Genomic DNA, 71,887 nt, shown 5'->3' with positions numbered 1-71,887 from the left:
GAGCCCCAGGCGATGGCGGGGCCTGGGGGCCCTCCTCTGTGGGAAGTACCGGAGCATCCAAGGCGAGCGACTCCTGCTGAGGCCGGGCGGGGCGGGGCTGCGGTCCTGGGCAGGGCGAGCTCTGGCGCAGCCGGACCCATTCCCGCCCACACCCTGGATAGGAAACCTGCCGTGAGCACAGAGTGAGCGGGGCTTATGGCGTCCGTGGAGCTGGGGTTTGTCACTGTCTGGATGGTGGCCTCAGGCAAAGCTCTTGACTGTGTCTCCATGGGCGCAGCTACTTGGCACAGCGGGCTGAGCACAGCGAGCACCAGGAGCAGCTCTCCACGAGCCCAGGTTGGAACCACTCTGAGCCTGTGCTTGTACTGATGTAAACACTGTGGGTTTTGAAGTCAAAATGCATCCCCTGGTGACTTCAGAATCATTCAGTGAGGTGATCCCATTGTGCCAACATTGTGCCCCCCTGCTCATCTCACAATCTGTGAGTTACAGGGAATTCCATTATTCCTTGGTCTCTCAGTTTTCGCCCTGCAGTACAGGGGACCCTACACGAGACTAAGATTGATACAAAAGACTGAGAAGTCTGCATCTGCCTTACCAAAAAAATGGGCAATGTTGACACTGGGAAGAGTTTTCCTGATGGCAAGTCTGCACAACAGATGCACAATATTCCTGCAGTCTACTGGCTTCCTGACCTGGAGATTCTGTGAAACAGCTACCATGTGAAACAGTCACATTGAATCTTTCCCTCAGAACATTCTGTGTGAATGCTTTGAAACTAATGCCATCAGCTGAGTGCTGGAATTTCAGAGTTGAATTGAATATGAGAGGAATGACAGGTTTGTCTTTACAAACAAGCTGTGGGTCAGTTGATAAGATGTAGCTATCAGTGAGAGACGACAGAAACAATGGGATGGATTCCAGTAGAAAATCAAAGGGGCACTAAAAGAACACTATGAATTCCATAAAAGTTAAGAAGGGATTATGCATGGTGGGGGGGGGGGGGGGGAAGGTATCACCGCCGATATCAGGCGTTCCGGGAAGCCTGTACCTCTCAAGTACCTCAGCCTATGGGGAAAGAGAGAAGGGACAAGCGGCCAGGAATTAGGATAAAAAGGAGGCTGCACTCTCCAAGAATTTGAGAGACCCCAGGGGAATGCCCCATGGTCTCTCCCTTTATTCGAATAAAGAAAAAGGACTCCTCTGTCTCCTTTTTGGACATAAACCTCTGGTGTCTGTGAATTAATTTTCCTGACAAATAGTATGTGCAAATTTTTTTATTTTGTTTTTGCTGAGGCCTGCAAGTATTTTGCTGGGCCTTTTGTTTACTAGGCAAACCATTACTTCATGCAGTTCCTTTATGAGTTTTAGAAAAGTCACAGACTTCTATCATTTTTCTCACTGGCATGGAGCAACCTAATAAATATAGCAAGTTCTGGATTTTTTTGTTAACTTTTTTCCGTGATGGTTTGATCCTCTCATGTTCTTGCAAACCTGTTGTGTTGCCTTTATAATTTTACTTTCCCATATGTATCTTTCCCATAATGTTTACTTTCCCGTAATGTTAGGCTGTCAAATTTCTAAGAATGTCCAACAGTCCAGTGCAGTATTTTTGACTCCAGCCAGGCAGTGCTGTTGCATGGACTGCTGACACCTCTTCTGGCTATGAAAACTTCACTGAGAAGTTGTATGTGCAGAGCTAGAATTGTTTTTACAATGTATACATTCCTTCTCATGTTCTCAAAATTTATCCACTCTCTAGCCTAAAGAGCAATTCCTGCACCATTTGTGACTAATAATTAGTATTAACTCAGTGACTAATATTAGGCTAATTGCAATGACAACTTGACAACAGCAGTGAACATCCTCTTTGTTTTCCTTCATTTTAAACTAAAGAAATTTCTGGACCCCAAATTATGCTCCAGTTAAAGCTCATGTTTGTCAATGCATTTGATTAAAAATTCTGATCTCAGCAGTGCCTTCTCACTTGAATTTTGTATGAATGTAATATCTTCTATCATGTCCAAGAAGCAATTGTTGTTACTCATGTTTCTTGTGTCTGTTATGAATGCCAAGAAAATGCAATCTTTGCTCTTCTGACATAGCTCTCTCTATTCATGATGCGGGACAGTATGAGTGCTGATGTGCAGAAGTTCCTGCCGATGGAAGGGATGGGGATGAGGATGCAGCAGGCACAGTGCCAAGCTGACAGAGAGATTATCTCTGACAGTGGCACTGAAGAGAAGACTTTCCAGACAGGACAGAAAATGGCTCTTCATTTTATCTTTTATTTCATTGCAGCTAAGAATTTAGCCTGGAGCAAGCTGGGAACACCTGAGCACGCAGCCCATTCCAGGGCTGTGTCAGCTGAGGGGCCAGAGGGAGCCCAGCAGGGATCAGACACAAAGCAGCAGTGGACTGAGCTCCTGTGGTGGCTGCAAGCAGCTCTAGGCTTTGGTCACTGCTCGTGGAATTTTTTATTAAACCATCTCAGAGATCTTCTGTTGTGCTCTGTATTTCTAAGTGTCTGCCCTCTTGGTGTTGTTGTCTCATGCACCATTACTTCTCCAATTTTTCCTACCTTGTCAGCAGCAGCCGCTGTCCAGAACTTTGCTATATGAGCAAAGCAGCTGGGAACAGCAATGCATGGAATCCTACAGCTCAGAAGCTCTCATGTCAGAGTCCTGACTGAGCCTTATGAGTACCTCTTTTACTGTGCACAAAATAGTGATTGGTGGAGTTTTTTTGCCTAAGACCTCTTGAGAAGCAAATGTTCTGCTGAGATTCTCATGAGTGTATCCAGTACAGTCATTCCTGAGAAACAGTAAGGCCAGGGTAGCAGATCAGCTAGGAGCTGGTCACTCCCTGCAAAGGGCTTTTTTATTATGTAGGAACACCACGTTCCAGGATGGGCGAGAAGGGTAAATGTGCTCAAGTTGAAGTAGGTGAGGTTTAGGTTCACCTAGAGGGCAGTCAGGGGTGATGAGCACTGGGGGATGCAGCTGCAGTCCCCATGTTCCTTTCAGTGGTGGCTTTAGGGTGTCTGCTGCCTGGATCCAGAGTGCCCTGGGGGTCCTGGGGCTGGCTTTGCACTCAGGGTGAGGATGCCCAGGAGCTGCTGGGGGCCAGCAGTGGGGACAAAGGCTGGGGCTTGCAGGCTGGGAGGTGTGGCTCTGGGGGTTATGACATGCCAGGGCATGGGTCACAGTGGGAGCCTGGCAGCCCAGTGACATGGTTCTTCTGGCTGTGACATCACAGAGGACGACAGGTCACAGTGGCACCTGTGTCCAGGGGCAGCAGCAGGGAGTAGAACTCTGGCACACGCAGGGGGAATGCTGGGCTGGATGGGGGCTGGCAAAGCTGGACTGGGGGTTTAAACCCAGAGTGAGAACTGGGACCCTCAGGACTGCCAGTCCAGGTACCCCTAGTCCTCTGCTCCCTCGCAGCCAGAGGTGCTGAGCCCCCTTTCTCTCACTAGGCCATGTCTCCAATCATTGCTCTCATCCTGGCCATGTTAGTTACCCCCAGTGGGCTGAAGGTGGACATAAAAACTCATAAGGGTGTGGTCAAGCAGATGCAGGAGCGCGAGGAATTTCTGCATCAGGAGATGACACGGCTCCTGCAGGAGATTGAGGAGAACAATTCCATGATGAAAAGCCTGTTCCTTTCCGCACGGCAGCTGCCGTGGCTTCCTTGGCTCACTGAGGCTGTTCTGCTGTCTCTGGCCTTCTGGCTGGTCAGGAGATGGAAGAGGTGCTCTGCCAGCAGCAGGAGGCAGGAGGGATCCAGCAGCAAGGAGAATGGCAACAGTGAGGAGAAGGCTGTCAGCAAGGAGGTCAGTGAGCACGAGGAGAAGGTCAAGGGTGCAGTTAGTGGTGGCAGCACTCTGGCTGTGCCCACCCCATCACCAATGGGCACATCCAGGATAAGGCTGGAGCAGGCTGTCAGCAACCTGATCTAGTTGAGAATGTCCCTGATCATCACTGCAGGGTCCCACTGGATGGCCTTTAAAGGTCATTCCCAAGCCAAACTCTCCTGTAATTCTATGATTCTGCAGCAGGACTGTTGCCGCTGATGATGAACAGATCACATGGACATAGGTCAAGGTGTGGTGAAAGAAAGAGCAGAGTTTATTTTTCCTCCCAGGATTTATAGGCTTCTGACCACGGCCAGGGATTGGATGGTCAGGATAACACTTTATATATATATGTATATGTATAATTATCACAGAGGCATTAACACCATTTCTAATTGAACCAGCACTGGCCAGCAGCAGGTGCAGCTGCCAGGGATTGGCTCTGCTGAACACAGAGGATGCTTATAGCATCTTCTCACAGATGCCACCCCCATAGCCCCCCTGCTACCAAAACCAGGTCATGCAAACTCAATACAGGTATTACTCAAAGAAAGAAAAGAAGAAAAACTGTAGTGTTCCCCAACACCACACTGGAATGCACACATCACTGACAGAACTCAGGAATATGCTCTAAACCTCACAATCTCTTCAAAGACTCCAGCAGATTTGGGGATAAGTCTTTAACAGAGAGACTGAAATCTGAGAAAGTGTGTTATTCTGAAATTTTCATCTCGTTTCTGGAAATAATTTAAACAGGTTTACATCTGATTTATTCCTCATAAAGAATCATTCCAGCATAAAATTTTCATATCTGAAGGTTGTTTTCTGTAGCATATATTGTAAATATATTTGATGGGAAATGTGTCTGTCAAGTTAAAGCAGCTTCATTTCCATCCCAAACCTCTAATCCAAAACATGCTGCAGTTTTGTAAATGTTTCCATTAGGATCAAGATATTGGGATTTTAAGTAACTGACTTTATGGGTGATTTTGACCTGCTGCTTTTTCCAGTTTGAGGTAATAACTGCTTCAAAAATTGCCCTTTCCTTTTCTTCAGAAATGAAAAAGTTACTGCACCATCACTGAAATTTTAAATGACTGTTGCTTAATATTTAGAGAGGTTCACACCAATGTCATTGCATTATCCTTTGCCTTCCAAATGCCTGAAAATTTGCACATCACCATGTAAAGAGAACACTTGTTCTTTTTATTTCTATTCTTTGCATCTTCTGCAAGGTCCCACCTTTTACAAGAGGTGAGTAGTCTGACTTCTCATGTCAGTGTTGTCTTTTCATTTTCAGTTCCTCTAATTCTACTAGCTTTAAATGATAAATGAGACTCTTTAGCCCTACCCTATCTGAGGTTTAGTCCCTTTGGTACACAAATGCTCAAGAAACAGATGAGAGAAATAATGAAGGAAGAGTCCTGTGTCTGTGGAAGGAATTTGCTCTGACCAGGGTTTGATCAGCAGGAGAGACACAGGAGGAGTTCACATGACATTTTCACCTGATGAACACCGGCAAGATTTGCATGCATGATTCACCTGAATCTACAGTAAAATGTGCAGAAGGCTGTGCATGATTATTCCATTTCTGTTTTCAGCTGTTGGAGAGCAGGGGAATGAGTTCTGGTGTCAGATATTCCACATGCAATTCACTAATGAAATTATAATTCTTTCAGCCATTGTGCATAACACTCGTCTAAAAAGCAACACCAATTTAAAGTATTTCTCTGGTGGGTGTTTATAAAGAGACAGACACGGTAGCTTGAAAGGTGGCAATTTTCCAATTTTCTGCAGCATCTTCTATAATAAATCAGATATTGGAGAGCTGAAGACTTTGCACTGGGCTTCACCCAGCACAGCTTGCTGGTTGCAACAGCAGCCTACATTAAGTGCTCAAAGAAATCCCAGTTTGCCAAGTGAAATCTTTTTCAACATTTTCCTCAGGTATTGTTGAAAGACAAGGAATAAAGAATCAGGACATTTTTTTAACATTTAAATTAAGGTAATTATGGATCTTAGTAATACACCTTAACAACCGTGTGGAGACTTGCTGTCTAAAGACAGCTGTGAAGGTGTTTTTAGCATGTGGATGTGACTTCATGGTCACTTTATCTACATAGAATAAACTGGAAGTCACAGTGTAAAGAGCTCTTTTAGTTCTGAAACTGATGCAAAGGATTGAGGGGAATATTATGGTTTTTTGTGGGGTTCAGTGCAAGGATAACATAAAATCTTCTACCAATTTAAACTTCTGGTGTTTCAGCTGAAAATCCATTAGGCCAAAACAAATAATTTGTAGTTCAACGAGTATTTATGTCACAATATAATTTTGATTTTGAATGCATTGAATCTTATTCCAAATAAGATTTAGCAATACCAAACGCCAAAATGTCAGGTGTGGCATGAATTTCTTCAGTTTTTTTGGGTTATTTTGTTATTTTCCCTCCAAATTGTCTGGAGGTAAGGATGGGGAGGGGAAACCAATGGATTTGAGAAAACATTTTTTTTTTTCAGACCACCTGTGACCTGCATTAGTAATCTTGGTAATATGTCACATTTTCCCATGGTACCATTTACAATGCAAAATTATTTTGTTCTCTTGAGGAAAAAGACACTCACTGGTTAGGTGCTTGTTTCTAGAGTGATGTCACATACTCCCTAAAGGCTAATACTTATTTTCTGCTGAAGGTCCAGAAGTCTGTAAAAATCTGAATTTTATGACACTCAGAGCTTTTAAATCTGTTGCTTTAGAACTTAAACATTTTTGTAAGTCTTTTAATTTTTGAGCACACACACTAATACTAAATCAATAAAAATATACCATCAAATATTCAAAAATACTTAAAATACCAGAAAAACTAATTCACACGAAATCTTCCCCAGGATCACAGGGTGGTTTCTATGTGTAAACTCATTGCTTGAAAAATGTCTTTTAAAAAATGCCTGGAAAATTTTTCAGTCACAGCCACCTTGTCTCATACCAAAGATCTGCAAATAAATACCATTTTTATATTTCAGAAGATTCATAGATGTATTGTTTTGTTTCTCTTTTGGAATTTCATAAGAAAGATGCAGCTTGATAGTGGATTTGACATATAATTGTAGACAAAAAAAAAAAAGGGGAGATATTATATTTAATTGCATATTTGAGAAATCCCTATTGCCAAGCCCTTCTGAGTTCTTATTCACTGAATACCATATACATTCATCAGGAAAAGACAGCATAATGTCTTGTTCCTAGTAGAAGAAAAATTGTAAAATAACTAGACATTGATAAACATTTTTATACGTTCAGTGAGAAAGGTTGTGTACTTTCAAAAATCCCAAAATAACAGGTAATTTGGGTTTTTTTCACATAAGTTGTTGCAAATGACAGAGTGGTACAAAAATCCATGGTTTTGCATTTGAAGAGAAATGGTAGAACACTTCAAAATTCTGTGATCCATACACATATGGAAAAGCCAATATTTGATCCCAACTCATCCAGATTTTTCATGGGATTCATTTTTACAGACAGCCCTGATTACCATTTTACTGTGAGTCAGCTCTGCAGGGGCTCAAAAGTTCATGTGTAGATTCATGTGGATTCACATAAGAAAGAATTTCTGTGCAGTATGACAAATTTCAGTAGAAATTAAGGGTCATTATCCCTCATTTATACACTCAAAATGTTGATTGTGCTGCTTAATGTAAAGCTGGTTTGGTTTTGGTTTGGTGTGTTCTCCATTTATCTGTGCAGAGGGAAGTGTTTTCAGATGTCCTATGGTTGAACATGTTACATCACTGTCCTGGGTTGATTATGATGTTAAATTGTATCCCCATTCGTCCACCTAACCCAGACACAGGTTTTGTATTCTTAAAATTTCATCTAAGAGTAAAAGTGAGTGGAAAAGAAGCACCGAGTCTGTTATCAGAGACTCTACTTGCTCCCCCCGCATCGGGAGTTTTGACTACAGCACAGACTGACAACAAGAGACAGATTGCCTTGGCTTTCCAGCTAGCCGGAGCAGACAGGTCTTCCTGGACTGTTTTCTTTCCCTCTTTTCTGAAACGAATCGAACCTGCTCTGGACTGGGGACTCGGGGGAGCACCGGGAGCTTGCACCCGTGAACTACTGGGAGCCCAGCCTGGGCAGCGGCATTTTCCAGCGCCAGAGGGACTGATAACAGAGCGAACACCTACAGGAAAGAGACCCTCTGAAGTTTGCCATCTCTTCGAACGGCGAGAGGTTTTGTAATTTGATATCATTCATTTTTGTGCTGGGTGGTGCTGTGCCTGTGAAATAAACAGGTTTTTTCCACTTCTCTCAGAGAAATCTCTTCCCGAACCGGTTGGGGGTGGGAGAAAAGGGCCACGTGGGTTTGCTGTCCGGGGGGAGCCCCACTGGAGGTCTTCTGCTAAATTTGCCCTAAACCAGGACAATCACACAAATCACTTTTTGGAGCCCTCTGCCACTAATTCCACCGGAATTTGCAAGCTTTTTTGTTGAAATGTAGTTTTTAATTGTCCGTTTTTTTCTGATGAAAAGCAAACAGTATATGCCATTGTTATAAATGCAAAGGCAAATTTGGGACAAAATCAAAAGAGAAATTTATTAATAAACAGCAAAGAATAACAATGAGAGAAAAAAAACACAATAAAAATGGTCAGCGCAGTGCTGGGTGGACAGGGTCTACACCGGAGGTGTAGGGTTCCCAAATCCACGTCTGAGCGCTCTCAGGCTTGGGGTTTTATAGGGATTTTAAGTCCTCAGGCTAAAATTCCAAGCAGACTCCATTCACCAAGTGTCCTTGATTGTTCGGTGAATGGATTTCCTGGCTTGGAAAAATAGACCTAACCAGTGTCCGGACAGAGTCTCCTCATATGTAAAGAGACTCTGTATGTATTTTAATTTTGGGTTATCAAGGCAGAAGTGGTGTGATCTGGGGTTGGTGCCGATGGAAATCTCGGCAGAGTCTTCCCTTTTGTTTCCAGTGATTGCATCTCCAACACTGGTTTGACAGGTGGGGCGTTCAGGACTAGCGACGGATACTTTTTCTGAGGCTCATCTTTGTCGACTTTGATTGTTTCCCAACAGAGATCTGCAGGGACGTTGGTCAGGTCCGGGGGGTGGGTTCCTCCTCCGAGCTAGTCCTTTTGTTTTCTTGACGGCTCTCGTCCTGTCTATTTTCCGAGCTAATGTTCGTTATCTGGGTGTTGGCTGCAATCCTTTGCCTTTGGAGAAAAACTCCCGGCCAGGCTTGGAAGAAGGGTTTATGTACATCTTTGGATTTTTATTATTTTAACACATATACATCTTATTTATACCTTTACGAATTTTTATTTACAAATAATTTATTACACCATTTTCAGATCAAACCAAGATTTAAATCAGTTTTGACCTGGACAGAGAACTGGTAACTGCCCAGAATAAAAGCCTTACTGAAAAACATTTTCTTTTTGTTATTAACCACGTATCTGAATTTATAGCTCAGGCATATGCAACCCCAGAAAAATGCAAACTTGAGCTACGTATTTCAGTCTTAAGTCATTACTGGAGGCACATAATGGAATAAACCACCAAAACCAGAGTGAAACAGCAGCCCACTCACAGAAAGAACTCCATCCCCAAACCTCATGCATCTGGGCAAGTACAACCTTTTCCTTTCCTTTTGGTTTTCAAATTTTTAATAAATTTAGGTCAGTTGGATACAGTCTGTATGAGATCTGGAATCACAAACCTTATCTGGTTCATCTGATCCGTTATTTAGCAAAATACTCTTCCAAAACACTGGAGAGAGGCAGTTCCAAATGGCAGGAGGGACAAACCCCAAGCTAATTACAGCTAGCTGGATCTTTCTGAATTCAAGTCCTGAATAACTGGGAGAGCAGTACTCATGAGATGTTGTATGTAAGTCTTCCCATTTCAATTTCTGCAGTTCCTAAATCTAGCAATTTCAGATTTCATAGCTGTGTCAGCTGCTGTGGATCCAGAGTTGCCTCCAGGTCAGAAGTGCACTTTCAGAAAACAACACATTTGTCTGGACACTTCCAGCTTCATAACTCTTGTCTTGAGTATATATTTGTAATATTAAAAATTCACATTTTGTTCTGCCTCTGCTGATCTCCATTTTCATGTGAAAAGTAATTTGTGACCTTCATTGATGAGTTTGTTGTCTCAGATTATAACAGCATTTCCTGAAGAGAGCTTAGCCCTGATTTCCTCCAGCTCACATTTCCTTTAAAGATACTGAAACAAATCCTAGAAAAACATCATGTCTCTTTCCCCTTTGTTCCTCAGAGGAATTAAAATTTTAAGAAAACACTTTTCATCTTAAACTGTCAGTTTGACTCAGATGTACAGAAAAAAACCCCAAACCAAAACTAGAATTTGAGTGTACTGCGTTTCCTTTCCCACCATGCCATGCTTGAAAAATACAACTTCACTATTTCTGTGCCCACACTTCCACAGAGTCCATTCCCATTAATTCATAGAGGCCCTGTGTGGATTTTGCTGTTTATCTCAGGTGTCACTCTTCAAGCTGTGGTATGTGACTATGAGAGAACACCTGATTTTCAAGCATCTTTGGACCCAAAATTGTGCAGCCCAGTGTCATTTCTAATGCTAGCATTAATAATGGCATTGCAGAATATTAGCTGAGATTTCTAGAGATTGCCAAAAATAATTTCCCTGTGGTATTTTTTTTTTTTTATTTTAGGGTTTTTTGGCTGGAATTTGGCACAGAAGCACAGGAATCCATGGGCAGCTTTGGGGACTTTGACCACTGAGCCTTCCAGTTTGCAGACAGGCTTCCAACTAGACATCAGCAAGTTGCCATCTGAGTATTTACCTCTGAAAATCTGCTTTTCTGGGTGTGGAAGTGACCTTATTTTTCAGAAGTGCTGCCCATGTTAAAGAAAGCAAAATACAGCACCTGGTGGAAAATCTGTTTAGATATCCAGGACTAGTAAGTTACTTCTGATAATTCAGATAAGAAAATCTTGAATAAAATAAATTATTATAATGTCTACTCCTTGTGAAATAAAAATACATTTCTTTATCTTGCAGAGTGAGAGTTTGAAATACCTATTTTGAAATATGCCTATTGAAAAATATTTTTAGTCAGACATTGCAGTCAGGTAATTTTTTTAACAAGGAGATTTTCCTCAGCAGAAGGGAATGAGGAAAGAAACTTTTCAAAGGCTTTTATATCAAATACAACTTGCTCCAAGCATCACAAAATGATTCATCTCTTCTGGCAGACAGAGGATTCCTCCTGGGGGCATGTAGATACCTCCTTTTAAAGATATCAAAAAAAGTTATCAGTGAAACTGCCATGATAAATTTCAGTGTAATACCTAAGGAATTTGTAAAATCTAAGGAATCTTCATGGTTCTGGCCATGTCCTTTTTTCCATAAGCTTCTTCTGTAAAAAGGAAGAATCCCTCAAATTGTAATTGGATTATTTGTGATTTAGAGATGTCCACAGATACAAAAAAAAAAGAAAAAAAAAAGTATATATGGCAAAGCAGAATGATGAATTTAATTAAACTAACCATTGCATCCTAGCTAAGAAATTTTCATCCTATAGAAAATCCTGAGAAAAAATCGTGACAAATCTTTAGTCCTGAAGTTGAAAGCTTAGAAAATACTAGATAAAAATAGTGCTTGAATGATTCATTTAAACTCTGCCTCTAAAGTGAACTGGCAAGATAAATCCATGGCAAAGCACATTCTGAACTACCCATATCTCCATTTTCTTTTTTTTTTTCTTTCCTTTATCTGCATTTTGCTTAAAAAACCACAGATATGAGGGTTCCAAAGCATAGATAAGGAGATGAGAGATACTAAAAGTTTAAATAGCCAGGAGGATTAAAAGTCTCAATTTTGATTAACTATCGGAAGATGTTCCAATAATAAAACCTGCGTTTAAGAAATGAAGATTTTTTTTGAAAAGTACTGACCTTGAAACTTCTTGGCAATTGTAAAAGTCTGCTTTTAAACAAATGCCAAAGTGTGCTTTCCCTTATTCTTAAATAAGTCACAGTGAAGGAATTTGCTAAGTAATCTTTTTTTCTTTTTCCTTAAAGAAGTTTTTCTATTTATATGTTTTTCCTCTTAGTAGCCTAGGGGATAATATTACAACTTATAAATTATTTCTGAATGTTATTTTGTTTTCTTATTCAAAGAATTTTTAATTTCTGAAATTCTGCTTGGTGGTGACTAGTGGAATTCAGCTTCAAAAGCCTGACACTTCAAATATTTCAAATTGACCCAACATGTTCAATGTTGTTTTTGAAAAGAAAATTCAAATCAAAATCCTGTTGGGATTTGTGGGGTTTTGAGATGTGTTTTGTTTCGTTCTGTTTTGTTGTTTTTAATTCTATCTCTGCACATCCAGGAAATAAAAAAAGAGGTGAAAAATTATTGGAATTAATATCCCTATGCAAGGAATGAATCTTGGTTTTCAACAAATGTAAGAGGTACTTTTATGCAGTTTTCTTTTAAAATAGACTAAATATGTGGCTTAAACAAAATTATGCTGTAGGTTTCGGGGTAGTTTTTTGTCTGTTTATTTACGTTTCGTTTTTGTTCTAAAAGCTGACACTGTCAAGAACTGTCTGGTCTGATATTTTATTCACAATGTGAGATATCTGGCAAAGACCACAGACAGTCCTGGAACATTTAATACATCAAGAGAGGGCGCTCAGATACAAAAATAGTCAAAACTAGTATATCACTTAATCCAGGTCAATGTTAGCAGCATGAGAGTCTTCAAATAAGTGAAAAAATGTTGGTTCTCAGTGGTCCTTGGGAGAGCTTTATAAAAGCTCACTTACCATATATAGTGGGGAGATAATCTGAATTTGGAAACTGAAACAAAAGTTGTGCAGAGGAAACTGTGGGAGGAGCATTGGTTAAGCGGATGCATTTCTCATGGGAACAATGCAGAAGTATATGTATTATACATCACATGTAGATGAGAGCAGAGGCTTGAATATTTGCCTCCTGTATATTTGAAAAAGCAAAAAGAACTGGTGTCCTTCCAGGCACAATTCATATTTAATTGTATTCTGTGTGGAATAGCTCATCTCGATGCTGAAAAGAAAAAAATGTTATAATACATAAAATGATTTACTGTATAAAGCAAATCATTTTCTGCTCAATAAATTCACTTTATTGCACAGATAACTTGTACTATATTCACTTCAAAATGGTGAGCATCTTTTGACTGCCAAATAAAATGCACCTTCCTTTACTTACTATTTGTATTTCTTCATATGTAGCATAGAATCATTAAATGCATTTGAAGAACAGCCAGCATCTATATCATATGTGGAGCAAGAGACAAGAACAGCCTGCTCTCTTGCTATTTAGTCTGAAAACAACAGCTTGCCAAACAGAGGGGATTTTGGGTTTTGGTGGGTTTTTTTTTTGAGGCGCTGATTTTTTGCAAGCTGAATTATAACCAAATCAGGGTTCAGCCAAACTTTTTGTTTGTAAGGCCAGGCAGTGACTGGCATCTAAGCACTGAATGAAGTGTTGTGGAAACCTCATGGTCCATCATGTGTGAAGGAGCAGAGTTGTAATGGGTACTATGGGCCACCGACAAAAGATCAGCAGCAGATAGGGTCTGATACACCAGAGGCAGGGAAACTTCCCTGGAGGAGATGTGGCTGAATCGTGAATGTGATATTTCTGCATTTCAGCCTTTCCACAGCAGTGGATTCAACAGACCCAAGCTTCCAAGGATCTGATCCTTAATTCTGACCTTTATGTTTTTTATATTTACAATATCTAATCACAGCTGGTAAGAGCAGCATCAGCGAGACTTTGTGGCATGCCTGCACCTATTTCAATACCTCTAGTGAAGAGGAATGAGAAAAATCCTCAAAATAAGACTGATTTTATTAGTTCTGACCACTCACTGGGCTTTTCAGCATGTCTTTTTCATGAAGGATTTTTTTCCTAGTTTGTGAGACCTACATTAAGAAGGAAAGAGAAAAATCTATTTTTCTGCTTGAAAAGAAAATTAAGTGTAAAAAAGTTATTTCCATTTGCAGAAGCATTTTAAAGACCTTCAGAGCCAAGTACTCAGTAAATCCACTTCAGGGTCTGGGCATCAGTGCACACCATGGGGAAGTGTTTTTTTCTTGTAGCTGCTCTCTCAGCCTTTGTCCAGTCACCAGCCAGAGGCTGTGGAGGTGACAGCACCACTGCTGAAAGGCACAGGTGATGCTGCTTCCTCTCCACTTCATCTTTCGTGGGTGTTTGGGAGTTCCTGCTTCCATACAGCAATGTAGGAATGCATAATGCTCGGGACCAGTTCAGGAGATACTGGATGTCATTCACCAGAGATTAAATCTTCAAGGTGAAATTATAGGAAAAACAGTGCAACTGCAGAGAAGAGCTGAAACTGAGTATCACAGGAAGAGGTGTGCTGTGAATTGACTGTTTGGTCAATTGATATTTTTCAAATTTGAGGAAAAAAAATGGTGAGAAGTAAGTCACTTAGGATGAAGACAATATATAAGAATTGCAGAAGTAAGAACTAGTAGCTCATAAAAACCCATTTTTATCTGCCCCATGCTCAGAGTGCATCCTGGGTTTAACCATGATAAGCTTACTACCTCCTCTGAAAGGCCTGGGTTTGTCTCAGCAAGTGCTCTAAGTTATAAAATAAGAGTTGCTTTGGTTGGTGTGGGAGGTCTGTTTTTCTCTGTTTTTTATCTCACTGATGCTATCAATGTATTACTGTTAAGCCACACTGAAGAGTAAATCAGGCTGCTGAGGTGAGCAGAAATTAATTTGAAACTGTGTGTGCACAGTGAGATTAAGCAACAGGGCATGAAGGGAGTTTGATAACCCTGACATTTTTTTGCTGTTTTTTGGCCCTTTTTTTTTTTTTTTTGCTCAGACTAGACAAGTCTGCTGTTATGAGACTGAAAATTTGTCTTATTTTTGTCTGAAGTGAGGACCTGTCTGGTGATTGTTCTCTCCTGAGCACAGCAGGCTCAATTAAAGGTTGAATGGGTATTTATGGGTGTATTTTGCAAAAAATATGGGTGGTATGGTTTTGCAGCTAAAGGAATATCTAAGAAGGTCTCTGAGGCTGCCAGACCCTTAATTGCTCCTTGATACAGTAGTTGGTAAATTGGTGAATTTCTACAAACCAAGTACAAGTCCTCAGTTAAAAGGTTTATCTGACTGTATTACATAAATCCTAAGTCAGACCTATTAGCCGATGTAAACCCGCAGAGTTCTGTTAGAGTCTGAAATACAGACTGTGTGCCCTTGCTTTTAATGTTTAGTTCTGAGATCCAAGAAAACACTGAATTTCATATAATATGAAATTCATGAGCATGTTTTCATAGTGATACTTGAAAACAAATGCTAAAGTTAGATAAGAAAGTGTAAGTGTGTAGATTAGAAAGTTTCTTAAATTACTGGGTGAAAAAATAGAGAACAGGAGACAATATGGAGGATTTAGGGTGTTGTCCCTTGTCCTTCTTCTTTCTTCTTCATGTTCTTCTCCTAGAGGTTTTTGGGTAGTAGTTAGTAATTGGATAGAAAATGCCGCAGTGCAGCACAGAGGTGATGGGTCATTGGGTCATTAAGAAAAATAATATACGTGTCTATTGTTAATTGGGTGAAAATAAGTATAAAGATAAAAGAACTGCGTAGTTCGGGGCCATTTTGTGTATCAGACATGAAGTGCGCCACAAGGCCTTGTTTGTACCATCAGAAGAAAGAAATGTGCCAAATTGCAAAGATTAACCTTGTAACCAGCCTGGAGAGACCTGTTAACTTTTATGAGGATCCTACAATAAACACGAGAAACAAGATTCTAACGAGCTCGAGAGTTTACTTCAAATAATGAGAACTGAGATAAGTGGAACTCCCCACGAGGGAGGATCCCAGAAAAATTCAGCCCAGAGGAGGCTGGGGAATTAGAGAAGAACTGTATTCACAGAAGAATTCAGCCCAGAGAAGGCTGGGGAACTATAGAAAGCTGTATTCACAGAAAGTTCAGCCCAGAGGAGGCTGGGAGACTATAGAAAGCTGTATCTACAGCGAATTCAGCCCAAAGAAGGCTGGGAGACTATAGAAAGTTATATCCACAGAGAACAGAGCCCAGAGGAGGCAAAGAAAAGAGAGACAGAGGTAACAAGTTCAATTTCCATACATCTGCTATCATTTATATTAGCTCAGAGCCCAGTCTTTTATTTTCTCAGCCTGACTGGACTAGTGTTTATTAAAAGTGGATTTGTTGTTTACAATGCCCTAGAGATGCAAAACAGACAGGTTTCTGACTTACTTTCCCTGGGTGTGAACTAAAATCATAAGGAAGTAATAAATTTGAAATATTTTTTCCAGCAGTATTGTGACAGAGAATTTTGAGTTATCTGGTCTGATCAAGAAGTCTAAACCACATTGCAACTAACTTTTTACACAGGAAGCATATGACAAAACATATGGAATGAGTTGTCTTTACTTAAATATTTAGGCAGGTTGTGAATCTGAATTGCTGCACCTGTTCTGCACATTCTTACAAAGAGACACCAGCAAGAGGAGACCCTTGGGTGGAACTGTCCTCTCAGAAGTATATGGCAGTGATTATAATGGGCCAGTGTGATGCACAAATCATTTTCTCTCAGTGTCTATGAAGTAGCCCTAGGAGGAATGGAAGTGCTACAACTGCATTTCAGCTGGGCTGAACTGGCATGGATAGCAGGAAAACCAGAAGAAATGTGATCCCCAGCCCATCTTGCCATGCCCACCATGGAAGGTGAGCATGTAAGGGATTTCCTTGAAAACAAAACCCAGAAGGAGCTGGACTGTGCAGCTGCACAACAGGGCAATAAAGCAAAGAATACAGGGGATGCCCTCCTTGGATGGTGGTCAGCCTCAGACAGAATCAGCTTGGTGGGTTATGGGGTACAAATAGGATTTATTTCTGTGGTGGGCTGTTAAAACAGGTCAGACCACGAGAATGTCACCTGTCAGTCTTCATTCTCTTAGCTGCAGACAAGTATAGAGGTATTAGGCAAGATCAGTCAATTGGTTTCAGTATTTCTGCCAAATATGTGAAACTCAAACTCCAGTCAAAGCAACAGGCAGAAAAAAACATGAGATGGAAATAATTTCTACACTTGGGCAAATACTTTACCTACACCAGACTTGTGGCATAAGTGTGTGTCTTGATCAATATTCACATTTGATCTCTTCTCTAATCTTTATTTTTTCTGTTGGCCTAATTTTTTCCCCCTCCTTCCTTCATAGTGGTGTTCAAAACTAATATGGGTATATCCCTAAATCCAGGTTTTTCCATTGATCCACTGGGGACTTCCAAAAGGGTTTTAAAATACACCACCTGTGATTAGAGGTCCTGCTGCACCAATAAATCCCAAGGAGAATGGCAGCAGGAGAAGCTGGGCTGAAGTGACATTGATATATAAGTGTCTGACAGATTTCTTTCCCAGCAGTGCATGTGAACAACACAGTCCACAGATAACATGTGACTGCTGGCTCCCAGCAGAAGTCTTTGATTCCCTAGATGAGACCTCAGGAGCTCTGTTTTTATGTCTTTATTTAGACTGAGTGGCAGGGGTGTCTTGGTTGAACCCGCAGAGCGTCAGCCAAGGTGGCAGCTGTCACAGAGAAACACATGCAGACACATCTCAGATGATCCTCTTAGCAGCAAGTTTTGCCTTCTTGGGGCTTCCCTGACACTGCCACTTGTACATCTACCAGCAGGGAAGGGAAATGGTATCTCAGAGCAAGCTGTGCCCCTGTCTTCAGGTCATTCACTGATCCAAAGGAGGGAGGTCTGTTGCCTTCTTGCTGGTACCTACAGTGCCTGCAGAGCTTGTTATCAGTGAAATTCCCTGACTGAGCTCATGCTTGATGAGTTTTCTGCCTGCCAATGGCCATGTGGGACCTGGTTCTTGTTTTAGCATGTTTCAGCATGCCTTCCCTTCCATCTTCAGAGAGAAGAAGGGACCAGAAGTGACAGCTATCACTCTGTAGCTATTGGTACGGTCTGACAGCACAGGGCCCAAGATGTTCAAACCTCTTTACTGATAGAGAAGATTTCCCGTCCGTTATTATTTCTCAAGAATTAATATTCTTTTATAGAATATTTTCACTCTATTTCTCAATTATTGCTCCTTTTTTCCAGGGAATAGCAGCCAGTATTCCTTCAACAGCAAGACGGACAGGGAACTTCTTTTGATTGAATTGTGAAAGAAAGTACTAACAGATTTGTATCGCAAAAAATAAAAAAGAGGATTGAAGTTATATCTGCTGTCCCTTCTACCGTGTGATTAATAACTAAAAGTACACCAATAATTTTTTTCCATTTTGGATGAGCTAGGTAAAGCACACCTGGCTCTTGATGGCCCATGAGCATGAGGAGAGTAATTCGGTGGCTTTTGAAGCTTTGAGGATTTTTAACACCAGAGTTTGGTGTCCCATCAGCTGCAACAGACCTGTGGGATACCAAGAGGTGATTGTGCTTCATGACAATGAACAAGAACAGTGAAGACAACATGGGGAGTCAGAGGGAGAGGGAATGGAGGGAGGAACTTTGATATCTGGGTGTCTCTGGGGGACATTTAGGACTGTTTTCACATTTATGTGTTGGTTTTCCAGGTCACTTCCTTTTTGTGTTCTCCCTGACTCTTACGGTTTTTCTCAACATGAAGCAGCAAAAAGACTGAGAGCTACTTTGCTCCAGGATTTCTCTACTCTTAGTCTGTATTTGAGGTAAAACTGTCTTCCTTCCTCTCTTTTTCCCTTCTCCTTCTTCTTTCTCCTCCTCCTCTTCTTCCTCATCTTCTTCAACAAATTTTGTCTATTTCATCAAAATGATTAAGAAAAACAATCATCTATTCTCCTTTTCTCAACAATAACTACATTTTCCTATTACTGTATTACTGGCATAAAGCCCATTTTTAAAATCAGAGTCCTGATCCTTTGGCTGTGTCTCCATGTCCTGCTACATCCAAGGCAGATTAAAAGGTTGGTATCAGCAGGAACATCTGATCACCAGACTTTGTGACTAAAATGTCATCAGTTAGCATATCCTCCATTCAGAAAGCAGAGTGGCAGAGAGCAAGGTGATCTGGAACATACAAGGTACTGAAACATCCATCTCTTCCTGCAATGGTGACGTCCAGCCAGGTAAAGTGCTGACAAAGAATAAACCCTAATTGGAGATGATTTGGGGCAACATGGAATTTAACTGAAGACTTCTGTCATGCTGGAAAGGAAAGAAAGAAGATATTCCTTGTCTGACCTCTGGAATAGCCTGACCTCTGTGAGAGAGGAAACTTTTCTAATTTCAGTTACTCTGGTGAACTAATGAACTCAGAATAGATAAAAGCAAACCCATAAACTTATATTTTCTAATCTTGCACTTTGTCAGATTTCACTCAGGTACTCTTTTGAACACTTTTTAGGTATGAAAGTAGTGTGTGCCCCTATGTGTTTCAGTGTCCTTAATTAATTTAATCTTATTCTTATCTAAAAAGAATTATAAGGGCCTTGATTTTATTCTTGTTTGGAAAGCAAAAGTAAAGAAAAAAAAAAAAACCTAACCAAAATCTATTTTAAAATGGTGCCATGACCAGGAATAACTTTTCCTCTTTCTCTCTTAACTTTTCTGAAAAACTTTGCCCAGGTTCTGCTGCTAAACTTTTAAAAATAGAATGTTCCAACTTTCCTTTTCATGACATCACACAAAATGGGCGAGGTTGGTAAAGAGCACTGGAGATCATCTAATCCAACCTCCCTGCTCAAGAAGAATCTTTCCCCGTCAAAAAAATAAAAATTCTTGGCACTCACACTGAGTCTGATTTTATACAGAGAAGCTACTGAGCATTCATCACAGCAACAGAAAAATACTTATTGGGTAATTTTTAAATTTATTTCTGTGTTGGTTTGAAAAGACAGGTGTCTGCTAAGGAAAGCAGGAGCTTCCTTTGAAATGGAAAATATAAACCCCTTTTCTCTGAATTGTTATAATTTTGAAATTAAGGGGTTCTCAGGAAAAGATTTAGGAGTAGGAATAACAATTCTCTACTAGTATATATAAATTAAAAAAACCCAACCTACAACTTAATAAGAAAATTAAAACAAAATGCTGTAATACAAAAAACACAGAGTCAGAATACAGTTTGACACCCTGTTGGTCAGGGTGTTGATAGCAGTCTGATTAAATGGTGGCTGCAGTCCTCCTGGAGTGACAGATGTGGTTCTGTTGAAGCAATGATCCTGTGAAAGGATGTAGTTTTCCTCTGAAGGCCCAGTGGTGGTGTAGATGGGTCCAGTCTTCCTCTGGGAATCCAGTGGAGAAAGGCTGCTCTGGTGTTCCAAGTCTCAGACTATGTCCAGGTAGGAATGCTTGGCTCCTCCCCTTGGGTGGAGCATCTCACAATGGGATGATGTAATTTTATCAGTCCTGCAGTGACTGACTTAATGGGCCATTAACAGAAGACATACCCCTGGAGGGAGGGTGGGTTGTGGAAGAGATAAAGAACACTGTCCCACCTGGTTTTAATAGCTGGTAATAGAATACATACTTTTGATTACATCTTACATTGCAACCTAAGACAATTTCTTATTTTATTGGTGAGTAGTGGTAAACAGCGCTGAAGTGACTTGCAGCTTCACACAGATGTCACACACTGTATATATCCAGTTGGGATATTTTTGCCAGAGGGGCCTGAGAGGCAAAACCCAAGTGATTAAAATCCAAAATGAGGCTTAGAATGGGACTGTCAAAAAAGCCATTTATTTTAAGAATACTCCAGGCTCACCAGTATCATTAATCTTGTCTAAAATGACAAAAGAATAGTGAAGAAAAGCAGGTCGGGATAGGGGTAGGAGGAAGAAACAAGACAGGGTGAAAAAATCTATGTATGCTTGGCAGGATTTTAAAAGGCTAAAGGAAGAATTATGTTCATAATCGTCCAAAGAGGGGGATTTACAAAATTAAGAGTTCTTCATGGAAGACAAACTGAAATATGCATATACGTGAGGATTTGTGCTTCTGGCTGGTGTAACCTGGTTGAATGGCTTTGTACCAATGGGGGCTTTGGGCTTGTCAGTCCCTGGAGCTGCAGCATGGAGGAACTCAGGCACTTTCTGTCCTTCATTCACTGGTACCTGCCACAGCAGAAGATCAGCAGTGTCAGACCCAGTGCCAGGGGTGGCTCTGGAATGGGCTAGGACTCTGGGGATTGACAGACATCCCTCAGCTAGCTGCAGCTTCAGCTGCTGCAGAGCATCCCTGAGGACATCTCACCTTAATGCTGAAAAAGCTGTGACTGTAGAGCAGGGCTCTGTGGGGACATGTTCTGCAGGATAGAGATATTTTTAGGGAAAGCCAGTCTGTGGGCCTCCTGGTTTGGCTACAGCCCCTGCATCCCAGTAAGTGCTGGGGACTTAGGGATGGCAAAATTTTGTTGTTGTTGGTTTGAGGTTTTTTGCAGCTGTAGTTATAATACCCCCAATTCTTCCTGTCTGACAGCCCATTCTGTCTGTTTCCAGAATATCCCTGGTGCAGATTGAGTTGCAACAAGAAACCATTACTCAATTAGCACAGACCTTGTTCATTGCAGAAAGAAGGCTAATAGATTAATTTAAAAAGAAGTCAAATAGATTCATTTCATGCAGCTGCAATCTAAATTTGTTTAAAAAGTTTAAAGAGACTGAGCCTGAGTGCATTCAAAGTAACCAATACTTGGACCACCTGCAGTCTCCCCATTTTGTGCTACAGGTAATAAATTTTTCCTCTGCAGTTAATGCAGCCAATTGTCTCTCAAGTGTCTTTTAAATGTATTAACAGACAATAAGCTGCTGTCAACACGTTGCAGTAATTTATTCCCATCATAAAACACTTAAGTACCTCTCAGGAATAATTTGGTCATTTCTTTGTATATGTTCAAACTTCATATATTTAGCTGAGCAGAAAGCATTTCCTTCTGCATCCCTTAGGATATATTTCTTCAAAGAAACAGTTAAGTGCTGATTTTTTTAGTTTTCCACTAATATTTTCCAATATTTAACACTGCAGAGCAGGGACAAGAAGAGAGATATTTTTCCAAAGAGATTCAGAAATATATCTTTATCATATACTTTCATCATATACAAGATCATATATTTTGCTTAGAAAATACCTATAATACCATCATATTTTTCAATTGAAAAATAAGTCTTTTAAAATTCTTTGATTGTGCAACAAGAGTTTGTCAGAAATATTTATGAATTCCCGCCTGTCCATCCTCTTTCCTCAAAAGAAAGAGAGGAGGAAGAAACGAGGAAACTGACTGGTTGAAACAGAGTCCTTGCAGCAGCATGTTGGGAGCAGTAAAAGCTCTTGCCTGAGACAGTGACATATTCTGGATCTGAACTCAGCAATACTTGCAAAAAATACAACTCAGGAAACACTTGCAACAGTTGATCATTACTTGAGTTGAAATACTCCACTTCCGTTTTGTTAAAAAACACTCTAATTTACTTGGCAACTTTCCACTTTGGACTCGCCTTTTTATTATCAGAGCATACACTTCTCATTTGCAGGAGGCAGAAGTTCTGTCCTCACAAAAGAATCTTCCAACAGCAGCCCCTTAATCCCTTACTTTGCTGTTTGGTCTCTCTTACTGGGGATATTCACTGGATGGCACCTGAATCTCTCAGGAAATTCAATTTGTATTATCCTTCCTGCTTCTCAGTTTGCCTGGCCTGCTGGTTTTCCAGGCAGCCAGTTATCCAAGCCTCTACTATGGAACATCAGAGGTGAGTGCTGTGGAAGCCTGGTGCAAGAATCAGATCTTCAAAGTCACTAGCTCACATTGGGTGTTTGTTCATGAGGGCCAATGGTAGCTGGGCAAAGGGGCTTTCTCTGATTCCCACCCAAAATCATTTCTATGGGTTGCCCACCCAGGGCAGTGCTGCTGCTTGGATTGTGTAGGGCCCCTTGATGTCATCAGCCCTGATTAGACTTCACCACCCTGCTCTATTGTCTCATTATGAGACTCTGCAAAATTATTTACACCACAAGCCATTGCTTCACTAAAATAATGAAAAAATAAACCTGTGAACTGAGGATCAGGAGCACACTCTTTTCTATTCAACTCCAGTGGTTTAATGTTTAGAATATGAGGTCAGTCAATTTCCTCCTTCCCTGTCTAAATTAGTGCATAGTATTTATACAATATAATAAATTAATTTAACTGGCTCAGCATTTGCATCCTATGGAAACAACGGTTTAGAGAATATTCTCAGAAAAGTTAGTGAAAAACAGCAGTTATAACCCCTCCATCCAAGAGCTTCTGACCTAGTTCTGCTGTACTGGAAAAAAATGCCAAGCCACAGGGCAGATTTCCTCAGTCTTTTCTTTGCCTTTTCAGACATATTCTATAATTGTATCCTGAATCAGCTGAAGGACATAAAACTCACTACTTCCTCCCAACACAAACACCTCAATCACTTGGCAACTTGACCATCTTGCTGTTTTCTGTCTGGGTAAGTGTCGCACTGAAAACTCAGATTTTGAACTTGTTGACATAGTTTTTAAACTATCCTTTCCCAGGACAGTGACTGTAAACATAGATTTGTATACGTGCTTTCTGATACACGTCTTCTGATGGACATCTCTCACAGCCAGTGTGGTTGGGAAGGTCTTGTCCTGACTATCCAATTCCTGGCCATGGTCAGAAACCTATAAATTCTGAGAGAAGAAATAAAGCTCTTCCTTCCTTTCACCACACCTTGAGCTGTGTCCGTGTGACTCATTTCGTGTCCAGCAGCAACAGGTAAGTAATTATTATTTTTAATATTTCCCTCTTTTGTTTAGAGGTCCATGTGCCACGCTGCTTGCTGGCCATAAAATGAGGCATTTTTTTTACTGAAAATGGCTTGTGTGTATATTGTGGTGAGAGTTCCGTTTGCAGCAATGTGAAAACATTCCTGATTGCTGGAGCCTCATGCCTAGGTTTCCTCCCTCCTCTGGTCTCCTGACATTCACAGACAAAATCTGCAGAGGACTTAATGAGGAAGGCTGAGCATCAAACAGGGAAGTTTGAGGTGTTTGTTTCCACTGAGCCTTTCTCCTGAAGGACTGACTGATGCTCTGCAGCTGGACTCATTCACCATGGAAGCCAATGCTGGGATGGGCTGGGGAGGCAACTGAAGCAGAGACCCAGGTTTTACCAGTTTAGAGTTCTTCTGGCAGAATAAATAGTCTGAGTTCATAGGTACCTCACACAATCAGAACATAATTGCAAATCCACTTGAAATAAGTGTTGTTAACATCTCCATCCCATGCACCCCTTCTGCACATAAACTGTTCTTTCCACTGGATAATGAAGCCCAAAATACATTTTCAGCAGGATGAGGTAGCAGAGAGCTGGAAACAAGAGTGAGACAGGAAGGTTTGCTATAAAAAGGCTGAACTTTCCCTCAGAATTTTATCTAAAAATTCTCTTTTGCTGTCCTCTGGGTGCTGCCCTGCACCAAATAAGCAAAGGGGTAAAAGACTTTGTCATGACACTGCTTTAAAATAGCCATGCCTGATAAACAAAAAAACTACCAGCCTTTGTATGAAAGAAACGACAGACAGATCAAAAAGATCTCATGGATGTCACTATTTAAATAATGAGAAAAAACTAAAAAGTTACTGAGTTGTCAAATTTTTTTTGCCATCATACTAGACAAGTTATTTCCCTGGACTTCCTCTTAACTGTGTCTGACTTTCTGTTCCCTGCTGGAGCAGCCCCTGATGGCTCTAACACAATTTCTCTTTAGACCAGAGCTGTGAGACTTCAAGAGGCCCAGGGAATGTGGCAACGTAGGACTGACCATGCCAGCTCAGGCCCAAGGGTCAGTAAGTCTAAGATCATATCCCATCAGCTTTTATAAGGGATATTAATTATTCAAGCCTGGAAGTAGTTTTTGTAGTGATGGGTAACTCTTCCTTTCCAATCAGTTAAGCTTTTTGAAGCATCAAGCAAGATGTGTCACCTGTCACACCCACCTTGGGGCACTGAGACAACTTCCAAAGTGTTTTATTTTTGCTGAACCCATTGCCAGCATAGCTAGATTTCAGCAGCTTGGTTGAGAACAACATCATAAAATGAGACAGGGAGGCTTATCAAGTAAATTAATTACATAAATTATTTACAAGTAAAATTAATGCCAGACAGTGGGGATGTTGAATTTTAAGTCTGGCATAAAACTGAAAAGGCCAAATGCTAAGTATGGATATATACTCTTATATCCTAAGTAGGATATAAGAGTATATATCCTCTTTGATATCCTCTAATTAAACATCCAGCAGAATGACTTTGGCATCAAAGGCATGTGAAGTTATAAAGTCTAAGAAGAAATCTCAATATTTAGAGTGTACCTGTCATCAAAACACGTACAGAAAGTAATTACTCTTCCTCCGATGATATTGAGCAGAAATGTCTTTCCACGAGGCAAAAGCTATGAGAAAGGATAGTCTTAATTAAGGAATGGAAGTCAATTAGGGTAATTACACAATGCACTAGAGGTCATTTCTTCTGCTCTCTGAAACCAGACTAAGCTGGAAATTGCCCCCTGTGTACAGGAGTTGTGTCTTCCTTGGTGATGGTCAATTGAAGAAAACAAATTGAATATGAATAAAAACAATTGAATATGGCTTTTCCCCCCACAATTTCCTTTAGCAGAAACCTCCTTATTGTTATCAAATGAAAGTGAAGATTAAACAGTGTGCCTGAAGCTGGGTAACACAACCTGTCCCTGAACAGAAAGTGGAAATAGTTCTGTTTCAACTATAAAAAACAGAAATAAGTCTTTTGGCTCCTCTTTGATACTGAGATGACATAGGAAAAGCAGTGAACATTGAATTATAAGTGCCTTTAAAAGATTTTTGCAACTAAGCAAGGACGTCTAATTAGTTTTAGAAAGTATCTCATTACTGAGTGTAAATAACACAGTGAAAGTAATTACCTTATGCAATGCAAATTGCCAGTTGCCAAATATTTACAGTTTCAACTTTACCAATAAACTTCAGATACAGCTATACACCAAAAGAAAAATGAAGGTTAAAATATCTTTGAAAGCTCACGTATTTTTATAAGCATAAAATGAAACCAATCATGGCTCACCAAAAAGTTATTAATTGCAAATTGTAGACCCATGTCCTCAAGTAGCTGAATTCCTAATTTCACAGCCCAAATGAAAAATTCCTTCTTCCTCAGAGAGAAACAGGAGATTTTCCTCTAACAGGTCTGAAACACTCAGCTAATCATAAAAAAATGGAGTTGTAAGAAATCTTTGTCAGAAATTCCAGGGTTACTTCCCTCTTGCAAAATAAATCCTGCTCATAGTTCTGGAAAAAATACAAAATCTTTGGGAAGAAACACACTGTAGTATTTTCAGAAGAGCTTACATGTTTTGCTTTCTGATCAAGGTATGCCATAGTTCAAGTTTTGCTGTCAAATCAGCTACAATATTCAAAAATCCTGCACACTGTGTTAATTTGTGGAAAAAATATATTCTGGGGGTTTTCATTACATTATAAGATTGATTCAGTGTTATGCCTACAGAAACAGAACAGGATAAAAACAGATAAGGGACTGCCTTAGAGGACAAGATAGAGAAGCTGCAGAAAGAAAGAGAAATAAAAGCTGACAGAAAACCAACTTTTGGCCTCATTCCTGCATCATCAGGTATAGCTGAAAAATGTATAGATAATAAAAATATAAGAATTAGGAAGAATAGCCACACACCATGCCACTTATACTCACAGTATTGTTTAAATGCTTGCAGTATAAAATTGAACAAGCACAGGGCAAGGCATGCAAGGAATTATCAGTCCATTATGAAAGGTGCAGATTTCTGACTTTGTCAATTAATCAATTACTTTATAGAGGGCCCCACTTTTGCTGATTACACTGCTCAGGGAACAACTCAAGGCAGGGATGTTTAAGTGAAGTGAAATTTAAGTAGCAAGATTACATCACTATTCTGCACATAAAGATGTGATTTGCCACTTGTTTTTGCAAATTTAGATGCAGCATAAATAGCAATACCAATGCAGTGACACACACTTGCTATGATTGATTACTAAGGGAAAATGGAAAAGAATATTTCATAATTCTACAGGAGTCCTAAGGAATATGAAACAGGAGCTGGAGTACGTTTCTGACCCCAAGGTATGCTTTTCACCATAGAAAGAGTTGACGTTTCAGAGCAGATAATTCTACTTTTCTCCTTAATGGGATTTCCTAAATAGCTTACATAAAAACAGAAAAAGCACCCAAAACCTAACCAACCCCAAACATTATCAAATGTGTCAGAAGATTATTCAAATACTGCTCAGTGTATTTATCTGGTCTCATGGTGCCACCATGCCCTTGCCACATAACTTCTAGATTAACACAGTTAAAATTAAATATTAGCAATACCTGACAATAAACTCCAAAATGGCAAGTGCTCCTTTTTTTTTTGTTTGTTTGTTTTGGTTTGGGTTTGGTTTTGGTTTCAGTTTTGGCTAACTCCAGCAGAGTTTTTTAACCAAACATTTGAGTGCACAGAAATTCAGTCACGGAACTCTTTGTAAAAACTAATGAATAAAGATGATGAACATGAAGAGTGATAGAGGAATTTCCTCTGAGCTTTTTTTTTTTTTTCAATCAGCATAAAACCACAAAGTGTGTAATTGCTTGGTAAAGGAATTGCAGTGGGAAAAGCAGGTAAGTTACCAAGTTTTTCTGACAGTTTTGAACTATTGTCTTAAAAAAAATGTTTTCCTAAGAAAACCAGGAGTTAGCCTGTGATATGGCATTAAAAATCAAGATATGTAATAAAAATTTTTACATGAAAACATAAATCAGTAACATTTGTAAAAAAAAAAAAAAACCTGCTCAAAAAAATTTTCTTTATTTCTGGCTTTTTTATTTTCCTAATGATGTCTACAACTAATGGGAATTCCAAGAAGCCTTTTAAAACATATTTTTGTATAAGGAGCAGTCTTGTTAGCAGGAATCTTTCAATAGTATCATTGTGTTTCATCCCTCTTGCTTATGAATGCATTCTGTTCTTTAGCTTTTCTTTCATAACTTCAAAAAATGATAATTCTTATTTTTCTTCCTCCCCCTTTACGTAAGTGAACTTTGAGGTTTTATCCCCAAATTTTTAGAAACTTATGATCAATTTAAACTTATTAACAATTGTTAATAATGAAGCAATTCGGGACAATAAGTGTGTTTTTGTGTAGTTACCAGAATGATTTTTGAATTGTTTGAGGGAAAATGTCAAGCAAACTTACTGATTAAAGAAATGTGTGCTTAAAATTATTTAATAATTAAATATTTATTAAATAATAGTATAAATATTATTTATAGTAAATAAAACACTTTATTTAGTATAACCTGTAAATTTGGAACAGTAGATTTAATCATTATTGTTAAAAAATAATTTGGGTTTTTAATCTATAAAAATGTGCTTTACCTTTGTTAACCACAGAAATTGAAAGCTACTGAGTAAACTGAATTTTTAGTCAAAACTTAATTAAAAATAAATAAAACAAAGAACCTTAAAAAAATGAACAAATCTGGTTTCTTTGAATATCTGAATCACAATACTTTTGTACTTCAATATCATCACACATGTTGGCAAACAAGATGTGTTCTCGAGATTTTCCTCTTTATGCCTCTGAAATTTAAAAACTGAAAGGAACTATTTCAGTGAAAATGTATGTTATCTATGTTTCAGTTTTCTTACATTGATATTTCAAAATTAATATTTGTGATAAGCTCAAAACCTTTGTCAGGCTGACAGAAGGGTGAAACCCACCCTGCTGGTTACTCAGCAGCTTTCAATTTCTGTGGCTGAGGAAGTAATTTGAACTGCCACTGGACATAAAATTCAGGGAAAACTTACCTATGTATATAGTAGTGTTAAATGAAACTGAAATGAAGAATGTATCCAGGTGTCCACACACAACAGTTTTGCACTACCAGAAAAACTCCAGGTGGTCACTGACTCATGGCCTGGCTTTGCAAAGATTTTTGGTACAGCAAACGAGGGGCTCATTGTCCTGATCCTACAGCTCTGTGCTGAAATTCATTCAATTGCAGTCATTAATGAAGGTACATGGCAGAAGAAATAAAGACACAAAAGGCTGAAGTGGCACATCCACAGGTGTAAAACCAGCCACTGACGAGGGAGAATGGAGCCAGCATGTCCTCACTCACCAGCCAGGCCACTCTTTAGACATGACAATAATTCTCCCTACAAATGTAGCTCATTTCAGAGGCGAGAGATTGATGAAACACACCACTAATCTGACAGCCTCATTTCTACATGGAGTTTAACATCCTTGGCATCTCCTGAGTTCAGCAAGTATGAAAATGTGCAAGGCAGCTTGGAGCATGAGAGAACAGCGAGATGAGCTTTTGCCTCTCCCATATTTCAAACATACCATTAAAGGTTTAATGACTGACATAATTATGATACAGTGCTTGTGAGATTCCAGGTCATTAGCCTCCTCTGCCATGTGTAAAATGGAGTAACTCTGTGGTAACTACTGAAAGAGCTATACACAGAAATAATTAATACTTATTAGAGGAGTCACACTGAAAACACTGGGCATCAGCAGGTGCTGAGGCTGACTCTGTGCAAGACCCTGCTGCCTTCACAGGAGGGGGGATATCCCACCCTGCACAAGTTGCGTGTTTTAGGACTGGGATCTCTGTAGGGTCCCCAGAGGTATCTGCCAGACTTGTGCACACCCACATTTACAATCTGATGTAAATTCTGTGAATACCAGGGACTCTGAGGTTACCTCTGGTTGCTTTGTCACATTGTAAACTGATGGTCAAACACCTGCCTCTTCTTGCAGAGATGTGAAAAAAATAATTTCTCTGGCCCAAACTATATGAAAAATACTACTTTACTGACCAAAAGGCTGTTTTTGACATTGTATTGATGGCACTGTAAGATGAACTTGATGACTGAATTCCCATACCTGTGACAACCAGAGAGCTCCAGGACAAGGCCCTGGTCTCTGGCACTGCCTCACTTTCCCCAGGATCTGGAAATGGATAGACTTAACAGAGAAAAAGCCAAGGAGACAAATTCTTTATTCAAATTCTCTCTCTGACATTCTACACTAGAAAAAAAAAAAAAAAAGGCAAATAAAAAAATTCCTGTGCACTTTCTGATTTTTCAAGACACTAATGTCAGATGTGTTCTGCCAGTAGTTCCCAGTGACCACAAACATTTAGTCTCACTGAAGTACGGCTCAGTGGCTTTAGACTGGATATTCCAAGCTGAATCCTACTCTTTAGCTAGGAGAACACAGTCCAGCTGGATCACCTAGAAATCCCTTCCAGCAGTCACCCTGGAATCTGTGGTTAGAGCCACTGTGTCCTGCCCTGCATCACCCTCACGTGGATGCAAGATCAGTTCATTGCTTTCCAACAGCCCTTCCCTTAAAAGGAATGAAACAAAAACATAACAGCAGAAAAATACAAATTAGTTTGGTAAACCTGGCCAGCCTTTTTAGACCTCTTGAAAGTAATGTCTCCCAAATAATGACAGGAAGGCAGGACCTGTGCAAAGACCACAGGTCTCATCACAGACAAAAACACCCATTACTGTAGATCCTCATGAATCCTTAAAATCAATTGCAATACATTACACCTTACATTTTGTGAGCCTTAATTTAAATTTTAGTGAAAGGAATTGGTATTGCTTGTAGCTTCAAAAGAAGGTAACACTATTTCTGTAATCTCCTTCTGGATAAGACAGGTGTATTACCACTTCAGCTGGGCTCAGGAGTAAATTTCCCAGTCATATTTCATATATGACACGTTCATTTCATGGAGCCCTTTCGGTTCATGATGATGGGCTTTTTTCTGGAAAAGGCTTAACCAAACCCTGACATCCAGAGGGTCTCCTAAAATGCTTCACCTCCTTCAGCTTTTCAGTCCACAGGACCAGCCTAGGCTTGCTCTAAATAGAACACGCTGAATCTGTGTGATGTCAATGTTAGTCCTGAATGTTTTGTTGTGCAGATCTACTCGTTTTGCTCTACAGAACGTTCTAATGTACATACACCCTTGTGTTACTTCTAGTCAGCAGAATTTTGCTTGGCTTAAGCCATATCCATAATTTCCCAAAACACAGATAATTGGAGAGCACTAGACTGCCTATAGAAACTCAACAATTACAGATAAATGCCTGGTTATATTGCTTGTCAAGACTGGAACAGTGGTGTTACAATCAGGCCAAAATTCTATTGCCCAGAACTACAAAAGTCTGATTCTAAACGTTTTTGATGTAGCCACCACCATCAAGCACAATTGAGAAATGTTTCTGTAGTCAGCCCAGTGTTCCTCTGTTGGCCTTTTATTTCCCTCAGCCTTTTTAATGAAAGAGAGTCTTCCTTTATTCTGTTTCATTTGGGTAAGTCCCTCATAGGTAAACAGTAATTTGCTTGCTCAGTCTTTGCCAGAGGGGCAGGGAAGAGAATCAGAAGGGCAAAAGCATGAGAATCTCATGGGTTCAGATAAAGACCATCTGATAAATAAGGAGGGAATAAAAAAATAAAAAGTGATGCAAAGTCAATCACCCACCCACCTCTCACCAGCAAACTGGGGCCCAGACAGTCTCCATGAAGTGGCTACTTTAGTTCCTCTCTACCTCTTGCAGTTTTTACCACTGAGCATGGTCCTGGATGATACAGAATATTGCTTTGAGTCACTTTGGGTCCCAGCTGTGCCAAATGCCATCAGTTTTCCAAACCCCACCTTTTCCCTGGGAGAGCACAGAGAAGCAAACGAGGTGTAGATGCTGTTCAAACACTGTTCAGCAATAATAAATCACCAGTGTGTTGTACATACTCTTTTGGTCCCAGAGCTGAAACATAGCCCCATAAGTGTTGTCAGGAAGAAGTCTCCACCTCAGTCCAGTGCAGTGCAGGAACATTACTTTTTGTTTTATTTAACAGTCACGGATGGTATGAACCAGGTGTTTTAAAAATTCTTCTCAGAATTGTAATGCCTCAGACAGATCTCCCTCTGCACCTTTGACTCACCTTTGCTCCCTTTGGCTCAGCCATACACAGCCAGACTGCCCCTGTCAGTATGGGAAGTCACTCTGAGAGTTAGCTGACCCTAGGAGTTTCTTGGCACCTGAACTTTCAAGGAAATTCAAAACAAGGTGACAGTAATCACCTGGGGAAGGCAGAGGCTATTTTGAGGGTAGAAGACAGCAGCACCCTTCTGGAAGCATTTTACCATGTCGTGAGTCAAAGCTGAACGCTGTTGAACACGGGAATCTGCCAGTAAGAGTAAAGAAAGACACCAGATGTAAAAAGACTTATTATAAAAGATAGATGAAATTATCTGTCATGTTGATGTTAAAATTAGAGATGGTCTTTAATATTTCATAGAGGACAAAGACATGCATGCTTTTGTAACCAAATTCATGCCATTGCAGGTTAGGCAGGGTCTGGTTCTATCAGGGAACATCCCTTTAAGGTGGCACTTAATCATTGTTGTAAGTGTCCTTGTCACTTGAGACAGCAAAAATTTCTGTGTCTTTTTTTCCCCTCTCTTCTCTCTTCATTTTCATGAGCTGCATACAGAGAATGAAGACATTTCTCCACAAGAGAATCAGAACATTTGTGTTAGGGCTAAACAGTCAGAAAACAAGTTCAAGGCTGAAACTACACACTAGTACAAGATCTACTCTTCTGAATCCTGTAGAGCATCTGCACAAAATTTGTGAAATTTGGCTTTCTAAACCCTGAGTTACTGAATATCATCTTTGATTTAATTGGCCAGACACCTTAGCAGCGATGTAGAGTCCCTCCCTCATTAAAAATAAAATTTAAAAAAAAAAAAAAAAAAAAAAAAAAAAAAAAAAAAGGTGAATCTGCTTGTCCCTCTTAATTGTACACAGGTTCAATTAAACCTCAGTCCCAGTTCGAAGCCTGCTGGCAGGCTGTGAGAAGTAAACCAGTAGCACAAATAATGCATAAAGCAGCAACAACAGCAGAACTGTTGAGTGAGTCACAGTTAATCAGATCTGATTGCCTTGCAGGAAATTAAAAGAAAAAAGAGAAAGGAGTTCAACATCCATTACCTTCCCCATATGCTTTGTGGAGAACACTGAATTTCTCTCCCACAGAATTTTCCAATGCAAAGCTCGTTTCAACCAGATCTCACCAATACTTGGAGTCAAAAAAAAGTTAGTTCTTCTGAAAATGTTATTTCTAACCCACTGTGAATCTTAAATGGTCAATGGTCAACATGATTTTTTGATAAAAATCTTCTTCACCTGGCTGCTCTTAGGATTTCGTGGGTTGTAGAAAGCCTGAGTGCATTGTATTCAATGTCATCACAAAAGGAAGCTGCAGTCTGATCAAAATAAATAGCTTCTCAGAATAAGTTAGTTGTGTAATTTTTTCTTTGTCTTGACTGACTGTAGCTGGAAACTGCTGGCAGCAAATAAAATTCCTTTCTAATGCAGTGCTGGTCCACTTTCCAGAGCATGATACAGCTGTCATCTTGGCAGATTTTTGATTCACACCACTATATACAGATGCATCCTAATACAAATATAATTCAGACACAGATAAATGCTTGGTACATACTTGAAATTTTATCCTAAAATGTTATGTTCTGTTGACAGAGCAGCTTTTTTCATGGCTGGTTTGCATGTGTGATTCAGATCCAGGACTTAAATGGTTGCTTGTAAAGCCACACACACATAGGAAAGTGGAGCTACTGTCAATATCAGGATATTGCTCAAAGCCTTCCATCTGTTCCAGATAACATAGAACTGAGTTCTGACTAAGACGTTTTTACATCTTTTCAAATCCTTTGCTAATTCAGAATTTTTGTTTTTGCCAAGAAATCTGTAGTTTAAGCTCTTAAAGCTTTGAAATCAAATAAATGTTAAAATAAACTCAGTTATTCTAAATTATGTCAATTTCAGTTTAAAAAAGAAAAACATATTACCATACTTTGTTAAGCTATTCTAGGCATTGGAAATTGTTATTTCTTGAAATAAGTAAGGGAATGAAAGTGGAATTTTTGAAATCTTATTTTCTCTGAGTTTTATCTCTAGCAAATTTTCAGCAGTAATAATGTACTCTTCCTCATTTTATGGGTAGATTTTTTTTTTAAATGAGCCATTACTAACAAAAAAGAATGCTAGTTTTGATGGAGCAGTCACACACAAGCCTATTTAAAATAGATTATTTCTTATTTTACTTTTTCATTTTCTAAAATATGACAAGCCAGTTGAATTACAAATTTAATAATGTGTGATCAGATTTTTACTGCAAAGCTGTAAATCAGATTCAGTGTGTGTCTCCTTGCATTTCCTTCTCTTTCCATTGCAAAAAGATTTAACACAATTAGTGATAAATAAAACCCAAGTGTCAACCAGTGAGGTGCACCCAGTGTCTCCTCTCTATACTAATTAGGGGGCACAAGAAATTTAAGTAGAGGGATTTAAAAGCAGAGACACCAGTAGAGAGCAGATACAGGAACTTTCACTACAAACCTAGATATTAATGAATAAACTCAGTGCAACACTAAACCATCACTTAGCTCCTGTTACTGTAGAGCAGCAAGTGGGAGCTGTGCTGCATCACTGGGGCTTGCAGAGCCTTTTTAGAAAGCCTGCTGGCATCCCCAGCAGGTTTACTGAAGGAGTCAAACAGAGAGAAGCAGCATCCAGTGGCCAGCCAGGTGGTCTGGCTCCATGCACCAGCCATACACCAGCAGCAGGCAGGTGTCGGCAGCGGTGACCCATAACAGGGTCAGGCTGTCCTTGCCACACTCTGGGGACACTGATTAAAATATGTCATGCCTGCTTTCCTCTCCCAACAGAGGCTGTCCTTGGGCAGGACAGATGATCCTTCAGGCAGCGCTTTTTCCAGCTGCGTGCAGAGTTCATTAGTATGACAGGAAAGGAAACACAGGATCATCAGATCAGATCAGTGTTTCACTATGTTCTGCATCACAGCCCTTTCCAGGGGCTTTGCGGTAAGGTGACAGAGGCCACGCTGTTGGAATGCTGTGGAGTGAAGATTCCAGAGGGAAAATGTGACTGGTGTGTCAACTCCCTCCCTCCAACTAGAAAAACAAAGAATTTATTGTGTTAAGGGTCACAGCTGCTGAGACAGAAAGGAGTGAGGCTTAAAACCAGTGTTCTGTGATCAGTACAAGAGGGAAGAGGCAGGGAAGGATGTTGTCTTTCTCTGTTGTAATTCTTGCTGGTTGTGATTGCATTACAACAGCAACAACAACATCCTCATGAGGCCAAATGCAGCAACAAATATTCACAGCACCGTGTTATAAGGCCAAGGTTTAAAACTAGTGGGAATCCAAAGTTCTGCTTTCAGCTGTTTAAACAGCCAGTTTTTTGCTATCCTGAGCCTTCTTCAGGAGCAAAAAGTTGGATACTCAGCAAGGGATCCATCCAGAATTTTGGGTGGCCTTGAAAGTCATTACTCTCCATATTGTGCCTTTTCCCAGGCACCTGTGGCTAGGAGGACAGCAAGGTGGTTTCTCACAGAGGATAGAAGGAAGCTACTGGATTTCAGAAGAAAACAGTTACTTTAATGCAGACTACATATCTAATCTCTCACCTGAACTGAAAGTTCCTAGAGAAAAGGAGAACTGGTATTTAACACTAATCAGAATGGTCATGATCCATTCAGTATTCATATCCTGAAAGAAGAAGATAGTAAAACAAATAAGCTTTAAAACCAGCATTTAGCAAGATTTTCAGCAAGTACAATTTTGCAGTTCATCCCAGCATTAGCACTGCAGATATAAGCCATGTGCTGTGATAAAGCCTTAAATCAGGGAGGAAGACAGAACAAACCAGGCCCGAACCAAACAAACCCCTGCATGATGCACTAAGTTACAAAGAGCAAGAAATTTCACACTGTCTGGTTTTCATGCCACTTGTCACCAGACACTGAAAACAGTGACACAAGGTGACTGCCAGCATTAACCTTTGCTTGGAATTCTGCTGCCCCTCCCTGCAAGGCCCTGGCAGAAATTTACCGATGTTGTTAGCTCTCTCCTACAAAATCACATAGAATTTTATTCCTTGCGGGAATGTCCTGGGGATATTTGCAAGGAGTGGGCAAGGAGTGAGACTGGGGAATTGGGGAGGGCATTAAACTGACCATTCATCACACTGGGCTGGAGGGGGGTGGGTGGAGAAACTGACCCCAGAATTCTGAAGAATTTGGGAGGGGGTAGGTGGATCTTGCCACTGATGGGGTTCCACGAGAGGTGGGGGATATGCATAGGTGAGGGGAATACACAGGGGCATCCCAGATGACACTCCTCCAGGGATTCCCTCCAAAATTCCAGTGAATTCCTCAGAATCTTTGCCCCTCTCTGAACCCTGGTCCACTGTCTCCAGGGAGGCAGACCCAAATCTGTCTGGCTTTTTCCCACAATTAATGAGAGCAGTCCCAGCTGAGGGTTCTGGAGAAGTCCAAGCCGAGCTCTTAGACAAATAAAAAAAAAAACCAAAACAACCAAAACCCAAAACTTTAAAGGGCTTAAAAAAAAACCCCCATATGTAACTGGGAAAAATGAGGGTTTTTAAAATACAAGAAAATGAACGTGTTTTTCTTTAGAACAATAAGAAGAAAAAAGGAGAGACATAATAAAGGATTTTCTTGCAAAAAAATACTTTTGAAATGCCAGGTAAATGAGGAACAAGAATTTTTTCCATAAAATAAAGAGAAAAAGAGGTTTTTTCCCTTAAAAAAAAATCCCTAACAACAGAGATATTAACTTATTTTTAGAAGAAACAAAGAAACCACATTGAAAATTATGGTGGTTTAAAGGGTTATATTTTTCCTCCAAAAAGTAGAATTCCAGTGTATAAGGACATTTTTTTTCTTCCTGGACAAAAAAAGGCCAAAGTACATTATAAAGATTTTTCTTAGCCTCAAATAACAACAAAAAAGTCCTCAAAATCCCAAATAAACAGGGATAATCTATTTTCTTCCCGATAATAAAAAAGGAGATAAAGGATCTATAATTTAAAATTATTTGAAAAGTACATTTTTGTTTCAAAAAATTAAGTCAGGGATGAAAGTTGAAAGTTTGGAAAGGGTCAAAAACCCCACACAGGATGAGGAGGAATCCAGAGATGTCTCCAGAACCCCAAAATTATTAAAGTCTTTGCTGTGCTTAAAAAAATACATCTGGAAGAAAAATACATTTGGAGGAGCCCAAAATCCCCAACACGTGATTATAGCCTCAGCACGTGATTAAATTTCCCTTTCTAAAGAATCCTGGGAGAGCTCAGAGAGATTGCATGAGGGGAAAGCTGGGAAATTCCTTGTTTCCATGTTTTTTGTTTTGATAATGAAAGCAGCAGGACGAGGCGAAAACCAGCATTTGAGGGTGTTTGAGCTCATTTTCAGGCTGCAGTTCTTCACTTCATTGAATTCCAGGTGAGGAATATTTATTCCAGTGGGAATTTGGTTATTCCTCGGAACACTGTCCCTTTAAAATCCTTATTTTTCATTAATTTAAGGAAGATTTGTGCCTTTAGATTACTTAAAAATGCATGAAAAAATGTAAATAATCCTCATTTTATTCAGAAAAAAAGGCAAAAAATCCTGAATTTGAGCACAGAAGGAGAAAAATTTCTTCATTCATACAAACAGCGAAAACTGAATTTTAATTAAATAAAAATTAAATAAAAACCCAAATAAATAGAAGATAAATAAAAATTAATTTGAAAACTCTATTAAATAAAAAGGCAATGTATTCAGAATTAAAAGTTGAAATGAAATTAAATAATGTTCACTTAAAATTTTAAATTAAAATTCAATCATAATAAATTAAAAATTAAATAAATTTTTTTAAATCTCTTGAATTAAATTATATTAATACTTTAAAATGTACTATAATTAAATTAAAAAGCCAACTTTTCAAAAACTTTAATTAGTTTTAAAAATGGCTGAAGTACCACAAATACACACAGCCCTCCCCACAAAATTCCTAGAAAAAGTGTGTGTTTGGTGTTTTAATGTGAATATTTTGCCTCTGGAACTTCATTTTACTGCATTATCTCTTTTTGGGGAGGGTTGTTGATTTGCTTGTTTGGATATATTTATAGGGTTTTTTTCAAGATTTCCTGTTTTTTGCAGTTATTTTAGGGTCAAGGATGTTACCCTCTAGTGTTTTCCTCCTCCTAATATTATGTAAATGTTTACTTCTGAAAAAGTGTTGTTATTTTCATCCCTGTTGGAAAAATGATTGATCAACTCATTTTCCTTCCTATTTCTTCTTCAGTTTCCATGGTGGACACCAAAAGCTCATCTGAAAAAGGTGAATTTTGGGGCCTTTGCCCTAAAAAAACATTATTTCCACCTAAATCAAACTTTATCCCACCCACATCATACCATTTTCCCATTATTCTCCCAAAACCTATTTTTTCCCCATGTAATTCCACTGGGGTCATTCCCTTTAACCCCAGTTTCACCATGAAAACCCAAGAGAAGACACATCCATTTTCAGATAACCATGGGAACCCCAAATTTGGGTGGTTGCCCCCCAAAATGTATGTATTTGGGTAGGAATTTGGGGGCAGTTCCCAAATCTTATTTTTCCCACAGGATCCCTGCTCTATCCCTATGGGACACACCAGGGGGACGAAACCAACCCCAAACACTACGATGGGACATCCGAGGAGATCACCCTCTCTGTTCCCTTCACCTTCTATGGGAAAACATACCAAACTGTGTTTGTAGGTCACCCCAAATTCCATATTTTTCAGAAATTCCTCCATTTTTCCAAATTTTTGCTCCATTTCTACTTAACTTTTCACTCATGTATGTGGATGAGTGTGTATGTGTGTGTATCCCCCCCAAATCAACCCTTCTTTAAATTCATAGTGGGTTTTATCCTTGGGCACTGGAACATCTTCAGATGGGTGGGGAACCCAGAGGAGCTGGTGGTATTGGGAGGGTTGAAGGAGCTTGGGAGGTTCTGAGGATGGTGGGTGATGGTGTGGTCCATGGTCATATGGCTGGTGGGTCTTGGGGCAGTTGGTTGTTTTTGGATCTTCCCATGTGGGGCAGATCTTGGGGTATGTGGAATCTTGGTGGGTGTTGTGGAATCACATGGGTGGTGGATTTTTTGAGGGTCCTTGAGGGGTGGGTCTTGGGGGGATTGGTGGGTATTGTGGGTGGTGGGTCTTGGGAGGTTCCTGGGTGTGGTTGCTGTTAGGGGGTTCTATGGATCTGATGTTTGGGGGGTCCTGTGGGTGGTGTGTTCTTGGGAGGTTGAGGGATCTTGAGGGGTTCTTTGGGTGTTGTGGGATCCTGTGGGTGAGGGTTCCTGTGGATGGTGGGTCTTGGGGGAGTCCTGTGTGTGGTGGATTTTGGGGTGTTGATATATGTTGGGGGTCCCTATGGATGGTGGTCCTTCTCAAGGACCCCACAACCCAAGTCAAGCTGTTGCAGCCACCTGCTCCTGGTGTCACCTCCAGGTGAATAACAATGGGGTGATCTCCTTCGATGAGCCTGTCAAACAATACACCCCTGATCCCTTCCCTCTGGTGGATGGGCACCCTTTCGTGGCTCCATACTGGGCAGACGGGGACAATGTGTTGGGTGGGGACATCTTCTACTGCCAGACCACCAACCCGGTGCTGTTGGAGGACATCAGCCAGGACATCAGCCATTACTTCCCCAAAAGTCCCTTCACCACCACCTGGGCCTTGGTGGCCACTTGGGACCACGTGGCCTACTGTGGCTCCACCTCTGAAAAGGTGAGGTCCATGGTCCATGGAGCTTAAAGGTCACTCATTGGCTCTTGTTGGTCCACTTGTCAACAGACCAATCTTTGACCTCCAAAACCCATCCATTACTTTCATGACTCATTCTTGACCTCTGTGACCTTTCTCCAAAGGGCAACACCTTCCAGGCTGTGCTGACCACTGACTCCAAGATGTTTTATATCATCTTCAACTACTAGGACATCCAGTGGACCACAGGGGCAGCGAGTGATGGGGATGCTGAAACGGGACTTGGGGGGACCCCAGCACATGTAGGTGGGGAGGGTGGACGAGGAGGCGGAAGTTGTCCCACTCCATGTTCTGAGGATGATGGTGATGAAGGTCAGGGATTGGCCCACCCTTCCTGGGGATGATAATGATCACGGTCACGATGAAGGTCCAGGATTGGCCCACAATATTTTTGGGGAGGTCAAGTTTTCCTGTCCCATCTTCTGGAGATGATGATGATGATGATGATGAAGAAGAAGAAGAAGAAGAAGAAGAAGAAGAAAAAGACAGGCTTCTTCTGGAGATGATGATCATGATAGTGATGGTCATAGATTGGTCCATATAATTTCTGGGTGACACCAAATATGTTCACATCCTAAAACCCTCTGGGGGCATCAGCCCTTATAGATTCATCCCCCCAGTTTTCTAGGCGGGATTTAATAGCAGTGATGACACCAACTTCTACAACATTCCCGGATCCCAAACCGATGCCATCATCAACATCACCACCACCTCCAATGTCAAGGTCCTGGGACGCTGAGTCTTTCAGGTGGATGACTTCCAGGTGACAGGTGTGAATCCTCCCCAGTAGAACAACAACTGCTGGTTGTAAGTGGGAAGAGAAAATTGGGGATTTTGAGGAAAAGTGCAAATTTGGACAGTAAATTCAGGAGTGAGGGGGGAAAAGTGAGGATTTGGGGCAATAATTTGTGACTCTGGGAAGACCACTGTGAATTTAGGGGAAGACCGAATTTGTTGGGGAAAACTAGGAACCTGGGGGGAAGAGTGGGAATCTTGGCTGGAATATTGAGAATTTAGGGGCAAATTAAAAGAAAACTGGGCATTTGGGGAACAATTGGAAGTTCGGTGGGGAAAGGTAGATATTTTATGGGATAATATGTGAGGAAGATTTTGATTTCTGAGGGGAATTTGGGGATTTTTTGGGGGTATTGGGGATTTGGGTGGGAAGTGGCTCTTCCTCTTGGACTGTTGATATCTCATCTAGGTGAATTGAAGGGCGTTCTGCAGAGGGAAATCAGCACTGCCATTCTTATCACCAGTGAAGTCACTGTACAAGTCAAGATCATGTCAACCTCTATCAGAGCAATAAAATTGCAGCTAAGACATTGTAGTGTCCATGTCCTTGTCATTGTCATGGCACCCATGGTGATGTCATCACACTTATGTCACCATCATAATAATACACCCCTGACCCCTTCCCTCTGTTAGGGTGGATTACCCTCACTGTTCCCACAGTTGCAGAGGATCTGAGGGGGTTTGGGGTGAAATGTGACAGAATTAATCTAATTTTGCCTTTTAGGGTGTTAATTTCTGGGGTCTTGCACAGTATGAAGTCACGTGTCAGCCATATGCACAAGAAACACAACCCACAACAGGCAGCTTGGCACACACCCCAAAATGCGGCACTTAAAATACACTTGGACATCACAAGATACAAAACATACAAGACACAACTTTACCCCTCTTCACCCTTGACTCCTACTCACAGAATCACAGGATCATTAAGGCTGGAGGAGAACTCCAAGATTCTCAAATCCAACTTTTAACTGAACACTCCATGTCAAGCAGACCTCAGCACTGAGGGCCTTCTCCAGATATTTCTTGAGCACTCCAGGGATGTGATTATACCACCTCCCTGAGCAGACCATTCCAATGCCCAATCATTGCTTCTGTGAAGAAATTCCTCCTGATGTCCAGCCTGAATCTTCCCTGGCACAGCTTGAGACCATTTCCTCTTGTCCTGCTGCTGGTGGCCTGGGAGAAAAGATTCACTCCCACCTCAACAGAGGCAAAAACCTCTTTTCCAGGTAATTGTAGAAAGTGATAAAGTCACCCCTTATCATCATTTTCCTGAGACTGAGCACCCACCAGACTCCCTCAGCTGTTCCTGATTCTCCAGATCCTTCTTCAGCTCTGTTCCCTTCTCTGGGCATCCTCCAGCCCCTCAATGTCTGTCTTGCCATGAGGGATGCAAAACTGCTCCCAGGATTTGAGGTGTGGCCTCAGCATTGCCAGCACAGGGGATGGTCACTGCCCTGCTCCTGTTGCCACACCATTGTTGGGACAGCCCAGAGACCATTTGCCTTCTTGGCCACCTGGAACAGCTGGCTCAGGTTTTGCTGCTGTCATGACTGCCCCCAGGGCCTTTTATAATGAGTGGCTTCCCAACCACTGTGCCCCAGCTTGGAGCTGCAGGGGTTGTTGTGACCCAGGGACAGCATCTGGCACTTCCCCCCCAGTGCACGTCATGCCATTGGCCTGGTTGAGGAATTGATCCTGTCAATTCTTCAACCCACAAAATGTTTTCTTTTTTAAAAAAAATCCCTCCTTCCCCTTCCCTTTCTGCCATTTTCCCTCTCTTTTTACCCCAACCAGACTCCCTATTTTCCAAAAAAATATGCTATTTCTGCTCTCTCAGCTCCTTGTCATTGTGGAATAATTTAAACCACATTGGGCAAAAAACCCTTGATATCTGGTAATTCCAAATTTTGACATCAGTTTTAACAAAAAATCCTTGTTTTTCTCTCTGTTTTCACCTTTTCTGGCCAAAAATTATCTCACATCATTGGGTGGGGTGGTCCCCTGGGGGTGCCTAGATTAGTCATTTTCTTCCCCCTTTTTCTGCCAAAATGAAAAAATAATTGAGGGAGGAGCCAGATCTCCTGTCCTGGGATTGTGTTTTCTTCACAGATTTGGGGATAAAACGGAGCTCTTTGGGGATACAGAGCTAAGCTGGGATCAAACAGGGCCAAGGGCAGGTAAGAGCAAACATAGATCTAATAACTGATAGTTTTTTTGGCAGGAAAGACTCTAAAGTGGGAAAATCCACCTGAAAACTCCTCAAGCCCTCTCCTGTCCCCCAGTCCCCGACCCCCACCTGCCCCCCTCCCCCTGCCCTGGGTCCGTGGCGAGCAGTGGGATTGGAAGGTTTGTGAAGGGATTTGGGAAAGAAAAAAGCAGGATAGAGGGATGAAAGAGAACAAGAGAGGGGGAAAAGGAAGGAAAGGAAGAAGAGAGAAGAAAAGGGGAAAAGAATGAGGAAAGGAAAAAGGGGGAGGAAAGGGAAACTTGGGAAAAAAGAGAGGAAAAGAAAAAATAATGGGAAAATGTGGGGTAAGGGGAAAAAGGCAAAAAAAGAGAAAATAGGAAAAGGGGGAGGAAAGGAAAACTACGGAAAGAAGGGAGAAAAACAGGGGAAAATGTGGGAAAGGGGGAAAAGCAGAAAAGGGAAAAGAGTGAGGCAAGGGAAAAAGGGGTAGGAAAAAGAAACCAAGGAGGAAGAAGAAAATAAAAATTAAAGAAGTGAAGAAAGAAAAGGGAAAAGGGGGAGGAAAGGATAAAAGGGCAAGAAAATTAAGTAAGTGGAGAAGTAAAAAAGGGGAAAGGGGATAGAAAAGGGAAAAAAGATGAAGAAATGGAAAAGCCAAAAGGGGATTTGGATAGAAAAATGGGATTTAGGGAAATGAGGAGAAAATGGAAAAAAGAAGCAAAAGAATGGGAAAAATAAGGATAAAAGAGGAAATCACAGAAAATTAAGAAGAGGAAAAAGGAAATGGGAGGAAAGGGGAAAAGAAGAAAAGAGGAAAAGGGAAAAGAGATTCTAAGTACCTGGTATGATGGGGGAAGGCATGTGGAAAGGCTCCCCAAAATCCAATTTTGACTCCAGGTACAATAAAATTCAAATTTTTGAGTAAATGCAATTAAAACAGAGAAGTTGTGGGTAGCTTGAATGAGAAGAACAGATTTTGGGGACAAATTCAGTACAACACTGATTTTTTGGGATGAGTGCAAAGCTGAAACACACAAATTTTGAGTTTTATGTCAAGAAAAGGTGAATTTTGGGAAAATTCTTGTGATATTTCAAAAAATATGAGAATCTGAGTGGTTTTTTTACCTTTTGCACCCAGAACATTATGGATAGCAGCTCGGAAAAAACATACGTGCTGAAATGCTTCTGGATTGTTATGTTCTCAGGTAAGTTGAAACTGGGTGAGAAAATGCCCCAAAAGCTGTAAAATTCCCCTGAAATAATTAATTTCCTCAAAATAAGGGTTTTACAGCCCACAAGAAGGATTTCCCAGCTCAAAAGCTTGATCTTTTGCCCAGGGAATTAATTGGGTTTTCATCAAATTCATGATTGTTCAAATGGTTTGTTTCTGTGAATGATGATCCAACAGATTAATCTAATTCATTAAATATTTGTTCAGAGTTTACTCTCCCAACTGAAGTTCATGCTTACATCTTTATCCAACTGGAGAATGAGTATATGAAAAATTAATCAGATCAATGACCAAATTAACACTCCATCACATCAGATCTAACAAATCAATAGTTCATAAAATCAATCAAATCAATCAAATCTGTGATCCATTAAAGCTATAATCCATCAGATCAGTGTTAATTTACATTTTTTTCTCCAAAGTAATATCGCATCAAATTAAATCCATAATCCATAATCCATAATCCATAAACTCAATAAACTGTCAAATCAAAATCAATGACCCATGAAATTAACAGTTCATCAAATCAACAGTCTGCCCAATAAAAAGTCCATCAATTTATTAATCCATTGACTCAAAAGTCCATTGGTTCAATAATCTATTGAATCAATAATCCATTAAATCAATGATCCACCAGATTAATAGTCTAGTAAATTAAATAAAAGGTCTGTCAGATTGAAAGTCCATCAAGCCAATAATTTATCTAATTACTAACCCGTTAAATTAATAGTTCCTTAATCAATAATCCACCAAACTGATCAAGTTATCAAATCAATAATCTAGCAATCAGTGGTCAATGAAATCATCTGTCCATCAAACCAGTTATCCATCAAACCAATCAAATCTCCATCAAATCAATAATCCATGAAATTACCCCTCTTCTTCCTCCCCCCAGCTCTCCTCCATGCCCCCAGCATCACCTCTGAGATGTCACCACCTCACCTGGGTGATGAGTTCCTGGTGGTCTTCCTGCAGAATGGCGACCAGCGCACCCTTCGCAGTGATTTCCGCCTCCTCCTCCTCACTGGCCCTTCCCCATCCACCACTGCCACCATCTCCATGAAGAGACCGGGATTACGGATGACGGTGCAGGCAGCTGCCAACCAACCAGTCCTGGTGAAGATCCCACCCCAAGCTGAGATGGTGGGAAGCCAAATTTTTGAAAACGCTGTGGTGGTGAAGACCACTGCTGCTGTCACTGCAGTGATGGTCAACGACAAACCCATGGCAGCTGACTCTGCTGTTATTATTCCGGTCCACAGGTGGGGGACAGAATATCATGTGGTCACTCCCAACCCTGGCCCCACCCACAATGCCCAATTTGTGGTGGCCGCTTGGGATCAACCCACCACAGTCAACATTCACCTCAACGCCGATGTCATCTTTCGTGGACGACTGCACCGACGTGGCTCCACTCTTACCATCCCGCTGGAGCCATTCCAAGCAGCACAGATCCAGAGTGTAGCTGATCTTTCTGGAACACGGGTGGTGGCACAGAGACCAGTGGCTGTTTTCAGTGGTCACACCTGCGTGGGCAGGCTGAGCCGCTGTGATCATGTGGTGGAACAGCTCCACCCTATCTCCCAGTGGGGAAAATCCTTCCTTGTGCCACCTGTGCCCTTCCAAGGACAATCCAACCTCATCTACATCACTGCTGCCCAACCAACACGTGTCACAGGTCATGGTGAAGTCACCGAGACCACACGAGAGATACAACCCAACCACTCACTGCTCTATGGCACCCAATCTCCAAAGGGGCTGTTCCTCACTTCCGAAGATGGTGTCCAGGTTTTTCTGTTGGGAAGTGGCAGAAACAGTGGTGCAGTGGCCTTTGAGCCGTTTTTTGTCAGCATCCCGGACATAACTAATTACTGCAACTCCTACAGCATTGTTGCGCTGGAGGGATACGACAACCGCATCCTGCTGGTGGCCAAGACGGCAGAAACTGCTGGAATACTGCTGAACCAGAGGCCGTTAGGGAGTGTGGCGTGGGAGCCTATCCCCGGGACAGAATATTCATGGGCTGGGATAAATTTGGGAAGTGGATTTGGAATCCATCATGTGGAGCATGAGACAGTGGCATTTGGGGTATGGAACATCGGGATGGGACAAGGGAAACGCTATGGAGCAGAGGGAGCTTGCGACAGTGGTGAGTGGAGGTGGACTTTGATATCAATAATGGATATGGAATTATATAGATATCAATAACAGATATTTATACTAATTATATTTAATTATATGTAGTCATGCAAGTAACAAAGATCAATTAAATAAAAATAATAGCATTGCATAATATTGTATTATAATAATATAATATATATTATAATGGTAATATTTTAAAAATACAAACATATGGGAAAAATATTTAAAAAAATCTATATGTAATATGATAAATGAATAAGAATCAATGGAGAAATACATAAATAATACATAAAAATCACTATCTATAAATATAAACATAATAAATTGTAAATATTTAAGTATTAGAGACAAATATATATGATATAACATGTCTGATAAATTTATATTTATACTTATAAATTAAATAAATATAAATATAAATATAAATAAATATACTTTATATTTATATATTATTTAGAATAATATTTTATTATTATATTTTATATTATTAGTATATCTTTTATATAATTTTTATATTATTATTATAAATTATTATATTTTTAATAATTCTGTATGATGGAAATACATAAGCAATATGTGGATAAATAATTAATATCTAAACAGAGATAATATATAGATATTTATAAATAAAACAGAAAAACATGTAATTACAAATCAGATATGAAAGCATGCAAAACCTATAAATAAATATATACTTAGATATATCAATAATATAATCAATTAAAAGAATTTAATCCTCTGTCACTAATAAACTTGAAGACCCCTGCCGGCAGATGCAGTGCCGCTCCAAGGAGAGCTGTCACCTGGACAAGGGCTCACCCACCTGTCGCCACGACTACCTGGGCACCTGCACAGGCTCCCCATCCCTGCAGTACCACACCTTTGATGGGGCCTCTGTGTCCTCCCGTGGTGGCTGCAGGTACACCCTGGCCAGGTACTGTGGGGCTGACCCCACCCTGGAGCCCTTCACTGTGGAGGAGCAGCGGAGCCGGGATCACTCCCAGAAGCCATTGGCCAATGTCTATGTCTACACCTACAATATTTCCATCCGTGCTGGTGAGGACAAGGCTGTCCAGGTGAGTGTCCCCAGATACATTGTTCCCAATAAAACCCCATTTATTCTAAGTGGATTAAAATTTCTGAGTGAGTTTGACCTCCCAAAATAAAGGAAAAACATCAAAAAAAGTGTGAGAGGATAAATTATTACAATATTGATGTTGGCCTTAAAAAATAAGTGGAACTGCCACACCAGTGGAATTTGGGGAAATATTTCCATTCCCAATCAGTTTTCCAAGTGGAATGTGTTGGGTTTTTTTTCCAATCCTGGTCTCCATATACACAAGATTAGCTCAGAAGATGTAGAAAATTGTTCAGATTTTTGAGTTCTTTTGGTGTAAATCTCTAGGAACTAGGGCAAAAATTCTGGTTTATAATGAAAGCTGATTATTCACAAAATTATTTCTCCCTCTGTTTGTACCTATGTGTTTTTTGTGGGGTTGGACACCACCTTCTGAGGTTTAACCCTCTTCCTCATCTTCCTGCCCCACAAGGTTAACAACAAACCCATCAACCTTCCAGCCACCCTGGAAGAGGGAAAAGTCCAGATTTTCCATAATGAGGGTCGGACCATCCTCCAGACGGATTTTGGGCTGCAGGTGACCTATGATGAGGACCAGGTTATCATGGTGGCAGTGCCCAGCAGCTATTTTGGGGCCAGCTGTGGCCTCTGTGGCAACTTCAATGAGGATACAGATGATGAAGCCATGGTTCCCAATGGTATTCCTGGTGAAGGTGGTGAGGATTGGGCAGAAAACTGGAGAGATTCTTCATGCCAGGAAGATTGTGGAGACCAGGAGACTGTACAGGGCATGGAAGGGTGTGGTGAGTTCATGTTGGGGTCTGTGAGGATGTGGGGAAGGGAGAAGAGGATCTATGTAAGAACAGAGCTGTGGGTATTAGTCTAGAGCAATAGTTGTAGGCATCAACACAATCAATGTGTCTTTCAACCCCAAAACATCCCATAATCCACCCATCCACCTAATCTGACTTCACGTGTCTGTAACACATGGAATTATACCAGCATTTTCATGAAGGCCATCCCTTCTTGGTGTCTCATGTACTCCACAACCTTTGTTGTAGGCATCAATAAAACCAGTGGGGATGGAATGACCTCAAAATCTACCTGATCTCATTCCAGCTGCCCAAAAACCAGGGAACTGTGCAGAGTTTTTTTCCTGAGGGTTGTCCCTGTGGGTGTATCTTGAACTATAGATTGGTTTAGGTGTCAGTGTAACCAACACCTCCATTACAGGGAAGGCTTGCATTGGTTGGTTCTCCCTAAAATACTGCTAAGTACTCCTGATTTGACTTCAGGTGTCCACAACACATGGAATTCCACTGGGGCTATCCTGAGGACCATCCCTGTGTGATATCTCACAGACTTTTATATCTCTTGTAGGCATCAAGGCAACAAACAGCCCCAGCATCACAGGCTCTGCTTGTTACCACAACAATCGCTCCTACAAGCTCCATGAGGAATTTTGGGAAGATGGGAGCTGCCAGAAGCAGTGCCGGTGTGAGGGTTCAGGGATGGTGACTTGTAAGCCAGGGGGATGTAGATCCCATGAGAAGTGTGTCATAGTTAATGGCATCGCCAGGTGTACACCTAACAAGCACTACACCTGCATTGGGACGGGTGACCCACACTATACCACCTTTGATGGGGTGAGGTTTGACTTTCAAGGCTCCTGCATCTACCAGTTTGCTGCTCTCTGTAGCCCCAAGCCCACCCTGGTCCCCTTCAATGTCACCGTGGAAAACAACCACCGTGGCAGCCATGCCGTGTCCTTCACCAAGACTGTCAACCTGGAGGTCTATGGGAGTGTCATCAGCATGAGCCAGGAGCACCCACGCAAGGTCAAGGTGGGGAACCCCTCAAGGAATCCCAAATTCCCTCAAAAAATTATTTTCATCCCCAAATTCCCACTTATTCCCCTTTTTTCCCATTTTAATTATCTTTGTCCCTCCAAAATCTTCCTTTTTCCCCCCAAAGTACCCTTTTTTTATGCCATACTCTCCATTTCCCCCCAAATGCCCCCTTTTTTCCCTCCCAAATCCTCCTTTTTGTCCTTCAAATCCCCTTTATCTCCCCAAATACTTTTTTTTTCACCAAGTATCCCTTTTTACCCTTGGACTCGACCCTTTTTCCCCAAATTGCTCTTCATTTCCTCCCAATTTCCTCTTTTCCCACAAAGTTCCCCAGTTTGCCCTCAAAATTATTTTTTTCCTGCAAAATTCCCTTTTCACCAAAAAATTTGTCTTCTCCCCTAAAATGCCTCTTTGAAAATTCTCCTCTTTTTCTGTCCAAGTACTCTTCTTTTCACTCAAATCCCCCTTTCATCTCTCAAATACTACTTTTTCACCCAAAATCACCTCTTTCCCCTAAAAATCCTATTTTCCCATTCCTCCTAGTTCCCCAAGTCATCTGTTTTCCATGAAATTCCATTTTCTTTCCCATGCTTTCCTCTTTTTCCCAACAAATCCTCTGTTCCCTCTAAATCCAACTTTTTGTTGCAAATTCCCTCTTTTTCAGCCAAATTCCTATTTTTCCCTAATTTTTACCCCAAATTATAGTAAATATATAATATATTAAAATTTAATTCAAATATAAAAATAATTCAAATAAAAACACAAAAGAAAGTAAATAGGAATAAAAAGCATAAAGGTAAAAATGAAAGCCAGTAGAAAGTCAATAAGAAGAAATAAATGTGAGAAGAAAAAATTGGATTAAAATATAAGAAATTAAAACAAAGTTATAATAGAAGTAAAAATACAGTGACAAAATAAAACTGCCAAACTATGATCTCAAACCTCTTCCCTCCTGTCTCCACCTTTTGTCTTCCTCCCCTTTCCACAGGTGGATGGTGCCTTTGTGTCTCTTCCCTTCACCCACCCCCACTTTTCCATGTTCTACCGTGGCGTCCATGGCTTTGTCACCACTGACTTCGGTGTCACTGTCACCTTTGACTGGTACAGCTACGCCCGTGTCATCCTCCCCACCACCTACTCTGGTGCCGTCTGTGGCCTCTGCGGCAATGCCAATGGTGACCCTGATGATGACTTTGTCACCCCTGGTGGCCACCGCTCCTCCAATGAGACCCAGCTGGGTGATAGCTGGAAAGTGGGGGACGTCCCTGGGTGCTCACCTGGTTGTGGCTCAGAGTGCCCGGCATGTGATGCGGTGAAGGTGCAGACGTACCGTGGAGACAGGTACTGTGGGGTGATCGCCCGAGCAGAGGGACCCTTCCGAGAGTGTCACCGTGTCATCAGCCCGGAGCCATTCCTGCAGGACTGTGCTTTCGATGCCTGTCACTACAAGGGACACCGTGACACAGTGTGTCAGGGTGTCTCTGCCTACGTCACTGCCTGCCAGAGTCACGGGTTGGTTGTGGAGACATGGAGGACAGCAGAGTTCTGCGGTGAGTGTGGGTGGGATGGGGGCAAACAGGACCCTCCCTGCCCTCTCCTCCTTTCCCTCCCTCCCTGACCCACCCTGTTTCTCCCCCTCTTTGTTCCCTCCCTTCATCCCTCCCTCCCTCTTTTCTTCCTATCTTCCTTGAGGGACTCCCCTACCCTTTGGATATTCCCCTCACTCCCTATCTGCTTCTTTTTTTTCCCCAGCTCTTTCCTGCCCTCCTCACTCCCACTATGAGCTCTGTGGGAGCCCCTGCCAGCCCACCTGCCACACCCCCTCCATCCCCACCTCCTGTCCTGCATCTCCTTGCTCCGAGGGCTGTTTCTGTGACACCGGGTATGTCCTCAGTGGCTCTGACTGTGTCCCCTACTCTGACTGTGGCTGTGAGTACCTTGGTCGCTACTACCAGAAAGACACCGAATTTTACCCCTCATGCCGGGAGCGCTGCCGCTGCAGCGCCAACGGCACAGTGACCTGTCAGGAGGCATTCTGCAGCGCCCACGAGGAGTGCCGGGTGGAAGATGGGGTGTTGGGATGTCACCCCACTGGTTACGGCCGGTTGGTTGTGTCAGGAGACCCCCACTATGTCACCTTTGATGGACGCACCTTCAATATCCCGGGATCCTGCACCTACGTCCTGGCACGGGTGTGCGAGCCGGCACGACAGCTGGTCAACTTCACGGTGTTGGTGGAGCATGAGGCAGGCAGTCATGGTGACCCAGTGCTGATGAAGAGGGTAGTGGTATCCATCCATGGGTACACCATCACCATGGAGCGGGGACGCAGGTGGGAGGTGATGGTAAGTCTGGAGACCCCCATAGTGATGTGGTGAAGAGGGTGGTGGTGTCCATCCATGGGTACAATGTGAATTGTGGATTCCCATTGTGATGCCCTGATTACAAGGAGGGTGGGTGTTTCCCTCCACAGCTACACTGTCACTATGGAGTGGGGCCTGGTGACTATTCCAAGTGTCACACATGTCACCCTATCCCCATTCCAGGTGGACTTGGAGCACTATACCCTCCCACTGGTGACAGAGGACAAGAACCTCGGCATTGCTCAAGAGGGGAATAACATCATTCTCCACACTGCCGCAGGAATCCGCATCCTGTACAACACAGCCACCTTCCTCCTCATCACTGTCCCCGATGTCTACCGTGGCCGGCTGTGCGGCTTGGGTGGTGACTATGATGGGGACCCTAGTGATGACTTCCGGCTGCCCAGTGGGGCGCTGGCGGAAACCACCCAGGAATTTGTCACCTCCTGGAAGGTTCCAGAGAAGGACGGAGCATGCAGTGATGGCTGCGACGATGGTGTGTGCAGTAGGTGTGATGTCACCAATGAAGCAATATACAGCAGGAACGGATCCTGTGGAATCATCCGTGACGCAGAAGGGCCATTCCAGGGGTGCCACCCGCGTGTCAGCCCCATGGAGTATTTCACCCATTGTGTCCATGACATCTGTGCTGCGAACGGGGACCGCACCGCCCTGTGTCACGCGCTGCAGGCATACACTGCCGCTTGCCAAGCTGCTGGCGCTACGGTTGGAGTGTGGAGGACAAAGGAGTTCTGCCGTAAGTCAGAAAGAATTTTGCCACTCCAGGTCCTCTTATCTTCAAAAGCTACATTTTCTCCAGGAAAAAAAAAAAAAAAAAACAACTAAAATTTTGGGGAAAACATCTCTCCAGTTTTGGAAAAATAGTTATGGAAAGGATTTCCCTCGGGTGAGGAAATTTTGTCATTTTGAAAAATGTTGCCTCAAATTCTGAAAAAGTTTCCCTGCATTTCAAAAAAAAATCTCATTTTGCAAAATTTCCTTCGAGTTTCAGAAAATATTCTCCAATATTAAAAAAAAACCCTTAAAATAATGAAAAAAATTCTAATTTCAAAAAATACTTATATTTAAAAAAGACTTGCAAAAAAGACTTTGCTGAGGTTTTAGAAACATTCCCTCCTGCTTTGAAAAAAAACCCCTTGCATTATGCAAAAATTCCTTTAAAATTTGGAAGTTCTCTCTCAATTTTGATTAAAACCCTTCAAGTCTGAAAAAGGCCCCAAATCTGAAAAAAATTCCTCACCGTTTTTAAAAATGTGTTTTAATGATTATAAAAAATATTATTATTGTTGTTGTTGTTGTTGTTCTTGTTGTTCTTGTTGTTGTTAAGCAAATTTTTAAAAAATCCCTCCAGTTTTGAACTTCTTTCCTATAATTTTGAAAAAAAAAATCCCTTCAGTTTAGAAAAAAATATTTGGCAGAAAACCTTCCCATTTTTGAAAAAACCTCAAATTTCCTGAAGAAAAAACACAAGATTTTTGAAGAAACTACCCATTTAGGTAAAATCAAAAACATTTTACTGAAAATATTTCATTAGGAAGAATAATGCCAGTTTGGAATGATACCTTCAAATTAAAAAAAAAAAAAAAAAAAAAAAAAAAACCCAATTTTGATATGAAAAAACCCTAGTTTTGATGAAAATGCCCAGACTATGGAAAAAAAATCCCATTTTGAAAAAGACTCTGTCAAATTAAAAAAAAACAAACCTTTTTTCTGAAATTGTTCAAATTTTGGCCAAAATCCCACACAATTTTGGAATTGTCCTAACAGTGGTGTTTTTTCCCTTTTTCCCCAGCCCTGTCCTGTCCCCCAAACAGCCACTACGAGCTCTGCACCCGCACGTGTGACCTCACCTGCGCTGCCCTTGTGGGCCCTGCCCGCTGCACCTGGGGATGCTTTGAGGGGTGTCAGTGTGACGAAGGGTTTGTCTTCGATGGGGACACCTGTGTGTCACCTGAGCACTGTGGTTGCCTCCACAGGGGACGCTACCTCAAGGTCAGGTGACAGGCAGGTGACACTTGAGGCTGAGGAGTGGTGGGGCTGGTTTTCTGGGAATTGGGTTGGGGGTTGAGCTGCCCCATCTAGGAAGTTCCAGAGGGTTTGGGGGGGGGGGGGGGGGGGGGGGAAAGGACCATTAACAGCAAAAAGAGCAATTGGCAGGGGAAAAAAGGGGTAATTAGCAAGGCTGTAGCCAGGAAAAAGGAGTAATTAATTAATGATAAAAAAGGAACAGTTAATAGGGAAAAAAGGACAAATAACACAAAAAATTTGTGATTAGCAGGGAAAAAGTTACCATTAACTGGTTGAGCTGCCCAAAGTCCCCCAAATCCACCTGGATTTCTCAATCTCTAGGACTTCCCCCTTGGAACTCAGGAAATTCTCCTACATTTGGGAGATTGTGCTTAACCTGTAAGATTTCCTGTTCCAGGCCGCTGAGACTGTCACCTTCAACAACTGTACTAAGGAATGCCACTGTCACCCATCACGGGGACTGGTGTGCAGGGACACACAATGTCCCCAGGACCAGGTGTGTGTCATCCATGACGGAGCACAGGTGTGTGCCAGGAGGGAAGGTCAATGCCGGGTCATGCCTGGAGCCACCTTGATCACCTTCGATGGTGTCACTGGGCCCCTGTTGGCTAGTGGCACCTACAAGGTGTCAGCCCTCTGTGATGAGGAGGCACCAGATTGGTTCAAGGTGGTGATGGAGGTCAGTGACTGTCGTGACATGAATGTCCCTGCGGCTGCGGCTGCCATCGTCTTTGTCCGCGAGGGTGTTATCAGCATCAACGGCAACATGGAGGTGTGGGTGAGTGGATCAGGTGTGGGGGTTTTGGGTGGTTTGGGTCAGTCTAGAGGGATCTGGGAAAAAATCTCTCAAGATTTTGCCTGATAGTGAGCTACTTTGTCTCATATGGAGCAGTTTTGCCCAGTAATGAGCCATTTTTGCAAAAAAAGAAGAGCAATTTTGGCTCTTTGGCCAAGCTAAAGCCTGTTGCCTAAGAACAAACTGGTTTTCTATCATGTTTTTTGTAATTCTCTGTAATTTTCCCAGGTCAATGGCCTCTTCACCCAGCCCCCCACCACCATCTCTGACTCCGTCTTTGTGTCTTCGTCCCCTGAGAATGTCACCATCACCCACCACTCTGGGATGTCCATCACCATCACCCGACATGGGGAGGCGACCATCACCGTGACCTCAGGCCTGACCTCCCGTCTCTGTGCCCCCTGTGGGAATTTCAACGGAAACCCCAGAGATGACCTGAAGCTTCCAGACGGACGTGATGCCCAGAGCATTGGAGAAGTGGTGGACATGTGGAAATCCCGGGATTTTGCTGGATGGTGAGTAATTCCTAATTTATTTACCTCAAAATCCAAGAAAAATGTTTTCCCACTCAGAAATTTGGCAGTAATGTCAGTGGGAGAGAGGCTGGGCAGATCCTGGAAGGAATTTTCCAGTTTCTTTGGTTTCATCCGCAGCGACTGAGGCAGATCCTGTGGGAACAATCCGGGTAAGAGACTGCTTTGGCAAAAAATGAGCCATCTTGCATTATAAGGGGCCTTTTTTTGCCCAATGATGAGATATTTTTCCCAATGGGCCATTTTGCATAGTAAATATCATTTTTCCCCAAAAAGTAGCCACCTTCCCCCAAATCAGGCCATTATGTATAAAGCTGAGCCACTTTTGCATAAAAATGACCCATTATTTGCACATTAATAATCTATTTTCCATAATACTTTCCCATTTTTGCCAAAACTGACCCATTTCTGTCCGAAATGATGCACTTCTTTCTCTTCCAGCCACATCTCCCACCAGAGCCGTCAAGAAGTTGATGCTCCTATCTATCCAATCCCATAGGTGAATCCACCTCAAATCTCTCCAAATTTGGGAAAATTCTGGATTTTTCCTCAAATCCATGACATTTTCCTGGATTTTTCTCAAATGGATTAATTCTGTGTGGACCCTAATGCCCTGATCTCCCATCCACCTCCTGGAAGCCAGAAATATATAAAATTCAATAAAATATAAATTTATATATTCAGAAATATATAAAATTTAAAAATATTCAAATCCCAATGTTTTTCCCATATAAAAATGATATTGCCAAGGGCTGGTTTTGATACAACAGTCAATAAATGCTTTTTAAGCTTTATTGGGTATGAATTTGAGGTTTATTTGCTAAGTTTGAAAACTGGAGGGTCATCATCCCAGTGGGTAGGGATATTTTACCCCTAAATGCTGGTCAATCTTGACCTCAATGTGTGTGGCACCGAGACCCTTATATGGGGCACTGCAGCCCCAAAGTATGTGGCATTCAGACCCCAAAGTCCAGAACACTGCAACCCCTAAATTTGTAGCACCATGGCCCCCAAGTGTGGCACATCACAACCACAAGCGTGGGGCATTTTGACTGCAAATTGTGGGGCCATGTGACCTAAAAGTGTGTCTGTGACCCCTAAGTGTGGTATGTGTCACCCCAAAGTGTGGTGCAATGTGACCAATGTGTTCAAAGAGTGGGGCACTATGATATTTGTGGCAATTTGGTATGTCCAGATTGGGGTACCGTGACCCATAAGTCTGGGGCAAAGTGATGTGTGGATCATTGTGACCCAAAGAGTAAAACACTGTGACACACAAGTGTGGGGCAATATGATCCCCAAGTGTGAAGTGTTTTTACCCCAAAATTTGGGGCATTATGACCCCAAAGTGTGAGGCACCATGACCCCCAGGTTTGAGACACTGAGATCCCAATATGTGAGTCACTGTGACCCCGAAGATTGGCCCACTGAGACCCCAAAATGTATCACACTGTGACCCCCCCCAGAATGTGAGGTGTCTTGACAGCAGAGTGTGGGACAATGTGAGCCAAGAGCGTATGGCACTGCAACCTATAAGGGTAGGGCACTGTTACCCCAAGGGCACTGTAATCCTGAAGTACAGGGCGTTCTGACCCCAAAATGTGTGGTGTTTCACCCCAAAAGCATCAGACACTGTAGGCTTTAAGACTGTGGCATTGTGACCTCCAAGTGAGGGACATTGCAACCCCAAAGAGTGGGGCAATGTGACCCCCAAGTGTAGAGCACTTTGACCTAAGAGTGTGGGACACCGTGACCCCAAAATATGGGACAATGTGACAATAACTGTGGGGTGCTGTTATCCATAAATATGAGGCACTGTGACCCCCATGTGTGAGCCAATTTAAACCCAAACTGTAGGATATCACCCCTACCTGTGGTGCATTTTTGGCCCCAAATTTTGGGATGTTTTGACCCCAAAAGGGGGGCAGTGTGACCCCAAAGTTTAGGACAACAAGACCCAAACACATGTGGCAGTATGACCCTCACTTCTGAGGTGTTGTAACCCCAGATTTCAGGTCATTGTGACTGCAGTGTTTGGGGCCCCACAAACTGAGCCCCTCCATGATGAACTGCTCCTCTCTTCCTGCTCACCTCTTTTTCTCTGTTACTGCCCCATTCTCACTTGGATTCTTGACCACCCAGACTGTGGGGTGAGGACTCCAAATTCCTTCTTATTTATCTCCATGGGAGCAGGATATCCAGTGTCACTCACCCTGCCTTGGGACATCCCCAGATCTCTGAGTTCTTGCCTCAAAATAATAACAAAACCTTGGCAGTGGGATACAAAATTCCCAGAAACACCGGAGGATCTGGCAGAATTCCCAGGTATTTTCACAACAACTTGAAGCCAGCAAAATGCACTGGGAATTCTTCTGAAATAAAATCTCCAAAAATAAACATAAAGGTTTTTATTTTAATTTTTTTGCCATTTTTCCCCCCTCAGAATCTGACATTTTCTTGGGTAGTAGATGCATTATTTTGGAAAAATATTGTAAAAGTTGGTGGCGGGTAATTTTCAAGGAGAATGTCATGGGACTGGGACTTGTCTGGGGGAGTGATGTGCCAAAAGGTGGGAGGCATTTGAGTTCTTTTGGTGTGATCCAGAGTGGAAGAAGGTCTTGGAGATGGGAGAGGTTGGGAGAGGGCTTGGGAATGGGGGATTGGTGTGTTCCAAGTGTGTGGGGGAGTTTTGGGGTCCTCCAAGGTGGAGGAGAAGGATGTGGTGAGGGGCCAGCAGCTCTGCTGGAAGCCCTGGGAGCACTGGTAGACAAAACTCAGCTCATTTCAAATATTATGTTACTCAAATATTCCCACATTCAATCAACATTCAACCATTATTATCACATTTGTGAATTTCATTTGATTTTTGTATGATACAACAATATAAAAAGGTTTTTTTGTTGCCTTTGAGTCAAGAATGAACATAGTTGCATTTTTCAATGAGAGTTCTTGTCACCTTCACCATGGTCTCCACATGTGAAAGGAATTTTTATTTTCGAAACATGCTCGTGGTCTCACTCTCTTTTTTTGGTCTTAATTTTTTTAAATATTAAAGGATTTTCAGTCACCTATTTATGGTGGTTTCTGAATCCTGGAACACCTAGAGTGTGGAGGATATCTCAGAAGCCTTTTTAGGTTGTTATGTTGTAAAAGTTCAATTGCAATAAATAAAACATTTACCAATATTTTGTCCTTTCCTCAGAGACAAATGCATTTGACTTTTCTTTGTGTTTTAATGGAGAAAAACTTCACTAATACACAGGGGCAGACTGGTGGTAACAGTGATTGGGAGCATGCAGGAGATGGCACATACAATCATGGAATCATGGATTGGTTAAGGTTTGGAAGGGACCTTATAGCTCATCCAGTCCCAACCCTGCTGTGGGTGGGGGCACCTTCCACTATCCCAGGTTGACCCAAGCCCCATCCAGCTTGGCCTTAGACACTTCCAAAGATAGGGCAGCCACACATTCTACCCTCATTTTTAGACTCCCAATGAGTCACAGGCCTGTGTTTTGCTCTAGGATCCAGGATTCTTGGCTGGGGTCTCAATTTTTCAATGATATTTTGTATTTGCTGGTTCCACACACCCTCCCTGTACCAGGGGAGAGCAGAGTCCCAGCAGAAGCAGGGTACCTCCAGTTTTTATCCCTGTGCCACGGCACAAGATATGTGCTCTACTTCCAAAGTATTTCCACAAGCAAAAACAATGAAGTTACTTCTGAACCACAGAATTTATTTTCCCATCAGTGGAGAGCCTTTTACTTAAACTAAGCAGATGACTTCCCTTTTGCAAATTGAAGGGCCCAGGAGTAACGTAGCTCCAGTCTCAGAGACAGGGTCACCTCTGCAGTCATTTTCTGCCCACAAGTTCCACAATAAAAATGCCAAAGATATTTTCTTTCTGCACAATAAGGCTACATGTTTAGATATTTCTTCGTAAAATTCCTGTCTATGAAAGTGGATGCAATTTAGAAGATTACATGATATTGTTCATAATATCGATCCAGCTCTGGGAAAGAGAAGCAGGTGTAAAGATGTAGCTGAGCTGGATGGAAAAATACAAGGCCAAAACATGGGAAAAAGAGGAAATTTTGGTACTGTCCCATATATCACTGTGATTTCGTACTGCTAAGTCTCAACCCCATCAGAGCTGACATAAATCTGATAGTGGTGCCTTGCCCAGTCCTAATATTGCAAGAAACTACAAGAATGGAGAGTGGACTTTTATGACAGCTGAGCCAGAAACAGGAGAAGCTTTTACTCCAGTGAAACTGCAATGCAAGTGTGTTTTGTGTGAGTAAACTCTGATCACTTGCCAAAAACACCTGCTTCCTGTGACTGCATCCTCCTTGCTGTCTGCCAGCAAACCTTCTCCTTCTGCCTCTGCCTCCAGCCCTGGCATGGCAGAGAGCTGGCAAGGCAGCAAGTTAGGCTGAAGTTATAATCTTATTGTGCTTTACAAAGTCTCTTACAGTTTTGGGCAGCACTTTCAGGGTCTTTGTTGAAGTTGTTCTAGAATGTTCTCAGAGCTGGGAATTATAATTCCACACCAACTGCAGGCAATGCACTCAGTGCAGCAAAAGTTCAATGACTGCCTTGCTGGTGAAGCAGGAGTGGAGCTGGTGTGCATATGCAAGGAAGGAGCTATGCCCCTTAACTAAAAACAAAACAAACCTCAAAATGTCCTTTTCCACTGATGAATTGGAGGAGGATGGAAATGAGCCACAGAATGCAGAGGAGGAAAAGTGTGGAGAGCTGCTGTAACACAAGTGCAAAGCACAGGAGAGCTTGTCCCCAGCACCTGAAGATGAGCTTCAGCTTCTCTGGCCCTAAATGCAGTGAGGAAAAGAGAGGCAAGAGAAGTGGCAGTATCTCTCAAAACAAGAATAAGCCACATTTTCAGCTTGCCTTTCACTGAAGGGAAGATGTCCCCTGCAGCTTCTAAATAAATGTTCTGATGTTCTGTCATGCAAACCCCTCTCGGTGTGTTTTGTGCACAGCAGCACCTTACAACTCTACTGTCACCAAGGCCACGGGGACTCATCTGGGGCTGGTTTAAATTTCTAAAGGTGCCCTGTTCTGTTTTCGCTGCAGCAAGCAGGTGTTTAGAGATATCACAGGCTGTGTCCCTCTGGAAGGGCCTGGTTAAAAAAGGAAATAATCACTGATAATTTGTAAATATCTTCCTTTGCCAGGCACAATAGTGTCTCTTCTGCACTTCCCCTTTTTCCTTAGAAGGCAGGAGTCATTAATCACCAAGGGAAGAAAACAATATAAATTTCTTTTCCTACCAAATTATTCTGAAACACCCTTGTAGTAATTTTGGCAGTCCTGGATCCATAGCAACTCATATAGCACTTGATTCAGTGACAAATACAAAACCTGTGGAGATAAACCTTCAATTTGGGAGCGTTGGGATAGTATCTTGCAGCAAGAACCTCACCTGTCTCTCTCTCCTACCACAGTATAGCTAAATAAATGTGTACAGACACTTTCATTTGCTTGTTTAAAATTATTTCTCAGAGTGCTGAACTATGCTTCACCTATTTGTCAGGAATGAAAGGGAAATGGGAGGAGGAATTGTGTTTCAATGCCAGTCTACACATTTTACTGCTCCTTCAAGATAAAGGAAACAAAGATCTGTCTGTCTGCCAGATGCAGAGTGTGATTCACACACCTATTACTACAGAAACACAAGAGCCATGTAGTTGTAAAGCCAATATAATTAAAACTGAGTATAATTAAAACAATTGTCTGATGACAGACACTACAGGCCTGCACAGCTGTTCTCAAAGGAGAATATACATAGTACATTAAAAGGTACCTTTTTGACAGAGCAACACTGCTCAGTATATTTAATTAAAATCCAAAGAGATTTTAATATCATATAAATCAGAATACTTCTGCAGAAGCTTTCAAGTAACAAACTTTGTGTTGTGGTCTCTCAGCCACTTTTCTCTGCCCAAGTAGCACTATGACTGTAATAGCTATGTAAGGAAATAAATGAGCTTATGGACATATAAGACTTCTTACATAACTGAAAATGATTAAGAAAGGTCTTAATATGACTGAGAGAGAAATTAAGAAAAAAAAACCTGCTTCATTCTCCCAGAAAGAGCACAGTTAATGAAAACAGAAAGATAAAATCTTCTGAAAAGGGTCAAGAAAATGCTTGTTTGTTTGTTTTTTTTAAATCCAGAAAGAGTGATATTCATGGTAAATCCACATGGAAAATTATATTCATCTTTTATCACACCTAATTAGATTAGAAGTGCCATGAAAGGACAAGTCAATGCAAAACAACAGGTGACCCTGCTGCTGACAGCTTCAGCAGATGCAGAAAATGAATCACTGTCCTGTAAGTCCCTGCAAAAATGCTTCAGGGGCCTGCTTAGTGCTTAAAGCCTTCCCAGCCTGCTAAAAATAAATCAGTATTAATTCTGTTAAGGAAAAAACTGCCTTTCTTTAGAGCAGTGAAACAAGGAGTCCTGCTTCAGTCAGTGGGGAAAAGAACAGAAGCCACCAAGAGAAGCCACCCAAAGAAAAGCCACCCAAAGAAAAGCCATGGAATTCCTCAGTGAAGCCATGTGGTCCAATAAACTATGGCAGCAAACACACACTGATAAAGGAAAATGTATGCAACATCAGTGACTGACTGATGTAGTTTTCATTCTTTACACAAGAGTTAAGCAACAAAAAAAATCCCAGCAATGGGGCAGTACAAACAAGAGCCCATCACACCTCATTAGAATACTCCAATGTTTCTCCCATGAAAGAATAATTTCAGCATGATTATAAAACCTAAACCCTTTCTAAAGGCTAAATCAGGTGCTTCAGGGTGAAACCAAGGCACAAGCCAGGTAGGGATGAAAGGGCTTCTCTAGTCTCTGTCTTCCCACCACATGCCCAGGAACACCAGCCTCAGCGCTAGCAGAAGAGCAGTGTCCCTGGTGCAGGATGGAAGGAATTTTTCACCCACATTCATAGACTCTGAAATACTACATATGCTCCACTGGCTCTGATTTTTAAGGATCACACCTCTTGGAATGATACCAAACTCCAGCCCACGCACTGTGACTCGGAACAGATGCCAGTGGCTCACCCCTGTTGTAGGTGGTGAAGCTGTGTTAAGGGGAAATGGAAGGAGGAAAGGGGCCAGGAATTGCTGAGATGTGGTGAGAAAAGGAGCTGGATTAGCCTCTGGGATTTTGCACAGGATGGCACATGTCATAGAGAAGTGATCAAAAGGCGAGCAACCTAAGCCAAACCACCTCATATTTGCCCCAAGCTAGAGACACAAGCATAGCTCCCATGGACCAGAATGACTGGGTTTGAGTCCATGACTATGTTTGAACAGGTTGATGAATATCCAGTCTCTCCAGAGAAGTAAACCACATATTTCTTTAAACTGCTCTTTTGACCCTGCAGAGGGAAATTACCATTTTTTTAACACATGCATTACAAAAGTCAAGCCATTGTCCTTGTCCTGTGTGTACCAACTATTTTTTCTGTCTCTTTGAAATATCTGCAATTTTCTTCATATCTTGGACCAGGAACCTCGGAGTACCACCAGACCATCACCCTCAGGCAGCTGATAAAATCCTGAGCCAGAGCAAATCCAGCATCAAACACATTTCAAAGCGATCTAACAGCACCAATTTAACTAAAACATGTGTACATAATCTTCTAATCTTTCACTTGGAGCTGGCACATGCTGAAAGGAGCAGCTGTGATCCTGTGTAGTCTTTGCGATACAGGTTATGTGCCAGTGATGTTGTATTAAGCATAAAGAAAAGTAATTTTTTGCATAAGATTAAGCAACAAGGACCTCTAAAATTCCCTTTTTAGAGCAAGCTTTATGTGGTTATCTTTTGTGAAAGCAGGAGGCAGTGCAGGCTGAGCTCTGGCCTGGCAAGCATCTGGGGAAGCTTGTGCACCAGGGTTCAAGCCATGCAGCCTGTACTTTCACACACCAGTTCTCCTAGATACCTTCTTGTTACAGACCAGACTTTTATTGCATCCACAAACTCAGTTTCCTGGCAATCTGGGGGAATGACTCGTATCACAACCTGAGTACAAGAGGCACGAGTCTCAAAGACTGGTCTTGGGGCAAGAAAACCTGTGAGGGGCAAATTTTATCCCAAGCCCTGGTGGTCAGGAGGCTCAGAAGGACATGAGGACTGAGGATGCAATTGAAACCTGCTTTTCATGCAGGACATAAATAATTTGAGATTATAAATCAGAGTGATGGATGGTTGAAAAATATCTCAAAATATGTCTTATTGCTGCAATGGAAAAGCTCCTTCAAACAATTTTTAATAAGGAGCCTCATGGATATAGTTGGCCATGACATTTTTCATATTTTGCTGTGCAGTTCTCCTAAACTTGGTGTCAATATTTTAATTGCTCTCGCCCCTCATCATTCAAGACCAATATTGAAAATTTTATCTGCATTTTTCTCTCTGCGAAAACAGTTTGCTATGTAGATATTACCTTCAGCTGCAGAAGTCAAAACCTGCCTTCAGCAGGACTGAGCTCTCCACACCTTGTGCAGGTATAACTGTACCTATCACCAGCCAGGGTCCCCAGGTAGACATCTGTTAGAAAACTGCAAACAAAGACAATGTTTTCTTTATCCCTGGGATATATGAAGCATCCCTCCATTGACAAGAGAAATTGGAAAGTTTGCAAAATGCAGTATGGAGAAGGACTGGCCTACACAGTTGTTACGAACTGAGATGTTGAAACTCTTAGAGAAAATGAATAAAAATGGTATTTTCAAGACTTGTCATTCATTATTATATTTAGCAAGCCTGAGGTCCTTGACTCTCAAGCCTGATGCAGATGCACCCCTTTGTAAGTGTAATGAGTGTGAGAGGAAAGCAGATACTTTGCAATTTTCAGAATTAAAGAGAACCAATAATTACATAATTTATTGAAAGACATCTAATAAATGTACTGCTCTGATGTTTTCTGCATCATGTCTGTAGTTACAAATAAATAGCAGATTTCATATGCCCTTCTTAAAATAGTAAAAATGGCTAAATACTGAACAAGCCATGTTTTCCATTCAAATCACAGAGCCTTTCCAGTTTTGCCATGTGTGGTAGATTTTACTCATATAGGAAATATTATTTTTTAAAGTGTTTGTTGTTTATTCTTTTTCCATAAAAATATGTAGGAATAGGTGGTCTAAATGAAAAAAAAATCAGCTAGGTAAATATTTAGGCAGAAATATGTTGGGCTTTTTTCCATTATTGACACATGTAATATTTTATTTATTATACAACAGTTTCAAGAGAGGCAAAATTTCCAATTTGCGAGCAAAACAGGGTAACCTGTCTTTAACTGATCAAGAATACATTGCAAGTAATAACTAACAGTAAATGTTTCCAGGAATTTAACTGCTCTGAAATTAAAACTGTGGTGAACTTGGGTTTGGGATTTTTTTTTTTTAAAAACAGATTGAAGTGCTGCTCTCCAGCAGCTTCCAAACAAACAAACTGACCTAAATCAGCTACTCAGAACACAGGATTTCAAAACTGCAAAGCAATCATCCACAGCCATGGAGAGATCTGACCTGGGAGGTTTGTCTGAGGTCTGAAGGAAGGTAGGAAAGCTCTGCTGGGAGCCAGGAGGAGGAAGGGCCAAGAAGAGGCAGAAATTGCAGACAGCCATGATGGGAAGAACATCTGTAACTCCTGGAAAAAGTATTGTACTAGTGCAGGTACTTCTGAAGTCTCATTTTCTGTTCAACTGAGCACATTTGGTCTTCCAGGAATAGCACAGGGTAGGTAAATAACCTTTCCTACTCAATTGCTGAGAAAAAAAACCCCATACCTATAGCAAAATATAAATGCTTTCATAAAAACACAAGCAGGTGAATGACATTTAATTCAAAATGTGGGAAATAACTCATGCAAAACTTGGAACTGAACATTACCTTTATTTTTCCCAGCAGATGTAATCCCAGCTTTTTTCTTGAAGTTTGCTTAGAACATGTGTGGTGCCTGTAGTGTGTGAGAACCTATTGGATTTAAAGAGAGAGCGAGTCTCCCATGCTGTATTATCCCAAATTTACCTGTCCTCGCAGGTGCAGCCCCTTCTGTTGAATGGATGTTGTAATAAATTATGTGTAAATAAAAATTCGTAAAGAGATAAATAAGATGTATATGTATTGAAATAATAAAAAAACCCAAAGATGTGTATATAAAAAGGAAAAAAACCCTCCTTCCAAGCCTGGCCGGGAATCTTTCTCCGAAGGCAAAGGATTGCAGCCAACACCCAGATAACGAACATTAGCTCGGAAAATAGACAGGATGAGAGCCATCAAAGACAACAAAAGGACTAGCTCGGAGGAGGAACCCAACTCCGGACCTGACCGATGTCCCTGCAGATCTCAGCTGGGAAACAATCAAAGTCGACAAAGATGAGCCTCAGAAAAGTATCCGCCGCTAGTCCTGAATCGCCCACCTGTCAAACCAGTGTTGGAGATACAATCACTGGAAACAAAAGGGAGGACTTTGCCGAGATTTCCATCGGCACCAACCCCAGATCACACCACTTCTGCCTTGATAACCCAAAATTAAAATACATACAGAGTCTCTTTACATATGAGGAGACTCTGTCCGGACACTAGTTAGGTCTATTTTTCCAAGCCAGGAAATCCATTCACCGAACAATCAAGAACACTTGGTGAATGGAGCCTGCTTGGAATTTTAGCCTGAGGACTTAAAAATCCTATAAAACCCCAAGCCTGAGAGCGCTCAGACGTGGATTTGGGAACCCTACACCTCGGGTGTAGACCCTGTCCACCCAGCGCTGCGCTGACCATTTTTATTGTGTTTTTTTTTCTCTCACTGTTATTCTTTGTTGTTTATTAATAAATTTCTCTTTTTGATTTTATCCCAAATTTGCCTTTGCATTTATAACAATGTTAAGCAACACCTAGTGATGTATTTTTATTTTTTCTTCCAAAAATTTGAATGATGAGATCTCCAAGAACACAGGTTATTTGTAGGCAGCCTGACATGTGAAAAGCATGCCATATATTCTGAACAGATATATTTTGTATTATTACTAGTGTCACTGTCATCTTTCTTGTTTTCTGAACCTACAGAGAGAGGAGAGCTTTGGTTTTCTCCTGATATGATTATTATTAACAACCAACAAAATGTGCAACACAAACCACTAACAAAATCACCATTTTAAGTAAAAACACAGAGCACCCCCCCAGCAGAGGGATGCTGTAAAGAAACTGGCATGAAATTACTGCTGTAAAATAAACCATTAAATGATTGCACCTCTTTTCCAGAATGAAAGCAACCCTCTGCCTTTCATGACAAAAATTACAATAGGATAGTTTTCTCTCTATGGCAAAGTCATCAAATATCTGTAACCAGCTTATTGTGCAGTGGTGATGATGTGTGAAGTGCACAAAACCAAGCCTAAAAGATGGGGGTTTAGTACTGTTGATACTCCACAAAAGATCCAGGTTGGCCTCTAAACATCTCTGTCATGCTTCATGATGGGCACTGGGACACCTGAGGTGTCCCAGTCTCCCTCCCTGACACGGAAGCAGCAGATTCCTCCTCAAAGATGTGAGAAATGCGTGGGACACCTGGGGGTGCCACAGGGGCCAGCTCAGGCTGGGCAACATGAACAGCAGAGACATGCCATGCTGGGTTTGCTTCCTCAAAAATTATATTCAAATTTTGTGCTGAGCTCTCAAGCAAACAACCACAGTTTCTGTGGGAAAGGGTTTGATTGATGGATTGATGTAGTCCCGCTGTCTGCTTGGCTGTATGAACACACTGGGAACTGAAAGACCTAATCAATATGTGCAGTCATGGCAACTGATAAATTTGGGGCATTTGGAGGAGCAAAATAACCATATCAACATTTCCCCCACCTTTGAAAAATGTGTTAAAAGGTCAGCAGGCCAAAAGAGAATATTTTATAGCATGTTTAGCTGAGAAACCTATGCAAATTGTGTGTGGTAATTCGCAGCTGAAACCTATAAATGTCTGAGCCTCCCTGTAATGACTCCCTTGGCAGACATAATTCAAGTCCTTTGTACACATGCAGGATGGGGAAGTGTCAATTTTTGCTTTGTACCTCATTTAACCATCATATATCTACACACTGTCATGGAGCACAAGTTTATCCCTGAGATTCCAGAAGCTCAGAGTGAAGTTTAGACTAAATATACACCAATAACAACTGTAAAATAGAAGTGCAAGGCCAAAAGCCAGAAATTAATAGCATATGTCATTGAATTAAGTTGCCACAGATGTTGCAGTGAAAGAAGGAAAGGGGAAAAAGGAAAAAACCTTGAGTAACCAAGCAAACCCACACCAAACAAACCAGCAAAACAAAACACAAAAGAAAAAGAAAAGGAAAAAATAAAAGAAAAAGAATCATCCAAGGCCTCTGATGAATCACAGTGGTTATTTGCTGTGATAGGTGCCACCTTGCGCAGGGGAGGGAAAAGGAACACAGGGGGAGCTGGTGGGACTGGGAAAGAAAAAGCTTTAACTGAGCCCTATGTAAAAGCACCTGCTTATTTGTAGGGTACAGTTACATACATCCAGAATACTTTTATGGAAACTTTTCAGCCTGTTTCTGTGAAATTGCACATCCATCTCACAGTGCTGCAATCTCTCACTGTTTTTTTCCCCCCACATTTGGCCCACATCTGAATGCTGGACATCCTACCCATCCTTGTCCAAATGAGCACTACCAGTTTTTTTTTACAGCAAACCCTTTTCCAAACAAACAGTCAATAGTCAACACACTCAGGAATTTCAGAAAATGGAAGTTCACACCTTGAAATATGCAGGACAATGTGCATGCCTGTGTGCATGTGTGCAGGGGAAACCCTTTGTACTATCAGGATTGCCTTCCTTTGAGCCTCAGGAGGAAAATCTTTTGTGGTCAGTTTTTAAAGTGTTTTTTTAAAAGGGTTTTTCTGAAAGCTTTGCAATCGGAATATTTTAAACAGCTGTGTTTATTGATGACCTCTTCTTTATGCATAGATGCATACATATATACATAGTCCTGCAGGTGTTAGCAAAAAGTTTAGGAAGCAAATGAAGATGTAATATAAGGCTCTTCAAATCATTTAAGAAGCATTTTTCATAAAATTCAGAAAAACCTGCCATCGAAAGACTGAATCTATTCATAATAGCTAAAGATGTGCAAGAGAGATATGGAGAGAAGAAAAAATAATAACACTTCTAGTTTTCCATCCTCACAGGAGCTCCAGATATGTGAGATATATTCTGTGCTTAGAAGGAAAGAGAAAATGAAATAAGACAGGTGAAGCACAGAGTCAAAAAAAATTTCAAACAGTGTTCTCTAATGAGACTGTTCAGGACCTGGCCTTATTTCTACAAGTTAATATTAGGAGTGAGTAGTATTTTACAGATATCCCCCCCCCATCTCCTTTGAGATTTTGAGTCTGTCAAGAGCATACTGCGCAAAAAAAAATATTTTTCAAATGAGGTGACACTGTGCCATGTGACAAAATAACACAATGGAAAAAATAATAAAAAAGAAATTATATAAGGTAACTCTATTAAAAATTAAAGAAAAACATGTATTATTTTGGACTAGCTATTCTAAATGACATCACACAGAGAGGATACCAAATGCTTGGTCAAGGTAGAAACACTGACTCTAGTGTCTCCCCCAACAAATCTTCTCAAGTCCTGACTTTGGTTTTGGGGTAAGACGCGAAAAGTCAGCTCTGGAAGAAAACTAGTTGCAGGAGTCTGTTTGGGAAGAATGGTAACATTTTTGATCAGTCTGTCTCGACTGCATTATAGTCCTCATGAGGAGGGGCAGGGTCACTGATGAAAATGTGTCAAGAGGTAGAGCAGTGCCCCCCTGGAAGACATGCAGAGACCCTGGGCTGGCATGGTCATTGCAGCAGTGTGTGCTGTGTATGGTCAGAAATGTAGGAGAGCAAAATAATGCAAAATCAGAACACTCAGAGCAGAATGGGATACATTTAGTAGATGGGAAAAATACAGCTACTTTTGGAAGGAACGAGTGCAAAATGTGCAAAAACCTGAAAGGCCACTAGCACTCTGGTGAGTTTGTGATGGATGAGTTCCTGTTGCAGACTCACCTCCCTAAATCCGTGCTCATCTTACTTCCTAAAATGGATTCCTTTGTCTCCAGATTCTATCTGTTACATTTGCAATGATGTTGTTTGTGTTGGAAAATTTTTTCTGTGGAAAAACTGTGGATCTTCTCCACTGGTGCCACAAAGAGGTCTCTGAACATGGGAATTTGGCATCCCTGATGATGACACCAAACCCCAGGAGTGTCCCATAGTGATGGGACCTGGCAGCTCTGTGGGTCTGGGACTGGAGACTGACATGGAGACATTACACAAAGTAATCCCAGGAGTGCTGGGAAAGCCTGTCACTGTCTCTGAAGATGGATGCTCTCCTAGGATCTCATCAGAGGCAGTTTCTGTTTAAATCCTTGATTACAGCAGCTTTCAGAAGGATAAGTTTTGGCTATGTGGGTCTGAAAAGGAGGGAGATTTCTTGGATAAATCCCTTATTCAACTAGCAAAAAGGCTTAGAAAACACATTTGTGCCAATTTAAAGCAACTGATATTTAATAAAGACTTGTGGCTGGTTTTGGTCTCAGCCTTCAGCAACTCTGTTCAACTTAATTTGTCTTAATTTCAAAGCATCTGTTTTAGAATGCACTCCCTGAATTTCCAAGCCATGACTCTCAGCCAGAAAAGAGAAATACAACAATACAAATACAGCCTCATCTAAATGAGTCCAAGGAAAATTAATTTATCGGTGTAAGTTATTTTCATTTGAACAGAAAACTGTCAATTGATACAGCACACTCTGTAGAAATGCAGATTGTATTGATACTCACTTTTCTTCAAAAAAGAGTTTATCTTTCCATCACACAAAACATGGTAACTGACTGACTTATGCTTTGGCATGAATCCTATTCTATCCTAATTCCACATAACAAGTAAAGAATAAAAAAGATTAACAAAGCACTGGATTAAAATAATTATCTCAGTGGGTATTACAAATCTGCCATTTATTGCAGTACATGGCTCTTTTATTTCAAGCTGGCTCAGTATTCTATGTTTGAACCTTTTTTGCCCATAGAGAAACTTCTACAAACATCAACAAAAGCAATGAGTCAGTCCCAAGGACCACAAGTTCATGTTTCCTGAGAAGGGCACAAAAGGGCGATACCAGTAATGACGTTGCAATGATGTCCATCAAGCTCAAAACCAACTTTAGGGATTTTATTGCATATTCATGGCCAAGGGATTGCATTGTCAGACATACTAATATGAATTTTGTGGCACAGTTTGATGAATTTGACAGGGTTTAGTGCCTCTCAGTGGAGAAATGAGATGATGGCACACTGTATCACTTCAAAGCCATTATGTCAAGTTCTCTGTGTCAATACTGTTATGCATCCTTTTCCTTCATGTGAAATGACAATTTAACCACTTCCAGGGCTCACCTTTTCCCCTACAGGGCTTTATCTGCTCATGTCATTTCATACAGTAATGAGGACTAATTACACACAGTGTCATGCTGCACTGGAAAAAAATGAAGCCCTGTTCCAGAGAATGATGCCCAGAGCAGAGGTATCTGAGCCTTACATCTCCAGCACATGGAAAAACAGAAGCTGTCAAGTTGTTCCCTCTAATGTATCTTTTTATTGCTTGCCCAAATGGACTGTTTAACTTTTAACAGGAGAACATCTGCAAGTGTATTTCTGCTTACACGTTCAGAAATGGCTGATGACTTCATGTGTTTTGAGAATTTATGAAACAAAACTTCCCAAGCTAAGAAAATTCAAATGGCTGGTTTTAGTTGTTTTGGGGTTTTTTTTGTCCCAGAAATACAGAATTTTGAATATATCATTGAGCCCTTACTGTGTACATTCATGGTCTGCAAAGGCAAGGTTTATTCACTGTAGTGGCACAGGAAGAGGAGGAGAAGCAGCTGCAGAACAACCACCTGTGGGACATATGAGGGGGTAGTTTGTGCTAATTTGGCCAGAATTCAGCACAAACTCCCCTGTAAATGGAGAAAAGAGAGAAAAACAAATTGATGCTTCAGTTCATTGCTGCATGCATAGTGAATCTTTACATCTGACTGGAGCTTTGGGAACTCTAAAGGCATAACAGGACAAAAACTGAGAACTGTTACAATCACCATGATGCAAGAGATCTGACCATTAACAGAGGGATTTATCCCTCTCCTCAAAATCAATGTTGCCTGGCATTTACTACTGTGTTGCAGATATTAATTAGCCACTGATTTATATGGAAATCCAATAAAACTATAAAAGAAAGTCCTTTAAGACCAGATTGTGAATGGCTGAAAATGAAATTACAGGGAAGGGAAGGAAGACAAAAGCTTTGTTAGAGAGAACTTTTTTTTTCTGTTTTCTTAATTTAGGTATAGGTGGAGGAGACTCTGAAGTTGGCATCAGTTGTGCCACTAGGTCAATGTGATACCAGCAGCAGAATGAGGTTGCACTGGAGCTGGTCACTGCATTCTCCGCACCCAAAGGAGCTGGCAGCCCACCCACTCACAGCCCTTTCCTGAACTGTGGGTGGTTGTTTCTCCCCTCTGGGTTCACTGAACATGTTCAGCCTTCTCCACCAACTCCCTGTGGCAGCCAGATCATCCACAAAACACTTTTCCTCTGCTCCCACTGGATTCACCTAAGCCTCCATCAACAATAATTGTGCATAAAAATTTAAAGGGTGTTTTTCCATGACAGCCTGAACTCATGACTTTGGGTTGTGTCTTCTGCCAGCTCTTTTTTCCAGTAGAACTGGGTTACTGAAGTACCTCTTTGAGGAAGTGGAACAGGCAACCGTTTAGGGTGACACCATAGCCAAGTGACTTCTGAATTGTTTTTAGACAGCTCTGAGCATCAGCCTGGTCTGATAACTCAGTCCTCATTACTACCGCAGTCTCAATGAACACTTCAGAGAATTGATTTACACTAACAATGGTGTTTCGTATGAAAACAAATCATTGACATTTATTTGTTTCCTCTTTATAGAACTTGCTCTGTGAACTTTCTTGAGGGATTCACCCCCCACGATTTAATTAAGAGATCC

The 71,887-nt window shown here is 41.3% G+C and overlaps 2 protein-coding genes across 4 annotated transcripts; both read left to right on the top strand.

The window, feature by feature from the left end:
• The first annotated feature begins 38,125 nt into the window (after positions 1-38,125).
• LOC131573249 (sushi, nidogen and EGF-like domain-containing protein 1) lies at positions 38,126-40,767 on the top strand. Its single transcript, XM_058827017.1, has 4 exons — positions 38,126-38,230; positions 38,518-38,648; positions 39,393-39,674; positions 39,815-40,767. The coding sequence occupies exons 1-4, from the start codon at positions 38,155-38,157 to the stop codon at positions 39,878-39,880; spliced, it is 555 nt and encodes a 184-aa protein (XP_058683000.1). The 5' UTR covers positions 38,126-38,154; the 3' UTR covers positions 39,881-40,767.
• Positions 40,768-42,556: 1,789 nt separating this feature from the next.
• Positions 42,557-55,529, top strand: LOC131573354 (IgGFc-binding protein-like). Of its 3 annotated transcripts, none has more exons than XM_058827247.1 (14): positions 42,557-42,688; positions 43,838-43,904; positions 44,826-46,079; positions 46,832-47,148; positions 47,623-47,953; positions 48,531-48,994; positions 49,989-50,550; positions 50,753-51,345; positions 51,547-52,120; positions 53,177-53,376; positions 53,810-54,190; positions 54,437-54,723; positions 54,862-54,893; positions 55,183-55,529. In XM_058827247.1, exons 2-13 carry the CDS (start codon positions 43,844-43,846, stop codon positions 54,866-54,868), a joined length of 5,031 nt encoding a protein of 1,676 aa, XP_058683230.1. In that variant the 5' UTR covers positions 42,557-42,688; positions 43,838-43,843; the 3' UTR covers positions 54,869-54,893; positions 55,183-55,529. The 3 variants fall into 3 exon arrangements, with proteins under 3 accessions (XP_058683230.1, XP_058683229.1, XP_058683228.1); XM_058827246.1 differs by having other exon boundaries at positions 54,841-54,893; XM_058827245.1 differs by lacking the exon at positions 54,862-54,893.
• Positions 55,530-71,887: the final 16,358 nt, after the last annotated feature.

This window comes from Poecile atricapillus, chromosome Z (assembly GCF_030490865.1).
Source record: "Poecile atricapillus isolate bPoeAtr1 chromosome Z, bPoeAtr1.hap1, whole genome shotgun sequence".
Taxonomy (NCBI): domain Eukaryota; kingdom Metazoa; phylum Chordata; class Aves; order Passeriformes; family Paridae; genus Poecile; species Poecile atricapillus.
Note: the sequence above shows the minus strand (reverse complement) of the source record. Positions and strands in the feature narration are given on the sequence as shown.

Excerpts from the sequence above, each read along its gene's own strand:
- LOC131573249 (XM_058827017.1), top strand. The coding sequence starts at position 38,155 with ATGATTGATCAACTCATTTTCCTTCCTATTTCTTCTTCAGTTTCCATG. Across the intron at positions 38,231-38,517 it reads CAAAAGCTCATCTGAAAAAG|GATCCCTGCTCTATCCCTAT; the intron begins GTGAATTTTGGG and ends TTTTTCCCACAG. Across the intron at positions 39,675-39,814 it reads GTGGCTCCACCTCTGAAAAG|GGCAACACCTTCCAGGCTGT; the intron begins GTGAGGTCCATG and ends CTTTCTCCAAAG.
- LOC131573354 (XM_058827245.1), top strand. The coding sequence starts at position 43,844 with ATGGATAGCAGCTCGGAAAAAACATACGTGCTGAAATGCTTCTGGATT. Across the intron at positions 43,905-44,825 it reads CTGGATTGTTATGTTCTCAG|CTCTCCTCCATGCCCCCAGC; the intron begins GTAAGTTGAAAC and ends TCCTCCCCCCAG. Across the intron at positions 46,080-46,831 it reads AGAGGGAGCTTGCGACAGTG|ACCCCTGCCGGCAGATGCAG; the intron begins GTGAGTGGAGGT and ends ATAAACTTGAAG.